Genomic DNA, 72,089 nt, shown 5'->3' on the forward strand with positions numbered 1-72,089 from the left:
AAAACACATGCCATGACGCTGATTGCAGGAGGAAAGCCGAATCAGTGAATGTGTAAGCATCTCAGCACTAGCAGGGGTCTCCACACGGCTGCTCCAGCACCCAGGGCTGCATCGGGGTAGGTCCATGTGGCTTCTCCTCAGGGATGTCTCACAGAAAGCGATCCTTGCAAGCTGAAGCAGGGAACTCTCTAAGGCAGCTGCACTCAGGTCCAACCATCAGTGAGCAAGAGACCTGAGAACCAGAAAGACGAGGCTCACCAAGCCATTTATCTCTCCGCCCTTTAAGTAATCCAATGTGTTTATTGGCCAGGTTGGCACAATAAACCTTAACTATCTCAGTGCCTAAATGTTAGACTTGTTTCTGGTATATCTGACCTGCTGGCTCCAAAAATGGCACCAGTTTCCCCTATTGGCTCTAGATTTTGAGATACAGAACATATGCCATATACTATTCTTCACTCTGTTCGTCCATAACAAACTAAGATGTTTTAATGTAGTGTTAGCTAGCCTGTGATAGAAGTATACACTGGCTTTATTTAAAGTAGTTTGTGCTGTGCTAAATATTTAGGTCAAGTTATACTTCACATGGTGTCTTTTGACCTAAAGAGATATTTCAACAGTACAAATGATATGAATTTGGAATTTCCCCCAAGTATTACTTCGGCTTTGTTAGGAACTAAACAGGCAGGCAGTTCTAATTTGTTATTTTTTGAAGGGGCCAGAAATAAGAGTTGCTGTATAATGAATGAGGAGTCCTGGTGGCACAGCGGGTTATGTGTTTGATGGCTGACCACAAGGCCTGCTCGCTCTCTAGAGAAAGATGAGATTTTCTGCTCCCATACAGATTGACAGGGTAAAAAATACACAGCCGTTCCATTCTGTCCTATAGGATAGCTGTGAGTTATAATTGACTGACTGATAGTGAGTTTGGCACAATAAATAGAGACTTAAACGTTCTGAAACCCAAATGTATCTGTCAGAGTTCAAGCTCCTCTATTAAAATTAGAATGTTCCAGTCTTGTTATAAGGTGGCACAGCTGCCCCACCTGTGTGCAGAAACTCTTAAAAGTGAAGTTAGCATTGTTCTTATAAAGAAGCTGAGTCAGCCTCACCTCCGATATCCTTAGCATTAATTATCTATTGACTTTTACATTGAAAATGTGTTCTGAATGTCTACTTCATAATTTGAAGAAGAAAAGTTTTAATCTTCAAATTATTTATGAAAATTTCTATTCTGATGACGTAATTTTTGGCACTCGAAGTTGCCCTCATACCTTCCATCTTTGTGTCTTTTCGATTTCCTTTCTTTAATTTTTCACTCTGTTCCACCTGTGTTCTGGTTTTGCGGTATCCACCTGGAGTCTCTGTACACAGGGCACAGCCTCGCTTACCCAAAAGGAAAAACCTGCTGCCGTGTCCTCTTTGCGATTCCAAACTTTCAAATCTTTCAAAAGCTGTAGAGTGACAGACGACTTCGAACCACTGACCTTATGATTGGCAGCTCAAAGTATAACGAACTAGCCACCAAGGATCCATATACAGCTTCTCTCGGATGTCCTTTAATACCTAATTCCTTTCCAAATAAGTCCTACTTTTTGTCCTATCCCATAATTTGTCTGAATTCTTTGCATATTTAAAACTAGTATGTAAATTAACAGATGAGTATTACTTAGTAGCTGAAAACATAGTGGAACACCATATCTAAGAAACTAGACTGATGTAGTAAATCCAATGTAATTTTATGAATCAGCATCTCAAAACAGGCCAATAAAACGGAGACAAGAAGAAAAAAATTGTCGTTGGGCTGTGTTATATTAATGTAATATGTTGTTTTTAGGTGCCAGCTCATGGGGATCCTATGGACAATAGAAGCAAACAGTGTCTGGTCCTGTGCCATCCTCACGGTTGTTATGTTTGAGCCCGTTCTTACAACTACTGTGTAATATAGTATAGCACAAACAAACTGTGTTAGTCCGGGGAGCCTAGAGACAAATCCAAAGACACTCAATTATGTATAAGAAAGAAATTTAGAATTGGGATCATGATAGTGGGGGAGGAAGAAGCATTTAGGAATTAGAGGAAAGTTGTATTTTTCATCATTGCTACATCACACCCAACTGGCTCGTCTACTCCCCGAGACCCTTCTGTAGGGGGATGTCCAGTGTCCTACAAATGGGCTTTGGGTCTCCACTCCACACTCCCACCCTCATTCACTATGGTAAGATTTTTTGTTCTGAGGATACCTGATACCTGATCCCTTCAGCACCTCGTGATCGCACAGGTTGGTGTGCTTCTTCCATGGGGGCTTTGTTGCTTCTGAGCTAGATGGCCGCTTGTTTACCTTCAACCCTTTAAGACCCCAGATGCTATCTCTTTTGATAGCCAGGCACCATCAGCTTTCTTTGCCACATTTGCTTATGCACCCATTAGTCTTCTGTATGCATATCAGGGAGGTGAGCACACAATGATATGAGTTTTTGTTCTTTGATACCTGATGCTTATTCACCCATTTTGTCTTCAGCTGTTGTGTCGGGAAGGTGATCATCATAGAATGCTAATTTAATAAAACAAAGTATTCTTGCATTAAGGGAGTACTTCAGTGGAGGCTCAATGTCCTTCTGCTACCTTAATACTAAACCTAGAAATATATGCACATAGATCTATTTCCTCATCCTCATATATAAATATATTTGCATATGTACATGTCTTTATCTAGACCTCTATAAATGCCCTTTGACTCCAAGCTCTTGCCTCTATTTCCCTTGACTTTCCTCCTGTTCTACTATCATGCTCAGTCCCCACCAGGGTTTCAGCAATTCCTCTTGGTTACATTACCCTTGATCCTGCCCTACCAGACCTCCCACACACTCCTCACCACCGATTTGGATCACTTGTTGTTCCCTTGTCCCTGGGTTTGTTAACACCACTACCTTTCCCCCCACTTCCCCTTCTCCTATGTCCCCCCAGAACTGTCGAGCCTGTTGTTGTCTCCTCTAGATTGTTCATCCAGCCTATCTTATTTAGACAGACTGAAAGAAAAACTTGTAGTTAGTTCAAGGATTGTTTGTTGGCCTTTAGAAGTGTTTTCCAATCCAGTCTGTTGGAGCACCACACCCTGGCCCCAAAGTCCACCTACAGCATTCCCTGGGGACCTCACTGCTCCTTTCCCTTGCTGTTCTGTTGCACCTCCTTAGTGTTTTGCCTCAGTGGGGCGGGATCACATCGGGTGTAATTTCCACATTGTGTTTTTGGTATTGTAAGGCTATGGGTCATGAGGGGCGTCATGTCTCATAGTGGGACCGGCCATGTGGTCTTCTCTGTGGACTGGTTGCTCTAGAGAACATTGTCCTCACAGCCTGATGGGATGTGCTCCACTCTCTCCTCCTCCCTCTTCATCTGCTCCCGTGTGCTCTGATCAGATATGTCCCTCTCCCGGAGCTGCCGATTCAATGACATCCTTTGAAATACATTCTTCTGTTGGAGGGGAAAGGTGTCCACTTAGTAGTTGGGATTGGGGCCGGCCCCGCAGACCTCTCCAATTATAGGTTCTTTAGAGTGTATGACATATAGTACAAAGACACTCAAACAGATGAAAGGCAGAACTTTGTTACTTACAAGTCCATATGAGAAAATCTAAGTCCATACAGTGGGTTGAACCCACAGACAGGATAGCAGCACGTCCAAATTGTAGGACACTTAGATATGGCAAGCAGGGTAGGGTTGGTTAGGTTTTATAGTCACCCCTAACTATCCACAAGGGGATTAGTTTTCTATGCCCCCCCATGAATACCAAAATCTAGTCCTTTTTATAAAATGTCAGTATTTGCATATAACCTACACATATCCTCTCTTAAACTTGAAACCATATCTTGAAAACAGACATTGTGGTTTGCTGCCATTGAGTCAGTCACAACTTACAGCCACCATACATGGAACAGAACAAATGACACCTGCCCGGTGGCATCCTCACACCTGTGCTTACGGTTGAGCCCATTGTTTCAGCCACTGTGTCCATCCATCTTGTGAAGGGCCTGCCTCCTTTTTGCTGCCCCTTCCTCACGTTACCAAGCTTGATGTCCTATTTGAAAGACCGTTCCCTCTTGATAACATGTCCAAGGTGTGTGAGAAGTCTTGCCATACTTTCCTGTAAGAAGCTTCCTGACTGTACTTCTTCAAAGATAGATCTAGTTCTTCTTCTGGCAGTCTATAGTACTTTCAAAATTCTTCACCAACATCATAGTTCAAATGCATGGATTTTTTTCTTGGGTCTTTCTTATTCAATGTCCAACTTTCACATGCATACAAGGTGATTGAAAATACCACGGCTTGGGTAAGGCTCGCCTTAGTCCTCAAAGTAATATCCTTGTTTTTCAACACTTTTTAAAAAGTCTCAAGCAGCAGATTTAGCCAATGCAATGCATCCTGTGCTTTCTTAATGGCTGCTCCCATGAGCAGTGATTGTGATTGTGAAACAAGATGAAATTCTTGACTTCAATCTTTTCTCCGTTGATCACGAGGCTATCTATTAGCCCAATTGTGAGGCTTTGGGATTTCTCTCCATTGAGTTGTAATCCATAAGGAAGGATCCAGTCCTTGCTCGTCATCAGCAAGCACTTCAATTCCTTCTCACTGTCAGCAAGCAAAGCTATGTCCTCTGCAGATGGTTAAGAAGCCTGCCTCCAATCCTGATGCCGCATTCTTCTTCATATAATGCAACTTCTCTACTGGCTCAGCATATAGATCGAGTAAGTATGGTAAGAGATACAACCCTGAAAAACATCTTGCCTGATTTCAAACCAGGCAGCATTCCCGTGGTCTGTTTGTATAACTGCATCTTGATCCATGTACAGGTTCTGCATGAGCCCAGTGAAGTGTTCTGGAATTTCCATTCTTCTCAAGACTATCCGTAGTATGTTATGATCGACATAGTCAAAAGTCTTAGCATTATAAGTGAAACACAAATAAACATCTCTCTTATGTTCTCTGCTTTCAGCCAACAGCCGCCTGACATCAGCATGATATCCTTTGTTCCACATCCCCTTTTAAATCCAGCCTGAACCTCTGGTGGCCCCTGTCAATGTAGTGCTACAACCATTGTTGGATGATCTTTAGCAAAATTTTACTTACATGTGATATTAATGATATTGCTCTATTAATTGTGCATTCTGTTGCGTCACTTTTCTTTGGAAGAGGTACAACTATGGACCTCTTCCAGTCAATTTGCCGAGTAGCTGTCTTTCAAATTCCTTGGCATAGACAAGTGAGTGCTGTCTGCACTTTGTCAGCTTGTGGAAACACTTCCATTGGCATTCCATGCATTTCTGGGGGCTGGTTTTTGGCTCATGCTTTCAGGGCAGCTTGTAATTCTTCCTTCAATACGCTTGCCTGTTGCTCCAATGCTGCCTCTTGAAATGATTGAATGTCTACTTATTCTTTTTGGTGCAGTGACTTTGTGTGTTCTTTCCATCTTCTTTTCATGGTTTCTCCGTGATTCAATATTTTACCCGCAGAATCTTTCACTATTTCAACGTGAGGCTTGGATTTCCTTCTTGAGTCCTTTCAGTTTAAGATATGCTGAGCATGTTCTTCCTTTCTGGGTTTCTAGCTCCAGTCTTAGCACATCCCACTATAACTAAAAAAAGGCCCATGTCCTCCCAAGCTGCCCTTTGACATTTTCTACTCAGCTCTTTGACTTCATCATTTCTTCCATTTGCTTTCATTGCTCTATGATTAAGAGCTAGTTTCAGAGTCTCTTCTGACATCCACCTTGATCTTTTCTTTCTTTCCTGTGTTTTCTGTGAACTTCTTGCTTTCTTCATGTGTGATGTTCTGTATAGATTCCTACTTTGTCCCTTCCAAGCTCCAATTATTCATTGATGTCTGCAGCTGTTTCTTCTCATTTCGAGTCATAAATGAAGGTCCTGGAGGGTTTTTTTTTTTCCCATTTGCATCACTACAGTCAACTCTACTTTGAGAAAGTAGCTCTAGTCATATTTCCAAGACCGTCAGCCCTGAATAGCTCATCTTCTGACTATCTCCCACAATGCTCTCCATAAGTCATGTCAGTGACTAATTCCTCTGACGTGCACAGTCTAGTTCATTGTCGTAATCTGTGTTCAGTCTGGAAGTTCCCTTTGGGTGACCCTGATATTGTGAAATACCAGTCACACAGCCTTCAGCATCACAGCGACACATCAGTCACCACAGTATGACCAACTGACAGACACCTGCTTGCAGATAACATATTACACCGAATATAATGGAAATTCTATGTAAAAAAGCACTTTACACACCCTCTTGGCCTTTGAGGGATTGCTTTGACCACTTACTTGCTATCCCCTCCTTCCACCCCCTGAATATTTTAAATCCATGGCAGAGATTCTATACTGCTATGACTACTTGGGAATGGGGATTTTGAATAATTTCATGGAGAGCATAGGAACAATGGCTAGTTGTTTATTACCTAGCTCCACGGAACTTAGGGTGGATGCATGGTTGCCCTTAAGTGTGAAAGACTAGGGAAGAAAGTGATTGGGCTATAGATTTAATTAACTATTGGAGAAAGAACATTTCTTGGTCTCTAACCTAGCATCTGTATCCAGACCGAACCTCTGGCAACTCCTTGCCACTGTACTGCTTCAGCCTTTGTGGGATAATTTTCAGCAAAATTATATTTGCATGTGATATCAGTGATATTGTTCTATAATTTGAGCATTCTGTTGGGACTTGTTTCTTTGGAATGGGAACAAATATAGACCCTTCCAGTCAGTTGGTCAAGTAGCAAGAGTAACTAGCTCAGGAGCTTAGAGAAGGCCCTGAGAGGATATCTAAACTCAAGCAATGCCAAGTGACAGGACCCACCAGCCTCAAGCGATTTGTTCACCAGCACGGCAGCAAAACAGTCCTTGAAGGAGCCTCAAGATCTGGTGACAGGATCCATGATCCACAGGTTGGGTTGGCTGGGTCCATAGGTGGTGTAGCACACAGTTTGAGGCAGAGAACTAGCTAAAACAGCAGCACACTGGTCTGATCACCAGAGAGCAAGAGCGATGGGGGCAGGCCTTGCAGAGACATTTATCTCTTCGCCCTCCAATCAAACTGTGACCTGGTTAATCCCACATGTTCCTATTGGCCAGGTTGGTACAAGAAACTTAATTATCACAGACCTGAAATGGTGGTGGAATGTCAACCAGTTCTTTTTGGTACAGTGGCTCTGTGTATTCTTTCCATCCTTTTTGATGCCTCCTGCATCATTCAATATTTTACCTATAGGTCCGCTCAATATTCCAAATCAAGGCTAGACTTTTTCTTGAACTTTTTTGATCTCCATTTGGAGAAGTCCATGTGTATAGCCACCATTTGTGTTTTTTTTAAAGGTATTTTCTAGGAAGTTGTTGGTCTTGCAAAATTCTATCATGAGATCTCCAGCTTCCTTTCTATCATCAAGACCATATTTTCTAGTGACAGTTCATTCCACTTTGTTTCCATGTTTGGCATTCCAATCACCAATAATTATCAATGGACCTTGATTGCATGGTTGCTCAATTTCTGACTAAAGATGCTATAATTCTTCAGTTTCATCACTAGCTTTTGTGGTTAGTGCATAAATTTGAATAGTAGTTGTACTGACTAGATTTCCTTGAAGGTGGATAGATCGATATAAGCCTACCTCAGACAAAAATATTTATTAATGAAAGAATGTTTCCAGATTAGTTAGGCTGAATGAAAAGGCTTATCTGCCTCTCATGTTGTAGCTATAACTCCAGTACAACAACAAGTCACTGCCAGTGAGTCAATTCCGACTCATAGTAACCGTGCAGGACAAAGTCTGTGAGAGTGCGCATCTCTACAGAGCAGAAGGCCCCTTCTTTCTCCAGTGGAGTGAATGGCTGCTAGGTTCCAACAGTTGACCTTGTAGTGAGTAGTCTAACGAGTAACTCATTCTGCCACCAGAGATTCTAAATATAAATATCCCTAACTTAGTATTAATTTGATCATTATGAAAAATGGTTTGTGAAATAAAGTCAAAACTGATAACTGAGGGGAAAATTTTCAGTGAAGCCTCAATTAATAAAGTTCTATTTTGATAGTTGTTTCTAATAATAATCCTTTGATTTTCTTTACAAATGATTTAAAAAGAGTAATTATCCTTTTCCCCTTAAATAAGCTGTTTATAACTGGATGACAATAATTTTTCCAAGGTCTGCAGTCATGCATTAAAAAATAACGGAAACTAACAGTACCAAGAAAATAAACAACAACAACAACAAACTGTCCATCTCCAAAGATAACTTGTTGCTCTGTGGGGAAAAAAATAAAGGTCTCTCATTAATTTAAAGACTTAAATTACCACCATTACATTTTGTTTTGGATATCATACTTCTGCCTTCTCTTTCTACATGCTGGCTAATTCAATTATTACTATATGCATCAACTATAGATGCATCTCACCTTATATAATACCCTTAATTCTTTTAATGTTTGGGATGAAGTCAGAAAAATTTAAATAAAAATATATAAATAAATGCTGTCACAGTTAAGTGAGACATGAGTGGCCAAACACTCTACATCAAGCATCAACGACCTTCAAATACAGTCCAAACGGTCTGTTCCCTGCACCCTGAATGCCATCTTCTCCTTTCTTCCATTCAAGTCACAGCTCAAGTGTTCCCTTTTCCTTGAAACTTTCTCCAAATCCTCCCAGACACTCACTCCCTGTGGTCAGTGGTCTGTTTGTACTTGGCAAAAATGTCTCTCACATCCCCTTTTCACTTTGAAGTGTACTGATTTATTTTCAAATCATGCTGCACCTCATTGGACAGTGTCTCGGGGGCAGGAACAGTGTATCCTGTACCATAATCCCTAAATACCACAGTAAGCACTCAATAAGTTATTGTTGTTGCTCTCTGGTGCTGCCAAACCAGTTCTGGCTGCAATGGACCTGATGGAAAACACTGCACCGCTCCACCCATTGTTGCAGCCCTGCTGTCAGTCAGTCTCATTGAGCATCTTCCTGTTTTCCATGGACTCTCACATGTCCAAGCATGATGTTCTTCTCCAGGAACTGATCCCTTCAAATATCGTGTTCATAGTACACTGTATGCAGTCTTGTCGCCTTCATTTCTAATGCACATTCTACCTGTATTTCTTCTAAGGCAAAGGTGTTCCTTCTGGCAGTCCATGCTAAGCATGACATTTGGTAATATGAAAATGCTATCATTTATCTGATCTTTCTAATATTAACTGAATTTAGTTTGTTTCTGATATTTTGTTGCTTTCTCAACACTCTCAGCTAAGTCATTTGTTTCTTACTTTGGTCCCAAATCTTATTCCCAAAGCTCTGATGTAGCCTCAAGTTCTGCCTCTTTGAGAGACATAAAGACAGATAGGCCAATGTGCTCTCATTTCAGTTTATGCGCAAGTTTAATATTTCCCTCAACCTCACTTGTCCCTGCCAACTTTATTACACATCTTATGTCTTCCTGACCATGCCCCCTCGTCTTCCTTCTAAGCTTTACTGCCGGTTAGGAAGATGTTGGGCTCACATGTCTGTACTTTCTCCTTTCCTTAGTCATCTTAACCCTGTAGTTCTTCTGTGTCTCCAGAAATGGATCTCCCTTAAAACATTCCTGCCCACACAATTGCCCGATGAGAACTTTTCTTCGTAGTCTTCATCTTAAATAGCTGCATTCAGATTCCTGATGTCTTTTCTCCCCTGGCCTTGTGGGACAACACTTGTTTCTGATTCTTTTCCCACCTCTTATGGTTATTTTTCAGTTTCCTATGCTGGTCCCATCTCATCTGTATCTTCCATTTCAGTATCCTCGGAGTTCTATTCTTGACTGTCTTTTCTTCTCCCAGTATCTTTCTAGTGTTCCCATCTACTCTGATGGTTTCAACCATCACAGATACATGAGTGACTTTCTGATCTCTATCTATAGGCAATCGGGGCCTTGGCGGGCTAGTGGGTTATGATTTGGACTGCCAACTGCAACGTCATCAGTTTGAAACTACTGACTGCTCCATGGGGGAAAGATGAGGCTTTCTCCTCCCATAAAGAGTTAGGGTCTCAGAAACCCGCAGGGGCAGTTCTATCTCGTCCTATAGAGTGACTATGAGTCAGAATCAACTCGAGGATAGCAAGTTTGGGTGTTTGGTTTTATCTATACACACCGTTCTTCTCCAAACCTACTTATCTGTCATATGCATCTCCACTGAACCCTGTGACTGAACCCATACTCTCCCTGTCCATCAGAACCTCATCCTATTTTGATTCTTTAACTCAATCACATTTCCCCTTGTCCCTGTTCTTCCAGCAAGAACCACTCTCTCAATTCCTTTGCTCTCACCTGATTATCTATTTTTCCAATTCATTTTTATTATTTCTTTGAAATATTGTTTTGCCATCTACTACATTCCTAGGTCCATCCCCTGATGGACCCTGTCCTGAATCACTGCACTACTTTATGGCTGACTTCCCAGCATTCCTATTTTTAAGAGCCTCACATGCAGGAAAAATCTGGACAATGAAAAGACTGGAGGAAAAATGGATGCATTTCAATTGTGGTGTTGGCAAAGAATATGGAATATGGAACCTGGAATTTACACTACAGTGCTGGCAAGCGACTGACCCCTGGTGGCAGACTGGGTTAAAGATCAGGCTGCTAACCAGAAGATTGATGGTTTCAACCCACTAGGCCCGCCATGACAGAACGATGGGACCATCTGCTCTGCCCTATCGGGTTGATAAGAATCAGAGTCCACTGGATTCAAGTGGGGTTGGGTTTATTTTTCCAGAAGAATGAAAATCAGTGTGGGAAGAAATACAGCCAGAATGCTCCTTAACACTGAGGACGGTGAGACATTGTATTTTGGACATGAAATCATGAGAGACCAGTCTCTGAAGAGGGACATCAGTAAAATTAAGAAGACCTTCACAAAATGAGTGGCCATGGTGGCTGCCATAACAGGCTGGGGTATAGGAATGGTTTAGGTGAAGGTGGGGCCGCACCGGGCAGTGTCTTGTCCTGATGCACATAAGGTCACTAAGCGTCCGAGCTGACTCAAGAGCACCAGACATAAACAAGGCGGTTTTAGGAAAGTCACCAGACTTGCCTGAGATTGCAAATCTTGACAACGAGGGAAATGAAAAATTAAATCAAATTATATTAAATTAAATAAGGGAAATTAAATTGAATAGAACAGTAGCTATTATATGGTAGATTGTCAGTAAGTCAAAAAGAACCCAAACAAAACTCACTACCATTGACACCAACTCATAAAGCCGCTATAGAAAACAAAACTCTCTCTCTGCTGTCGAGGCGATTCCTACTCACAGAGACCCATAGGACATGGTCGATCTGCCCGCCGTGGGTTTCAGAGACTGTGACTGTTGACCAGCGTGAAAGCAGCTGGTGCTTTCCAACTGCTGACCCTGAGATTAGCAGCCCAGTGCTATGGCACCAGGACTGTATTGACAGAGTAATACTGCTCAGTAGGGTTGCCATAGCGATAATCTTTCTAGACTGCTTCACATTTCTCCTATGGGTGATTGGTGGATTAGGAGCTCAGCGCTTTAACCACTGTGCAACCAGGGCTGTTACTGAATATCAATATTGTTATGGAACTAAAGAATGATCGTCTTTTTCCAGTCAACCTTTTCCAGTTTTAAAACAGATGTGTTGAAATGGTTTGCTTATAAACCCAAGGAAATTGTAGTAGAGAGCCAAAGAATGCAGGAGACAGAATTCTCAGCTAAGGGATGAAGTGTCATACCAACCAAAGTATGGGGTTAGATGTTATAATATGAACCTTTCATAATGAATATTTTTATGTGGAAAGTAGTAAATGGCCTTGATGAAACCTGCCTTAAAACAACAGAGCTGTTTTAATCAGGAAAGTCTGGTTGTTAGAAAAGGGTTCTTTGACCCTGGGGCTGTACTCACCTTAAAACAAAACAAAAACCTTGTATAACTGCAAGATTGTTTATGAGCTCTGGTGCTTAAACGAAAGTTAAGTAACACACTCATGGGAACAACGTTTAACGACTTTTAGCTACTAATCCCAACCTTAAAATATACAGAATCGCTTCCCCTGGATGGAGATTCTCTAATCTTAGATTTTTGAAATGGTTTCCAAAATAAAAGTCATATTTATGAAGTGGCCTAACAGGTCATTTTTTGTTATTGTGTTACTAAAACAAGTCATTATGAGATAAATTACTTATAAAAATTACTGATTACTTTTAATAATTGCTTCACTTTTTTAAAGCTATTTCTACTACTTTGGTTTTCCAGCAAGCATACATTTTGGTTTTACAATTAAAAAAAGTTCAACACCAGTCCGTGGGTGGCATAAAACATGAAGTGCTCTGCTACCTGTCAGTCAGAAAAGAAGGCCTGAGGGTCACTGCTGACGAACCAATCGCTGAAAAAACCGACAGAGCACGGGTCTGCACACACAAGGAGTTGCTTTGACGGCAACTGGCGCCGGTAAGGTAATGACACAAAGCTTTCCAACGGCCCTTCTTCTACTTGCCTGTTATAGCTTTAGTTCTCTCCTTGAGGAGTGCTGACGCAGAAATTTCTGCAATTAACTTCAAATTTATAAATTTCAAAGTGAGGGATTATCCTTTTGATACTACTATGTGAGCCGGTGAATAAGCACCACTAGCAAAAATACCTATTCCTATTCAAAACACAATTTTAACTAAAATGTGCCAATAAGATATGAATATCAATATGTGATTTTTCTCTTAAGACCTGTAGGAAGTATGAGCGTACATACAAAAGAATTGCTTCGAAACCATAAAAATCTCCATTAAGCAAAAATATCAAAATGTGGAGCTATTGATTCTGCAATAGATCTTCCATCTAGGTCTTTACACTTCTGAATATGGTATTTCCATCTCTCTAACCCTCCTTCACATGGAGGCCTGGTGGTGGTGTGGGTTAGACGCCGGCTGCAAGTGACAAGGTCCGTCCACAGGGTACCGGTACTGTCTTCAGGTCCCCCCTCTCTCAAGCTAGTCAACTGTTCCCCACAAAAGGCGGCATGATGCTTTTACCGACCATTTCAATCTACATGTCTATTTTTCATTGAGCTCTTATATACTTAACTCTTTTATAATGGCATTTGGTGTCTTGTATAATCATTAAATTCTAATGTATGCAAGTTTCTGTATAAACTATGAGAAGGTTCAGAAAGTTGATGGGAAAATGAAATGCAAAGAGAATGGTATTTTCCCACAAACTTTTTGAAGCCCCTCATAATACAAACAAACGCTGCTAGTTTCTATTTGCCAAAAGCTTACAGGGCAAAGAACTTTACACGTACTCCTTTACATCTTCCCGGAAAACCGGTCAAGTAAGCATGGAAGCTTTCTCTCCCGGGAGCCTTCCTTCCAGATTGACGATGACTAAGAATCTCAAGGATCTCACCTTTCCATTAACTAACACATACTTTTATGTGTGTTAATATATATATTTTTTATCCAAGGAGAAACTGTGGTTTAAAGTGAATTTTTCAGATCAGACCGCTGGCATTAGACCTGGAATGTGAAGCCCAGTCTGTGACTCCAGTTTGTAAAATGTAGGGATCTTGTGAGGGTGGCAAGGTCACATGAGATTCTTTGACTTGATTATTGAGAAAAATCATAACCAACCTAAGCAGGTATGGGAAAATTGCTTTGTTACCGTTACACCCTGGAGACGAAAAGATTATTGGGAGGAATCAAAGGTTATGCTTGAATTTCCATCACGATGGCTGTATTTCATTTACAGTGAACCTGTTGCTGTCTACGGTGATGCCAACTCAGTGGCGCTGTGGGATCGGGTCGAACTGCCCCCACAGAGTTTCCTAGGCGGCAGTCGTTCCTGCCGAGACTGCCACATTTTTCTCCCCGGGAGTAGTTGACCAGTTCCCACTGCAGACCTTTCCATTAGTAAATTACCTAGTGATTAACCACCAGAGCATCGAGGGCTAGGAGCTAGTTTGCTTTCATAAAGCCCAGTTGCGCCCTCTAGTGGGCAGTTATGGAAATACTGTCCCTAGTGAACAATTTTTTAAAAAATCTCATTTGGAGCTGTACTTTCTGTAAGGGGTAATTTTGAAATTTTGGTATGATCGTATTTTGGTTAAAGAATGAGGATTTTTACTGGTTATTACTAAGAAGAGTCAAGATAGTATGCCAGATGTCATGATAAAAAAATCCCCCTCAACAAAAAATTCTGAGAATTTCTGAGAACTTTTATGTTTTTTGAACCTACAATTTATCATCACTTAGTATATTAAAACAAATATGTTACATTTTAATAGGAAGTCGATTTTTCAGGAAGGACTAAATGGTATTTTACCTAATTGGGGTAGTTAGTTTACTGTGCCAATGTGGCCAATAAACACATATGGGGGTTAATTGAAGGGCAGAGAGATACATGGTTCAGTGAGCCTTGCCTTTCTAGTTCTGTGGTCTCTTGCTTTCTGATGGTCGGACCAGGGTGCAGATGCCTTAGCCAGTTTCCTGCTTTAGCAGGCAAGGCTCACTTCCTGCAAGACATCCCTGAGGAGAAGCCACATGGACCTACCCTGATGCAACCCTGGGTGCTGGAGCAACTGTTGGAGATCCCTGCCAGTGCTGAGATGCTTACACATTCACTGATTCAGCTTTCCTCCTGCAGTCGGCATCATTGGGTCTGTTTTGTGAGATGCAGGAGGACTTTGTGGATTGGCGTTGGACATATAGGTTAATGGGTTAATGTTGGACTTGTGGGCTTGGGCAGCACTGGGTTGGGATGTTTTCTTGATGTGCACTTAACCTTTATATAAAACTGTCTTTTACATGAGTTTCTGTGGGTTTGTTTCTCTGAAGGACCCGGACTATCACATTATGGTGCCTTGGGAGTGGGGTACTGGAGAAACAAATCATAAGATGGAGAGTAGATGATTGCTTGACCTCTCCCTCATGGTAGCTTTTCTTTGTCTAGCCAGAGGTCAGATAAAGCCAAACTTTACTCAGTTATTTTATGGGAAAAATACGGGAAGTAGAAAAATAGAAAGTTTGTAAATCCACTTGCTTTCAGCCATTACAATTTGATCTTTAGATGGATTTAGGCCACGTATGCAGAGAAAGATACGCCCCACCCAGTAGTCAGGAACCAGTAGTCTATGTCAAAAGCTGGAAAAAAACTGGAACTATAGAGAAAACTCCTCTCTAGGACGGAATGTTAAAGGGAGCCTGAGAGCAGGCTGAAATGCTTGCTAGGTGACCACCTGGATCTACTTGTTTGAGAGGAAGTGGGAGAAATGCAGCAATAAAGAGATGGGTTGAGTTTGGCCACTGACACCTGTGGACTTGGTTCACAGGGGGCGGGGGGAGAAGATGAGAGTGGGTTGACTGGTCTAAAGTTCATGACCTAGCACGAGGGGGCTAGGCTTGTTGAGTATTGGTGAGAGCCCATCGTCTAAAGGCAAGGCGACCAATGGGCACCCTGAGGAGGCTGAGTCAGGCAGCCCACATTGAGTTGACCAGGACCCGACCAGATGGAGATTTTTGAGCCTGTGAACTGGTGCATATTGTTGCTGACATTATGGATGGCCTGTCCGGATTTGACTTTGCTTATGAATGCAGACTTCACAAGGTTCATGTCGAAAAATATGTTTGTCTTCTCAGATCACTGGGTTGATGTAAGTGGGCAGTATATAAATTGGATACTCAAAATTGGGGGGGATAAAGGCATGAAAGTGGTTGGCTTACAAACTTTCATAGGTGGGGAAATATATTCACAGGATTATAGGAATTAAGGTGTAAGTGTTACTTAATTGCAATCATGAAGCTAAAGAATTATGTACAGGTGGCAGACACAACGGGTGGATTGAGGTAGTTAGTTTATTGTGCGAACTTGGCCAATAAACACATGCGGGGTTAATTGAAGGGCAGAGGGATAAATGACTCAGTGAGCCTCGCCTTTCTAGTTCTCGGGTCTCTTGCTTTCTGATGGTCGGACCAGGGTGCAGATGCCTTAGCCCATTCCTGCTTCCGCTGGCAAAGCTCACTTCCTGCAAGACATCCCTGAGGAGAAGCCTCATGGACCTACCCCGATGCAGCCCTGGGGGCTGGAGCACCCGTTGGAGACCCCTGCCAGTGCTGAGATGCTTACACATTCACTGATTCGGCTTTCCTCCTGCAGTCAGCATCACTGGGTCTGTTTTGTGAAATGGAGAAGGACCTTGTGGACCTTAATGGGTTTATGTTGGACTTGTGGGCTTGGGCAGCACTGGGTTGGGATGTTTTCTTGATACGCATTTAACCTTTATATAAAACTATCTCTTATGCATGAGTTTCTATGGATTTGTTTCTCTAAAGTATCCAGACTAAATAATTTAACATATCATTTGTAAGATATATTGACGCATATAGCCCTATAGGACAGAATACAACTGCCTCTTAGGGTTTCTGAGACTGCAAATCTTTATGGGAACAGACAACCTCGCTGTTCTCCAATGGGGAAGTTGGTGGATTTGAATTGCTGACATTGTGTGTTAAGAGCCCCAAACCTGGTGTTTAAATAACTATATCAGAGAGAGAGAGATTTTTTAGTTGAATTATGAAAATACATTCTTAGACATACAATTTTTATTTTTCTTTATTGAGGGCACTCTTTTAGACTTTTTACAGAGATTAATAAAACTTATCATATGTGGATATGATTTGATTCCACCTCATAGAAACCCAAGGGTTTCCAAGTCTGTAGTTCTTTACTGGAACAGCCTCTTCTTTCTCCCGGGGAGCAGCTGGCGAGTTTGAGCTGCTGACTTCGCAGAGCAGTCCCATGCGTAACCTACAGCACCAGCAGGACTCCTTAAATAAGTAAAATCCCTTGGTAATTACAACCAGAAAATATCCTTTTATAGCACAATAATGTTTGTATTTGATAACTTCATGATTCTTCCTGCTAATTTTTGTGGATGTTTCCTAAGGAGCAACAATATATTCAACTACCTTTTGAGGAATTAGGTTTATCAATTGGTAATACTCACTTACTATAGAAATGCTATGCTTTGTTATGGATAAGCCCAGTGTCAGATTAGCAAATAAGCAAGGTAACAGCTTATGTGGGCTTACATACTAATCTTTAGTGAAAATTTTCACATTTTTTCATCACATCAAAATTTCTGTTTCTAGGTATGGCTGGAATGTGTCTCTCTGCCAAAAGTCCTCTTTCCCTGTAGCCCTTTGCGACAAAATCAAAGTTTCTCTTCAAATTTACAAACCCCAAGATGGACTGAGTATGCAGCAAGCAAGGTAAGCGAAGGTTTACTTACTAATCTGTAGTGAATTATTTCACGTTTGTTTGCTTTTTAAGAAAACTAGATTTCATGTGAAATTAATCACTAGAGAAAAGTAAGTAATCACAAGCAAGTCCGTGCTTACCTTACTTATTGAGTAATCCACTCCCAGGTATAGCCTATATCCCAAAGTGCAAACAGGTAATATAGGCACACAGTAAAAATACATTCCTACATTAAATGAAATACAGACACAATACTGATTTTTATTTGATAAGATCATGAAGGGTTTATCTTATTCAAATAGCCCCCACCTCAGAGCACGTTGACACACGGGGACCGTGTAGAATAGGGTAGAAGTGTCCCCCACAGGGCTTCCGAAAGGAAATCACAATGGCAGCATGGTAACTACTGTTGCTATGCTGAGTAAATGCTTTCAGTCTGAAACTATTTGCCCCAAACAAAACTCCAGGAAGTGATGAAACACAAATTAAGATCTCAGCAAGCTGATAAAACACTGGAAACACCTTTTAATGTTAATTTGGAAGACAGTTGCCTGGCTACTGGCTGGGAGAGAGCCATATCTGTATCCGGTCCAAAGACAGGTGACCCAGCAGAACGCTCAAATTATAGAACAATATCATTGATATCACAAACAAGCAAAATGCTGCTAATTACCCAACAAGGCTCGCGGCAGTCCACTGACTGAGTTCAGAGGTTCAGGCCAGATTTAGAAGAGGACTTGAAACAAAGGATATCATTACGGACGGCAGATGGATCCTGGCTGAACGCAGAACAAGAAAGGGCTCTTCAACAGGTTCCGGCTGCCGTGCAAGCTGCTTTGCCACTGGGACCATATGATCCAGCTGACCCAATGGTGCTAGAGGTGTCAGTTGTAGATAAAGATGCAGTGTGGAGTCTTTGGCAGACCCCTATTGGTGAGTCGCAGCATAGACCGTTGGGATTTGGGAATAAAGTCATGCCACCCTCTGAAGACAACTACTCCCCCTTTGAAAAACAGCTGTTGGCCTGTTACTGGGCCTTGGTGGAGACTGAACGCCTCACCATGGGCCACCAAGTCACCATGAGGCCTGAACTACCTATCATGAACTGGGTATTGTCTGACCCACGGAATCATAAAGTTGGACATGCGCAGCAACACTCCATTGTTAAATGGAAGTGGTATATACGAGATCGGGCCAAAGCAGGACCTGAAGGAACAAGTAAGCTGCATGAAGAAGTGGCCCAAATGCCCACAGTCTCCACTCCTGTCACATTGCCTCCTTTCTCCCAGTCTGCACCTATGGCCTCCTGGGGAGTTACTTACCATACTTTAAGTGAAGACCAAAAACTACGTGCTTGGTTTACGGATGGCTCTGCACAATATGCAGGTGCCACTCGTAAGTGGACAGCAGCAGCACTACAGCCCCTTTCTGGGATCTCCCTAAAGGACAGTGGTGAAGGGAAATCTTCCCAATGGGCAGAACTTCGAGCAGTGCACCTGGCCGTTCAGTTTGCATATAAGGAAAAATAGCCAGATGTGAGACTATATACTGATTCATGGGCTGTGGCTAATGGCTTGGCTGGATGGTCAGGGAATTGGAAAGACCATGATTGGAAAATTGGTGACAAGGAGGTGTGGGGAAGAGGTATGTGGATAGACCTCTCTGAATGGGCCAAGAAAGTAAAGTTAATTGTGTCTCACGTGAACGTTCACCAAAGGATTACCTCTGAAGAGGAGGACTTTAATAATCAAGTGGATAAGATGACGCGCGCTGTGGAGACCGGTCCTCTTTTCTCTGCCACTCCTGTTATCGCCCAATGGGCACATGAACAAAGAGAAAGATGTTTACTTGTATGTTACTAACTGTTCCAAGGGATTTCATTGTGTGGATCATAACAAACTATGGCTAGCCTTGAGAAGAATTGGAATCTCAGAACACTTCACTGTACTCATGTGGTGGAACTTGTACAAGAAGCAGTTGTGTAGTTTAAAATGAGGAAAAGTGTGTCTGGGTTGTACCCACTCCCTGCAGTTATTCAACTGTCTGCCAAATAAAGAATCAGAGAGGCTGGATTAGCTGAAGACTGTGGCATCAGGATTGGAGGAAGGCTTATTAACAACCTGTGACGATGCAGATGACACAACCTTGCTTGTTGAGAGTGAGGAGGACTGGAAGGACCTGCTGATGATGAGCAAGGATGGCACCTTTCAATATGCATCACAACTCGATGTAAATCAGGCCCCAGTTCTCACAACTGGGCCAATAGGTGGCATCCTGGTAAATGGAGAAAATAATGAAGTTGTCAAAGAACGTCTGGGTCCACAATCAATGATTATGGAAGCAACAGCCAAGAGATCAAAAGGTGTGTTGCACTAGATTAATCTGCTGCACAATACCTGAGTACTGAAATGTCATTTTGAGGCACCTGACCCACGTCATGGCATTGAAAAGTACCATCAACTTCCAAAAGGACAAACAAATCAGTCTGGGAAGAAGTATTGCCAGAGTGCTCCTTCAAGGTAAGGGTGGAAAGACTTTGTCTTACATACTTTGGGCATATTGGCAGGCGAGACTAGTCCCTGAAGGAAGACATCATACCTGGTAAAGTTAAGGGACAGCAGCAAAACATAGGTCAGTCACTGAGATGGGCGGACACAGGCTGCAACACTGGGCTCAAGCACAGGAATAATTGTGAGGACTGCACAGGGATTCATTCTGTTGTCCTTGGGGTCCTTTTGGTGGGACACTGACACCATTTCCCCTAACAACAATGACAACAACAACCCGCTGAGTAACTTAAGTGGAAGAAGAGGCCCTGATGTTCCTATTCCAGGGATGATACTGGAATGCTGGGATGAAGAGACTGACATGTCTGAAACGGTTCATAATAAGAATAAAAGTAAGTGCTGCTGGTGCATATGAGGGTTGGAGGTACAGGGAATCCAGGGTGGATGATACCTTCAGGACCAAGGGTGTGAGGGACGATGCTGGGAGAGTGGAGGGTGAATGGGTTGGAAAGGGGGAACTGATTACAAGGATCCACATGTGACCTCTTCCCTGGGAGAGGGACAGCAGAGAAGGGGGGAAGGGAGACTCCGGATAGGGCAAGATATGACAAAACAACGATGTATAAATTACCAAGGGCATATGAGGGAGGGGGGAAGGGGGAGGGAGGAGGGGAAAAAAAAGAGGACCTGATGCAAGGGGCTTAAGTGGAGAGCAAATGCCTTGAGAATGATTGGGGCAGGGAATGTATGGATGTGCTTTATACAATTGATGTATGTATATGTATGGATTGTGGTAAGAGTTGTATGAGTCCCTAATAAAATGTAAAAGAAGAAAAAAAAAAGTGCTGAAAGGCATAGCAAAGATTATAAAAAGAGCTGTAGGAATTCAGGGGAGGAAGATCAGTGAACCTTCTGGTGGTCAAGGAAAGCTGCGTCCAGGAGAGGGGAGGAGGGATTCAGCACTTATTATATACATGACCTTGGTCAAGTGAATCTTTCAGAGTTACTATGTTCTTATTACAGTTTACAGAATTTAAAACTTACTGCACATAAAGTGCCTGGTAACATTGAAAGCACATTCTAATGTGAAATAGGTTTATGCTGAATCTCAGCATATGTGCAGGGTCTGTGTAAAAAGAGAATGTGGCTGATTATGATTACCCTGTATGATGTGAAAAAGACACACATCCCTTCAAAGATTTTAGGTACAAAACACTTGAGAAAAAAGTCCACAGTAATAGCCATTTCAAAAGAAGCATATCCGTGGCACAATGTGCACATTTCCCCTGTGTTACAAGTTAACCCTCCCTGAGCACGGAAGACTTAGATCAGGTTAAAGTCCCAGAGAGAACCTTCTCCACCCATTCAAAACTTGCTTAGTAAATGAAATAGAAAAGAATATACCAATATACCTTTCCCTCGAAATCCTTGCCTCTCCCTGGCCCATTTCCTATGCACATATGTTAAACTATAATCTGAGCTCTCCATCCTCTATAACAAAGAGTTATGATCATTCCTCCAATGTGATTTTCAATAATTAAGAATCAAATTTAGCCTTCTTTTCATCTTTTGTCTATAACAAATTAATATTTGAAAGCACAGCTATTTCAAATGTTGTAACATGAAAAGTGGGAGATACTACATTCAGCAGAGTCCTGATTACATAAACACTGCACCGTCTGTAATTACTTAGAAATTAAAATGGTGATTTTTGACACATAAAATTTTATCTTCTAGGACTGGCCAAATTCTGGTGTTGTTTTGTGCTTTAAAATAAAAGCATGTTAGCATAGTAAAATGATTTAGGCCAAATCATTCCAGGTCCAAGTTAGCAGAGGATCTCATGCCATTAAAAAGAAGTGGGCCCTGCGGAAAGTCTTTTTCAGTCATGCGATAAAGGATTTATCATTTACTGGAGAGGGGATTGAAGTCTGGCCTGGAATCCCTCCCTTGGCTTATACAGAAAGGAGAGAAGGTCAGGAGAGAAATGTAATGGTGCTACTTTGACGTTTTACGCACCTACATATGTTATTTCTCCTGTAGTGTGACCACACAAATGTAAAGTATTTATAAAACAGATCTGTCCCCTGTGATTTTTCTGTGCTCTGACACATAGATGGAAATCATTCTCCTGCCTAGCCCTTTCACTGGACAATACATTGGCTTTCTGGGTTGCCAGTGGCAGATGGGGGGGAGTAGAATGGCAACCCATGCGGATGCACCTTACTTTTCTTTTGCAAGCCGCAAGTTCAATTTAAGAGAAATTATATTGCACCTATTTCTAAATTCATTGAACATTCTAGAGTCTATGAAACACTGTGAAAGGCACTTTGTAACACAGGGTAAACAAAATCAGGTTCCTATACTCATGGAGTGCATGGTCTTTCTCGGATATCTATTTTGGCTCTAATTTTTTGGTCCTATGTCTAGCTAAAGGACCTATTGTGGCATAGTGGTTATATGTCAGCAGTTCAAAACATCCAGTCCCCAAGAGAAAGATGAGGGGATTCACTTATTTTACAGTGTTGTAAAGTCAAAGGGGCAGTTCTACTCTGTCCTATGGGGTCCCTATGAATCAGAATTAACTTGATAGCACCGAGGGTTTTTTGGTGTGTACTGACTACATATGCAGGGCCTTGATTTCCAAAAATAGACTCAAAAGCTGTTGTAAGTCACTGCCGTTGGGCAGGATTTCAGGAGAATGGGCAGGGTGCTATAAAAAAAATTGAGGCCGGCAGATTTATTCAATGCACCACAGATATATTAACTTACAGTTAGGGTAGAAAGACCAGGCATTTTGCTCCCATAAACAATCCTGAAAACCTAGAGGGGCAATTTTACCCCATTCACTGAGGTCACTAAGAGTTGGCAGTGAAACAATGTCGGTGAGTTTGGTTTGGGTGGAGGTAAGAAGTCCTTGAAAAAAAGTATTTCCACCACTGCACTCCCCTAGAGGCTCTAAATGAGAATCCGTTTCCTTGCCTTTTCTAACATCTAGAGACTTCCCATGTTCCTTGACTCTTGTTCCTTCCTCTGTCTTCAAAGCCAGCATGGTAGTGTCTTCAAATTTCTCTCTGACATCTACATTCACATCTCCTTCTGACTCTGACATTCTTGCCCCCTTCTAATAAAGACCCATGTGATTTCAATGGGGCCACTTAGAGAACTCAGGATAAGGGTCCCATCTCAAATTCTTTGTTATTGGCACCTATAAAGTCCCATTGGCAATGTAAAATAAGATATTCTTAGGACGAAGACCAGGACATAGACTAGGCCATCTTTTGGGGTTGTTAATCAGCCTACCCCAGAGACAAACAAGAGTGGGGAAAATTACCTCTTGTACATTTTAAATCAACTAGCTCTATGTTGAAAGTCTGTAACTTTGTTCTCTACTTCAAGGTCATTGTAGCAATTCATTTTAACCTGGTTTGTGTTCCTTCCCTCAAAAACATGGTAGATGGTGCCCCAACCCCACCTGGCATTACTTTGAAGCCTTGCAACTCTAGGACAGCAGTTTCTGTTAGGTTTCTCAATAATGTCAGGGTTAGAAATACCTCGGTCCTTGGCCTCACGCGAGAAAGAATTCACGCTTAGGCCTGGTTTGTGATCCAGGTGAGTTTTTGTAAAGGATAGAAGCAGTTTCAGGTGTTACAGAAAAGAGGAGAGGAGGACAGGAGGGAGGGTATAAGGGAGGGAGGGGTAGGGGGGAGAGATGTCGACACAGCTGCATGGAACTGTGTAGGAACCTCTGGGAAAGACCTGGTTGTCTGTTTCTAGCTTTTTCAGGACCCCTGTTAGGAGGCGTGGTCAAGGATACTGGTTAACCCCATAGGCCAAATTAAATTCACCTGGCCTAGATGGGGCCAATCCAGGTGTACATCCCACCTAGGTGTACCTCCCCTTCCTGGCCTGGACCTTGAATTTCTGAGCATGCCCTGCCCCGTGGACACTCTCATGCCTGTTCTAACTACCTAACATTTCCACACAAGCCAACAAACAACAGCACCCCAAAGACATTGACAATGCTCTCAAATGAACTCTTATCAACTAGTTGCCATGAAAATATATTTCATTGGAGTGAACCTTTTCTACTTCACAGAACCAAATACACTAGTCCTTTATTGGTCTTGAAATAGCTGATCATTTCTGCTTTCCTCCGCTGAGAAGCCATGGAATAAAACTTAGCAAATTATTCTTGGTCTCCCCCCTGCAAACTCTATTCAACACAAATGCCTCTGATGCAAATGACTAAGAACTAGAAACGAAGCATTTGCATCATTTTAGTGATAAGGGGGAATAAAAGAAATAAGTTACTCATAGGTTTTTGCTCTTTATCTAGAATAGATATTTTCCTCTCAGTTTTACTTGAGGTAAGGGAAACAATTTGCTATTCATCTTAATTAAGAGTAGACTTTTGTTTCTAGCCATTATAAAATAACAAGCAGTTCCTGCTGGTCCATTCCATCCAAGGCAACTCTTCTGCAAACCCAGTGAACTCAGGTGAGAGAGGGGCCTTCCTTTTTTTCGGAGGAAATCGGGTATCATGAGGAAAATGGAGAAATGAAGAATAAGCAAGAAGAGGGCCCAGAACACGGAAATGAGAAGAAAGCGAGCTCAGGAGTATGACAACAGCTTTCCACATTGGGAATTTGCTGTACGATGAAATGATTTTGGACTAATTTGGAATGCCATCTGCTTACTAGGACTAATTCTACTGAAGAGCACAGGATATGTGTCTGCATTAGGAAATCCCCGCTGAATAAGCAAGAATTGGCCAAGAAAGAAATTGATATGTCCATTCCTAGCAAGTGTCTCCTTTTGTCCACGAGGCCAAACTGAAGCTGGATTTAACAAAGTGAAGAACCAAGAGTTCCACTTTGACTCTGCATTTGATCTGAAGCTGCTTCGAACGACATGGTGTATAAGTTCGCTGCCAGACCATTGGACCAGAAGATCTTCGTAGGAGGAAAAGCAACCCACTTTGCATATGGCCAAATGGAAAGTGACAAGACACAAAGGATGGGTGGAGACCACTTGGGGAAAGGCCACAATGCATCCAAAAGGATCTATGCCATGGCCTCCTGGGACGTCATTCTCCTGCTACCAAAAGCTGGGCCTGGAAGTCTGTGTGCCATTCTTCGAGATCTACAATGGAAAGCTTGTTTGACTTTCTCACCCAGGAGCTCAAGCTGCGTGTGCTGGAGAATCACAAGTAGCAGGTACAGGTGATGGGCCTGCGAGAGCACCTGGTGAACTGCGTGAAGGAGGTCATCAGGAGGCTGAGCACAGGCAGGCCTGCAGGACTTCTGGGCTGACCTTTACCAGTTCCAATTCTTCCTGTTCCCAAACCTGGAGGGCACAGAAATCCACAAAGGTCTCCTGGTTCTGAAGGAGTGTAAGGGGCACAGGGATAGAACAAGGCTCACATGCCTGAGAGAACAAGCTGACCCAGGTGTTGTGGGACTCCTTTTTAGGGGAGAACTCAAGGACCTGCACTATCAGCCATGATCTCACCAGGCATTAGGCTCCTGTGAATATACTTTAAATAAATACCATGTGCTATCCCAGACAGGGTCAAGGAGCTGAGCCCCACAGTGGGCCCAGTGGGGAGCAGTCAATTCAGATGGAAAAAGAAGTCAATTCCAATGGCCCCCTGGCCAGGAGTTGAGGCAATTTTTCCAAGAACTAGGAGGAACTGTCTGCTCAGATGTCCAGCTTTAAAGAAGCCATTGCCCAGATGCGGGAGCTGGAAGAGGAGGCCACGCAGGAAGTCAAGGAGATCACCAAAAAGGGCCAAACTGGCTTGAGTTCTCTGAGATGAACGACAAGGCAGACTATGACCTGGAGGCCTTTGTGAAGCAAGCAGATTCCGCCCTCACCGAGTAAACCAAACACTTCTCAGCCCTGCAAGGTGTCATCCAGGTCCTGCGCCTGGTCATGCAGCTGGAAGAGCAGGCCGGCAAATAAGTCAGCAGCAAAAAAATGGCTCCATCGATGACCACTGACACAGTGCCCTGGTTATTCCTAGCACCTGGTTATGGACGGCGCTTTCCCCAAGTGGGTGTGGCCCTGTAGCCCTTCCTCCTCCTCAAAAAGGGGGTTTTTCAGATGCAGGGTTTCCCCTTGGCAGCTTTCTGTATGGACAGGCTGCTGGCGAAGGCTTCCCAGGGTGTTCCTGGCTCTGGGGAGAGAGGTTCTGACCTGCCTTTCACACCCCTAGGCACTGCTCCAACTTAAACTCTAAAAAAAGTTTCTGGGACCTCTTCTTTGCTGGTTTTTGAGGCCAACAGGATCCCTGCTGTCTTCCCGTTTTATGTGTTTGTGCGTTGTGTTTCTTAATAAAGAGTAAAAATTGCCCCCTCCCCCCCAAAAAAGTTGAGGTGGAGAGGCAGGGCAGAAAGAGGCTCCGCGCTGGACGGTTCCAGTGGGTCATCGTTGCCTTCAGCCTCAGCGACCCTCATTTCCATGGTCGTTCTGAATACGAGGTCTATCTGCACTTATCAAGTCAAATGTCCCGAACTACTCCTCTGGGAAATCAGGCCCCGGCAACACCGCGCCCACGAGTTCTCGCGCTGGGGGCCCCGAGACAGCGCTGACGTCACCGCCACGGAACGCTCGCGAGACTCCGAGGGGCAGCGCGAACTGTTTGTTTTCCCCGAACGCGGCTTCTGGCCGGAGGGCTGCGGGTGGGACACCATCGCCGGTCCCCTGCGGCCGACGCGAGCAGCTTGCCCGGGGGCGGGCGCACCTCCTCCCCGGAGCCCGCGGCCTCACGTCGCCCGGCTTTGCCCCCGGAAACCCGGGCCTTCGCGAAGAACCCGGGGCCGCACAGCTGATGGCGGAGACTGGTAAGCGCGGCCCTCAGGCCGTGGCGCCTTCACCTCCCCGGCTTGCAGCGGACGGGGACGCTCCCCGGGACCCCGCGAGCGGAGGCCGCACTTCCCAGCCCCTGGTCCTTGGGGCGGCAGAGGCCCCGCCTCCCCCCGCAGGCCTGGCCGCGGTCTCCCATAGCGGCCCCGAGACGGTCGCCGAGGGCGGCGAGCCCCGCGGCCCTGGGCGGGAGAGGGCCCCGCAGGGCTGCGACGAAGGCAGCTCCGCGTCCGAGGTGACAGTTGGGGCGAAGGCGGAGGAAGGGAACAGTGGACAGTGCGCCGTCTCCCCAGGAGCCGTGGGTGCCAGGCCCGAGGTAACGGAGGGGGAAGTGGAGGTGGACCAGAAGCCAGTAGGTGAAGAAATGGACGTGGTGGAGGGAGATCCAGGCTCCGGGGAGGTGAAGGCGGAGGCAAGGCCCCGCCTTCCGAATAGGTTTCTTCGCATGGACCCTTTGGAGGCCATTCAGCAGGAGCTGGACACTGTGAACGCCCAGGCTGACCGGGCCTTCCTCCAGCTGGAGCAGAAATTTGGTCGGATGCGGCGCCACTACCTGGAGCGGAGGAACTTCATCATTCAGAATATCCCTGGGTTCTGGGCTACCGCATTTCGGCACCATCCCCAACTGTCCGCCATGATTAAAGGTCAAGATGCAGAGATGGTGAGATACATAACCAGTTTGGAGGTGAAGGAGCTTAGAAAGCCCAGGACGGGCTGCAAGTTCAAGTTCTTCTTCCGCAGAAACCCCTACTTCAGAAACAAGCTGATTGTCAAGGAGTATGAGGTCAGGTCCTCCGGCGACGTGGTCTCGCTGTCTACTCCCATCATATGGCGCAGAGGTCATGAGCCCCAGTCCTTCATTCACAGGGAGCAAGGCATCATCTGCAGCCTCTTCACCTGGTTTTCAGACCACAGCCTTCCAGAGTCTGACAAGATTGCAGAGATTATCAAAGAGGACTTGTGGCCAAACCCACTGCAGTACTACTTGATGGGTGCTGGAGCCCCAAGACCCAGGCGCCGCCCAATAAGGGAACCGGTAGAGCTCCCCAGGCCCTTTGGATGCCAGTCTGGTTAACCGTTGCCCTGGGAAATGCTTGGGCACCACCACCTGCTAGACGTACTTGATCAACAGCATGAGTATGCTTTCTGTACTTTTTAGGCGGACTGCTCCTTTCCTCTGGACATACGAAGACTGTCTTATCTCTGAGCTGTTCTGTGTTAACATCACCCACTCTATGGCCCTAGGGTTCAACACTGCTGAGGGAAGCAAATGATGCTGTACATCACACTTCATCTGCACTGCTTGGAACCTCTTGCCACCTGTATTTGTAACTGGCTAGAAGCTCACTTTGTTCCTCATCTGGCAGTACAAACGCATGGCCTGGAACAGTTGCTGGGCATCAATGATGTCAAAAAGGAACATCATTTGATTTCTGTTGGTGATTTATGTGACTATCATACTCTAGTCAGCTTTTGTTGCTTGGTACTGGCTATACCTATTGCTCTTTACTACCACCTTCTGAATGAACATCTTTCAGACAGTTGTCAACCTCACTGTCTAGTTTCTAGTAAATGTGGATCTTCGGAATTGGTGGTGGACCAAGGTTTCCTGCGAATATTCCATAGACCTTTCAACTCATCAAACCCTTCCCTCCCACCCTTCAGTTCCCAGACACCCTATTGTCTATCAAGCAGGTTGTTAGACCCATCTTCCTGGCAAGGGTAAGGATGGCATCTTTACAAGTGCCAGGCTTCATCCTGAAGATGACTACATTTCAACATAGCAGTAAACTTATGTAGCTCTCGGGAGAGGGTAAAAAAAAGGGAGAGGAAGGGGGTGGCTTGGAAACCTGTGCAGAAGCAGGCTTTGCTATGTAATTTGGCTACCCAGAAACAGGTTATCCTGCAAAACAGACTGCCAGAGCTCCTACCGCATCCCTTGCTCACTTCCAGACTCCCTCTCCCTCTTTAGCAACACCTAGAGGGTTTAAGCAAGAAGAGCTCAAAATGGGATGAAAGGCCTTTTCTAGTTTAAAGTGTTGGAAAGACTAGACTTGAGACTGGGCTGATAATGTGAGGAGAAATACGCTTCTCAGGAAAGTGTTAGATTATTTTACCCACAAAGATTCTATAAAGAAATACAATGCAACTTTGCATGTTTTCTCTCTTTAATGTGACCTTATTTATGTTGAGTAATACTCTATATCACTGGTATTTCCTAAAATCCTGTTAACCTTTTTTTTTTCCTGCTTGGTAATTCCTGCTTATACAGCGTTTGCTTTCAGTTGAGAACATTTAGAATATTTATCTTAACTTTCCTGTACAAGATTAAAAATTTTAGAGAATTAATACAGTTTTCAACTAGTTCATGTTATAACTATTGTTAGAAATACAACTTAAATAACTTGGTCTTGTCAAACTCTGAAGACTTTGGAAATTGTCTTCATGGAATAATAACCTACAAAAATTTTGTGACTACCGATTGCCTAAGTGGATAACTTTACATTGTAGCAAATCAGTAATTGGTGTTTTTGTGAGGCTGCTGTGTCAGTGGAAAGTACGTCCCTGGCATATCCTTTACCTTATATGCATGATGATCCGTGCATGTCATTCTGTTAAACTTGTCCTTGTCCTTGAGTGCAATTGTTTACGTTAACGACAGTCATTGGACATGTTGGCATTGTTCCTAAGATAAGGCACAGTATTGTACCTTCTAAGATAAAAGATGGTTGCTGCTGTTTTGCTTTAAAAACGTTAGTTGCAGTTGTTACGTTTAATAGACTTCACTTTTTCTCCTTCATAAAGCATTTATTGCACCACCATCCCTCTACTTCTGAAGTCTTTCGTTTCTCTCTCTGCAAATGATATTCTCAGGTCATTCAACATTGTTAGTTTTTGTTTGCATTTAGTAAACAAATGTTAAGAAAAATTCATACCGTAAGTGATATGCGTCATCTTAAAAAAAATCATTATTTTCTGCAAACTTTAAAATCTTCTATGTCAAATCCGGACTTGATAACATCTGGCTTATTTTATAACTTTTTTTTTCCGAAGGAAAGATGAACAATTTCTGTATATTCTTAGCTTTGTATTTTGGTTTTGTTCACTTATGACTAATATTTCACTGGAGATGGGGGTTAGACCTCTAGAACTGTCAGTCAATACACTAACCACCAGTGACTATTGAGCATTTGAAATGTGACTACTCAAATTGAAATTTGCTGTAGTTATAAAATATATATTGGATTTTGAAGACTTGGGGAAAATGTAAGAAAATCCATTTTTTGTGTTGATGCATGTTGATTATGTGTTAAATAAAATATATTAGTAAAATTAATATGTATCCATTTTTAATGTAGCTATTAGTCAATATTAAATTACATCGGACAGTAGAGTTCCCAGTGTCTCCCAGAGTGGGTGATACCAGCACATGGGGGTTTTGGAACAATCTAGGGTGCAGGGGCTGCAAAAACAGATGCCTACACTTTCTCCTGAGTGATGAGCTATAATGCAAAGGTTTTTAATTTCCAGGGTGGCATTTTTTTTTCTTCTGAAAAGGGGGCGGTAGGTTAAATAAGTTTGCAAACTTATGCTGTGTACACTCATGAGAATTACACCATATATAAGAATACTGAAACTTAAGCCTAGTATTACTTTCTCCCCATTCATTTTTTTACGTCAGTAGGACAAAATCTGACTAAAATTTGAGTAAAGTAAAATATTTTTAATAATTTCAAGCATTCATAATATACCATACTCATTATTTTGCAAAATGTACTGTATAACACCATTTCTGGATATAGAGGGTAAATCTGCAAAATTGGCACAAATAGCTTTATTGGTTATTTTAAGTAGAAATGTAGGACTTGAAGCTATTTTTTTTAAACGTCTTATTAGGGGCTTATGCAACTCCTAACAATCCATACGTACATCAATTGTGTAAAGCACATGTGTACATTCAAACATTTGCTCTCTACTTAGCTTTCTATTTTTATAGACTAAAATGTCCTGTATTCATTAGCTGACAATACAGATGCTCAAAATACAAAATGTGTCATTTATGTACATTACAAGAACATTAATGTGTCATTTATGTACATTACAAGAACACTGCAGCAACCCAAACCCAACTCACTGCCATCCAGGAATAGCGATCCTAACGGACAAGGTAGAACTGCCTCTGAGTTTTCAGGACCATAGCTCTTTCTTGGAATAGAAAGTCCCACTGAGCCGCTGGTGGTTTCAAACTGCTGACCTTGCAGTTACCCAATAGGCAACTGCCACCAGGGTACCTCTTTGCAGCAACAGAAAGGGAAAATATCTGAATTGACATTGCATGAGTAATTCAGTGAGTATTACAACCTAACCAAACCCAAGCCATAGAGTCAATGCCACCACCAGTGCTCCTTCCACAGCTTAAAGGTAATTTTGAAATCGAATGTAGTCTCCGCATTGCAGCAGTCCTGAGGACGGTTTGATCTGTATTCAGAGTTGTTGTAAGGATTTTGGAATAGTAAAGGTGGTCCTCGCCCTGTTGCTCATTTCCCCGTTGGCAGGGAGGTGGAGAGTAGGATGGTGGCCGCTCCTTGGTTTTTTCCCAAATGAATATAACCATACTGGCTGCCGTGTGCAAGCAAATTCAGTGGGGATCAGTCTGGCCGGGGGAGTATCAGATAGGATCAGTTTCCCCTCCCTCGGTTATCATGTAGTTGGATTGGTGGGACATCCGCTCTTTATATGAAGTATGAGAAGTGGTTTACTGGGGACAAGAGTTTCGTCCCAAGTTTTTATTGCAGGCGCTTTGTTCTAATAGATGATACGTTTCCTGTAATCGCACAGGTTTCCAAGGACCTAGAGAAGAACTTCTCAGTCCAGGTGAGGAAAAGGTAGGTGCTTTTGTACCTTATTCTGGATTCTCGTTTAAGACCATTTCCTTGAGAACAGGCCGGGAAGAAATGGTTCTGGTTCTGGTTGCTCAGGTAAACAATTGATTTAATGCATGGATATCTTGAAGGTTGCCTGATGGAACGAGCAGGGAGGACCGTAGCTTTCAATGGGACTGGTTTTGCAGTCCACTACCTAAGGCAGTGGCTCTCAACCTTGCTAATGCGGCCGCCCTTTCTTACAGTTCCTCATGTGGTGGTGACCCCCACCATACAAGTATTTTCATTGCTACTGCATAGCTGTCATTTTGCTACTGTTACGAATAGGGCGACCTCTATGGCTTCGGGCATTTGCCAAATTATTTTCTCTGAGCCTCAGTTTTTTCAAGTCGCAGGGAGTCACTAGCTATGTTTCAAGCCCTAGTCTTTAAAGCGTGAAAACAGAGTTGAAGAGAAGTTAATAACATGTAAACATTTGAGAATGTTCCAGGCTCTGTGCTAAAGTTTCCAAATATGAACAGCTTTACTGAGAGGTTAGACTGAGAATGCTTGTTGGGTGCCATCCGCGTCCCTGTGTACAGCAGATCGGAAACACTACCCACTCCTGTATCATCCTGTTGCAGCCACTGTGTCAATCAGCTTTTGAAAACGCTTAGCACCTGTGTAATATAGTTAATGGATATTAATCTCCATGTACCTTCCTTTCATTTAAAATTTCTCATTTAGATCAGACCAAGTAGTTGTCTGACACTTAAATGTACTTGCCTGGTAGCTGGGAACTTTGAAAAAATAACAAATTGCCAAAGCTAGGAGATTTGAAAAAAAATAACATGCCTGGGCTCTATCCCAAAGCAATTAAGCTAGACCCCAAAATGTAGTCAGGCTTGAGAGATGAACCATGACAATATCTGTTCTCCTTAAGTGAGTACCCACGCCCCAGTTTTATAAAGCTGACCCAGAACTGTGCCACCTTACTGATATCTAGCTCTTGAAGAGTGCACTGTGTATAGTAGCCTCTCAGTACATCTTTGTATAACTTAAGTATAGGATGCACACCTTGATAGGAGGTAGGTGGGTGGCACCTTGTCCAGAGAGCTGTACCCATTGGAAATGAGACTAACTTGGCCAAGTGTGTAGCTGAATTGGACGACTTCAATGGCAGCCAACTAGGGAATTTTTAACTGGCCTGGACAGGGCTTCAGGGTACATAGGCATGGAGAGGTGGCTGTGGGGATGAATGGGGAGTGGGTTGGGAGTGCCAGGAAAGTGGCTGATACCACCTTATTGGTATAAACAGGTCATTACATGCAGCTGTACCTGGCCAAAATGGAGCCCTTGAACAGGCTGGATCCCAGCTGCCCTAAGTTGGGTGATGAAACCATGCAGGCCGCCTGTGCTGAGAGGGAAACTTGCAAAGTTGCTGGGCAGGTGAATAAAGATAGGGGGATAAAGGAGAAGGTAGAGTAAGAGGTGGTACAGGGATTTATGTGTGCCCTGGGTGCTTGATCGTTCAAGGCCTGGGATCTCTGAAACAAGTCTAGTGAAATCATAAAAATGGGCCTACTTTCCCTTAAAAATCAAACAAAACAAAAAACCCGTGGGACCACAGTTGCATAGGATTGTAGTTACTGCCCCACAGACACCTGTTATTTTTCAGATCACCATTACAGTTCCCTAACACCCCAGTGAAGTGTCTTATCAGTAACTTCCGTGCTCTTCCTTTCAAACAAAACCCCAGTTGCCTTCCAATAGCCCCAGGTCTTTCTCTTTTTGGCATTTGTTTCTAACAGGTTACATGTTTCCATATGAATTTTTATTCTGTTAAATTAGGTTAATTCTAACATTACTATTAGGTATTTGGGGATAATTATTTCTAATAAGTAGTTTTATTCCCTAATGTCATGTCATCTGTAAATCTGATTTGTATGTCAGGTTAGTATTGAAGTTCTCTCTCCCAAGAGCCTTCCTTTCATACTGACAATGACTTGTAAACTTAAATATCTCAGTTTTCCATCAACTATCTAGTTCACATAAATTTACTTTTTTTTTTCTCACTTGGCTCAGGAAGCACCTGTGTCATCTTTATGTTTTCTATTTTACTTCTCTAAATTCTAATACCCATTTCAGACAAAATTCATTAAAGGGTTTATTCAGGAAGTTATCAAGTTGTAAAACCAGTGAGAAGGGCTCAGGATAGTTGCTTATTGGGACATATTACAAAGTTATTTCCGAGGTGTTAATAAATGCCTAAGGGGCCATACTACTCGACTAGAAGCCTCAAGCTGAAGGCATTTAGCTCAAACTCCAGGTGTGGGTCAGCAAACCCAGCTTCTTGAACTAAATGCCCAGAGGGACACCACTCCATTAAGCCTCAGCCCAAAGGCACTCAGCCCCACTTCTGTGGATCAGTAGGCCCAGCTTCTCCAATTAAGTGTCCTGAGACGCCCCACTCCACAAGTCAGCCTCCTGCACAGAAGCCCTCAGCTTTACTTACTCCATTGGTTGGGGAGCCCCCCACTGTTCCATGCTCTGGTTACTGGTTCTGCTGCTGTTTCCCCTGGCTTCTGGTTCCAGGAGGTGCAGTGGCCAGGGATCTCCTGTCTAGAGGATATGCTTGCTCTACTTCTGGCTCTTGCTGGTAATGAGATCCCATGTCCCATTTCCCCAAGGACTCGTTTTATATGCAGCAGGACGGTTGGTATTCCAGAGAATTATGCTCAGTTACACCCAGGTGAATCCTATCAGTATCTTCCCCAACCTCTTACAGACCCAAAGGAACAGGTCATTTTCTGGGGGTTAAAGACTGGTTAGAAGAGCCACAATAAATTATTCACTGCCCCTGAAGCACCCTTGACACTTCTAGGACTTAGGATAAGGTGTCATCTCCCTATTGAGGGATAAGAGAAGTACTCACCTTCTTCCCAAAATATAGCTATCGTTCTTTCAAATTCTTGTGTCAAAAATGAGTATGACTTCATAGTGATTCATCTCATTTACTTCTTTTTTTTTAAACGTTTTATTAGGGGCTCATACAACTCTTATCACAATCCATACATATACATACATCAATTGTATAAAGCACATCTGTACATTCTTTGCCCTAATCATTTTCTTTTCTTTTTTTTACATTTTATTAGGGACTCATACAACTCTTATCACAATCCATACATATACATACATCAATTGTCATTTACTTCTTTTGATCAGTCCTTGTTCTTGTAAGTGACCAAAGATATTACTTTAATAATAGATTGGAAAGGAGGGTTATCATTATTACTAGTACTATTATTATTAAAGTGTCATTTACTTACTACATAAGACAGTATTCGAATAGCTCTAAGATAGAAACAAACCAACATGTGAGCAAATAAACAAATTATGGCATATTTATACAACAGAATAGCACTCAAAAAGCAAACAATAGGAATGAATCTCAAAGAATGTTAAGACTCCAGGGGGGGGGGGGGGAGACTCCAGACAGAAGAGTGTACGAGCTCGGTAACAGGACAACTTATGGTCATAGAAACCCTAGAGCCCCCTGATGGTCAGGGGACAATGGAAAAGAGACATGAGGAAACTTTCAAGGTAATAATAAATGCTCCATATCTTGATTTGGATGATGACATAGGTATATCCACTTGTCGAACTATAAAACCCATGCATTTTATTGCATGTAAACTACCTCAAAGAAAAGCAGATTTAAAATACTGAAAATTAAAAGAACTGAAACTATTTGCTCATCTTCAGTCATTTGTACTTTGCTCATTCTTGTACTTAAATAAACATTATAAGCTGTATTTTCAAATTCTTACTGCTGTACAATCTTGGAACTCCTTTTTTCCCCCCTTTAAATGTTTCCTCATCAATTTTAGGCCAAACTTGTTCTCTCTAAAGATTCCTTCACCTACAGACTCTCAGGATCTGTCATCCTCTGGGCACTGAAGAAGTGGACTCTGCTCCAGATACTGTATCTTGTAAGTAGTGCTGACATTTTCAGTGATATCCTCTCCCTGGGGCACTCTTAAAGGATTCCTGATGGTGCCGCCATTAAAAGCCCTCCGTTGCTAACCGGAAGTTCCATCGAACTTTGAATTCACCAGCTGCTCCTGGAGAGAAAGATGTGGTGGTCTTCTTTTGTATAAATGTACCGCCTTGGAAGCCCTAGAAGCAGGTCTGTTACACCCTAAAGTGTTGCTATCAGCAAAGACAGCGAATTAAGAATATCTGAGCATCCTGTTCCATTTCTAAAAATTCAGTTGTCCACAAAATGTATCTCTGAACTTTCTTACTCAAGCCCTTCTCTCTGACTTCTTCCATTCGAAGCTGCTCCTCTGCATTACCTTAAAGCAGCAGTTCTCAACCTGTGGGTCGTGACCCTTTGGGGAGTCAAACGACCTTTTCACAGGGGTCGCCCGATTCATAACAGTAGCAAACTTACAGTTAGGAAGTAGGAACAAAAATAATTTTATGGCTGGGGGTCACCACACATGAACTATATTAAAGGGTCATGGCATTAGGAAGGTTGAGAGCCACTGTCCTAAACCGATTGTTAGACATATCAAGTTTTTGCAAATAAGCTCTCATTTTCTATTTATAAACCTGCAGTGTTGGATTAATAAGTAGGAAAATATAAGTTCAGCAAACTGAATTGCCAAAAAATGTAAATTACATACAAAGCATTCGGTTAGAGGTTCCATTCATATTTTTTAAACAAGTATATTTTTAAATGTTTTATAACTTTGCTGAAACCCAAACAATAATGTATTCATAAAGGGAACTGAGGTTCTCTTAATTGCCAAAAGCCCCGTTTGATGTTCACATGGAGTAAAGTGTGGGATGTGCTAGTGTTAGGTTTTCATCTCAGGGAAACTGCTCCCGGGCTGTTACCTTCAGAGGTGCTTCTCAGATCACACCCCACCCAAACTGCTCCCCCTCCCCCCTTACCCCAGCCAACTTCTTCCATGAAACAGGAAGACTAGAGGACACTGGACTGTGTACTGTTTCCTCATGTTTAGGGTTGGAGGAGGTGGAGTGGCATATATCTCTCCTCCACATTGAAGCTGGGATAAAACCTGTAGGGGTTAGGCTTTGGTAAAGTAGTTACCCTGAAGGGTAGGTGGTGGTTAAGAACAGAATGTGCATTTACTTTTTCTTCCCCCCCCCCCCCCAGCCCCCGATGGAGCCACAAGGGGATCTTTCTCTTAAGCTCTAGGGGGGCTTCTGGAGATAGTTTAGAAAAGCGTTCCCTCCCTTAGAGATGAGCTTCCAGGAGCTGGTTTCTCTCAAGCTGGTCCACTTCCATGTCTAGCAGTTAGTCAGTCAGTCTTTAAATCTTCCTACCTGTTTCTGGGACCAGTGGTTCTTGGTAAGTGAAAAGTCGAGATTTCCCTGTCTCTCCAGTTTGGGGAGGGGCCGGTGTTGGGTTGACTTGTGACCTCTATTCTCTGATGAATGGATCTAAGAACTGTTGGTTTTTAGGGTTCTGACCTTTTGATTTGTTGTGATGATAAGGATGGTGACCAAACAAGCTCTCATACAGCAGAATGGAAACCAGGAGTCTTTATTTTAAACAACAGAGGGTCTCCAATGCCTCCAATGCCTTTAATATTTACTGCCTGAAGTAAACTGACTGTAATTTTCTTCAGATGAGTGGACCTGCCCCCCCCCCCATACAAAAATAAAACAACCCACTACCATACATTAAATTCCAAATCCTTACAGGAGACAGATCTAGGGTTTCCAAGACCTTAATTTTTATACCAGCAGCCTCATGTTGCCCCATGGGGTGGTAGTGGGCTTGATCCACCAACCCAACGATTAACCCACTATGCCACCAGGTGCTTTTCAAACGTTTTCGTATTTTCTGGAATTTTAATTCTGAGAACTTTGATACTAAGAAATGTAGGGAATAGATATTTATAGAGGTGGAGATATGAGTCAATAGGTGATTACTTTTGGCAGGTACTTAGTATTTAATTTTCATTGTCTTCATCAAACTGATTTCTTCTCAACATGCTATAATTAAGAATTGTGTTCAAATGAGTTTGAAAACAACCATGGTATCTAGCTTCTAATGTCGACAACATTTTTTAAGTCATGGCCAAATTTCTGTTTGCTCTTTGGTCAGTTTTGATTAACCCACTGCTATCAAATCCATTGTGACTCATAGGAGCCTATAGAGAAAAAGCTATACATCTTTATAGGAGCAGACAGCATCATCTCCTGAGGAGTGACTGGTGGGTTTGACGCCCTGGCCTTGCTGGTAGAAGTCCAGTGCCGAACTTACAGCTCCAACAGGGTGCCTACGTTCTGAAGAACCCTATCCAGTTTCATCAGCAATGAGGGAAAGGCGCCAAGTAATTTCAAGCTGAGTGCTGAGCATTAACAATCATGAACAACAATAGGTCTATTTATTAATGACTTTAGGCCTTCCAGAAGTACAGTTGTTAAAGGTTATAGTTAATATTTACAATCTTGTTATTCCAGAATCTTCTATTTTTCTATGAAATTTCTATTTATTTGTATCAGGATCTTCTTTATAAAACTATCTCGGGCTGAGCAGGTCTCCTATGTCGTGGCAGTTGCGTGGCATTGATTGTGACGCAGCCGCCCCCATGATATAGTAGAGCTGTGTTTCCCGGGGTCTCCTGGGCAGGCCTCTTTGTGGGAGCAGACTGTCAGGCTCTTGTGGAGCTGACCATGGGTTGGAACCCCGACTTTGAAATTAGCAGTCAAGCATGTAACTGCTGTCCCAGCAAGGCAGGCTCCTCCTTCATTCCTACAGCCCAAGAATTCTAGGAGTTCTCCTGTGTCTTACAGGTTGCTGGGAGTTGGAATCAATTTTTTATTTGTTTTTAGTACTGTAGATAAATGTAAATCCTAGTATAAAATAATTACCAAGTCATATTATATTAAAACTCATTTTGCTAAATATACATATCAGCTCCTGTCATCCTTACAACAATCCTCTAATATGATGAATATTTATTTTATATACGAGGAAACTGAAATGACCTGTCCAAAACAGCTAGTAAACGGCAGAACTGAGAGTTAAGATGTGATCTAACATGATTCAATTATTTCCATAATAGGATCTACCATGAGCAGTCAATCAATTGTAAGATTAGAGTGGGATGCAAGACTCTTACTCTGATCATAGCAATTGAAAGGGCATTTCTTTAGGAGTGTAGCCTGCTTCCAATGTAAGTGGACACTGTGGAAAAGTTTACTTTCTTTTTGCTGGGTGTGGATCCCGCATCTGACTTCCAACCTCCAATTTTTTGCACTTACAACAGTGGCCTGTATTGCCAGCCAATGCTGGGAGTCATTAGCAGCCTGCCATTTACCTTCCAAACGTGGCTTAATACTCTCTGCAGCCAGAAGCCTGCCATCTTATCCTGCTGAACCTGGGATCATCAAACCCCTGCTGCTAAGAGAATCAAAAGAAGCCTCCAATCTGTCACCTGATCTAAAGACTTGGAACTTGCCTGCCTCTACCACTGTGTGAGCCATTTCTTTAACATAACCCTCTCTGTACATATATGCTAGGAGCAATGTTGGTGTAGTGGGTTACACATTGGGCTGCTAACTGAAAGGTCCACAGTTTGAAACCACCGGAGGGTACTAGGGAGAAAGATGAGGCTTTCTACTATTATAGATTATTATAGATAATGGGTCACAGTCTTAGAAACTCACAGAAACAGTTTTACCCTATTCAGTAGGGTGGCTCTCAGTTGGCATTCATGCTTGTTTGTTTTTTGGTATATATGTGTCTATGTCTATACACACACACACACACACATACACAAGCTTCACTAGCTTGTCTTTTCTACAGACCTAATCTAATACAGTCATCATACAAAGGTATGAGGTCATTCAGGTCAAGAATTTAGTATCATTTCCATTATGATTTGAAAAGGTAAGCCAATAATTTTTTTTGGCCATTAATTCTCAGGAATCCATTATAACCAAATCTTAACCTGAGAAAATAAAATTTTATAACTCATAGCCCAAATGGAATGAACATAGATTATAATCACATTTCAATAATAGAGTGTCAAGTTTATGGTGAAGAACCCTCCGTCCTGCTTTCAATGAGTGCATGGTCTGCCACTCATTGCTGGTGAGTTGATTCAGACTCAAAATGATCCTAAGGTCAGAACAGAACTGCCTGAGAGTTTCTGACACTCAGAGGAGAAAGAAAGCCCTATCATTCTCCCACAGATCAGCTGGTGGGTTTGAACTGTTGACCTTGTGGCTAGAAGCCCGATTCTTAATTCAATATGCCACCAGGGCACTTTTTTGGTCTGAAGTTGCGGTATTTCCTTCAAAGCAACACTGAAAGCAGAAAACTTGTCACATTATCATTTTACAGGCAACTTCCGCCATCTAGTGGCCAATAATGGGACTATAATCGAGAACTATTTTAAAAACTGGTTCTTCATGCAGATGTATGTACCTCCCCATAGGGGACGTGCAGGAAAATTTGTGGGAGCGATTTTGGTTATTACAATGAATGGGGGTGCTACTAGTATCCACTAGTCATTAGGACTTCTAGACATTTTGCATTGGGAGCGACAGTATCTTACACAATCGTCCAGTGTCAAAGATTCATATAAAAAGAAAATCCCTTTATTATAATGTAAGTCTAGAACCAAACGTTATTTTTTCATATAAAAACATTTTTGCATTGTTTTAGTAAATGGTTAATTTTTTAGTAAAATAAACCTTTTTATTGTGACTTGTAGGGAAGTTTACAGAGCAGGCCTGTGTTTCATGTAATGATGCATACACATTCTGTACACTGACTACAGTCCCTACAGTGCAGCATCACTTGTCCCTCCCCCTCCCCGTGGTTCCTGTTTCCATGTGAACCTGCTCCTTGAGCAAGTGCTACCCTTTAGACCTCAATTGGTGGGTTCTTTTTTTCCATCCAATCAGGCCTATGACCTGAGTAAGGGTGGTGTTTTATTACTGATTTATTTATATATTTTAATCATTTTATTGGGGACTCTTACAGCTTTTATCATAATACATATGTCCATCCATTGTGTCAAGCACTTTTGTACATATGTTGCCATCCTTCTTTTCAAAACATTTTCTTTCAACTTGAGCCCTTGGTATCAGCTCACTTCCCTCCCCCTCCTCTACTCTCCCTCCCTCATGAACCCTTGGGAAATTATAATTTTCATATCTTACATTACTCCTTGGCTCCCTTTACCCACCTTTCTGTTGTTCATTCCCCTGGTGGTGGAGTGGTGTTATATGTGGATCATTGTGGTTGGTTCCCCCTTTCTCCCCCACCTACCCCTGCCCTCCTAGTATGGCTACTCTCATTATTGGTCCTGAGGGGTTTATCTGTCCTGGATTCCCTGTGTGGTGAGCTCATATCTGTACCAGTGTACATGCTCTGATGTAGCCGGATTTATAAGGTAGAATTGGGGTCATGATAGTGTGTGTGGGGGCGGGAGGGGGGAGAGTTGGGAGCATTAAAAACTAGAGGAAAGTCGTATGTTTTGTTGGCACTCTACAGCACCCTGACTGACTCCTGTGACCCCTCTCAAAGGGGATGTCTAATTGTCTACAGATAGGCCTTGGGTCTCCACTCCACCCTCCCCCTCATTCACAGAGATAGGGCTTTTTTTGTGTTGGGTCTTAGATACCTGATAATTGGTGGATTGTTCTAAGGAATACAGACCTCTCCCTAATGTTGTTCATCTTATAGGTCTATGTGTGGCTGTAAATTGAGCCACGGGGTGAGTTCAGTTCCAGGTGTGAAGGGTGATTAAGAGCCATAGGCCCGAGGTCCCAACAAGTAAGTCTGGCCTTTTTTATGATTTTTAGTTTTGCTCCACATTGACAGTAAGATATATCATTATTTAACAACAACACTATTGCTAATTAAGCTCTGGCATATACTTTCTAATAGTCAGAATTTATGTTTATACTTATTGGAAGAACTCGTTTATGCTGTGACAACTATACACAGTAAGCCAGGGTATGGAGGGGAAGAGATGGGGCAGAATGACAGAGAGATTGAGATTTAGGTATATTAAGGAATTGGCTTACACAATTGTAAAGACAGGCAAGTCCAAACTGCATAGGGTAGACAAGCAGGCTAGAAACGCAGTAGTAATCCTATGTTGTTGTCTCAAGGCAAAATTCCTACCTTCTTAGGGAAACTCCAGTTTTTGTACTTTTAAAACCTGCAACTGATGGGTCTACTATATTGTAATGGGTTATTCAGATGGCGTAAAAGAAAAAGAGGTTCCTTAGACCTAGGAAGCAGGGCATTAAAAGCATCAGCAATACTCCACACAGAATCCATAATCATCATTCACCAGCTCATTCACTATGCATTTAATTTTCCTTCTACCTGATCTTGGGTTAGTGGCTTATCTAAAGCTGTTCAGTTGGCCTCTACTCAAGGTGACCTTGTCATGCAGTGAATTATGTAATACATCTCTTTTAACCAGACCCTGTAACTCTCACCAAATGACTTTTTTCCTGAACAGTCTGGGTAAGAGAAAGTGGAGGAAGATCCTCATAGGATTCTATGACTCAGTTGAGTGCTTCCTTGGGGCTAATTAAGATTGCCATCCTTCTGGTGTAGAATGAGCCATTTCAGAAGCAGGGATGGGGGGATCTCGCTGCCAGCAAGAGAGATGAGCAGCGTTGTGGTATGTCTTTCTTCCTGCAAGATCCTGCGCAGTGAACCTTCATGATCCGGGACGCAGCTATGACACCAGAGGACTGACAGTAGCAAAACCAAGAGCCAGACTGAGTCAGAGCAGTGGACTTGCAAGCCCACAGAAGTGTGACAGAGGGACCTGGTGCAGGAAGCCACCTCCAGAGGGAGCCAGGGTACTGACTCATAGAGTTCAGTGCCAATAAAGGCCCACTTAGCCTAGGCCTCAACCTGAGTTTAGGCAGCCCCCTGAATGCTGCAAAGCTCATGGGCTTTGCAACGTTGCCTGAGCAGAGCAGAGCTGAAAGGTGTGCGGCTGGGAGGCCTGCATACGGACACAGCAGAGAAGAGGCTGTCTTGACTGAACAACGGTATCCTGGGCATATCTCACCTGAATTATAGTCTGTGAACTTCCCTAAGGAGGCCCACAATTCTGTGTGGCTACTTCAGCTGAAAAGGAGCTGCGCTGTGGGAAGGGCAGTTGGTGTCAGAATTGGTAGGAAGGCTGGAGCCAGGAGCCATGTCTGATCTCCGCCTTCGAGGACTCCGCCTTGGGCAGTGCGGTGTGAAGTGTAATTCTCCTCCCACCTTGCGAAGTTATCGGATGCTGGAAGATGCCACCGCCATGCCCGCCTTTCTCATGTCTGTACCATAGGACTGGGCTGTTGACATGCACAGGGCTTTCAACGGCTGATTTTTAGAAGATTACCAGCTTTCCCTGCCGCAAGTTAGCAGCTCTGTTGAAACCTGCTCAGCACCATACTATTTCACAAACCTCCACTGACAGGTGGTGGCAGCTGAGCTTGAGGTACAGTGCTTGGAATTGAACTTAGGACTCTTTTGGAAAGTGAACATTCTACTACTGAATCGCTACCACCGCCTGTGCTGGCTCGCTCTGTCACCATTGCCATCAAGTCGATGCTGAGTCAGAGCAACCCTAAGGGGCAGGCCAGCGCTGCTCCTGTGCGTTTCTAAGATTGTAACTCTTTCTGGGAGTAGGAAGCCGTTTTCCTCCTGCAGAGCAGCTGGTGGTATCCAACTGCCGACCTGGAAGGATGGCAGCCCGACTCATCACTATGCCACTGGAAGTGACTTGGAGGTGGCTTCTTCTGACCTCCTCTAACTTCTTAAGGTCGGGGGAGAATTAAACTGGAAATCCTGCCTGAGCCCAGCGGTGAGGTCTCCGGGTTATTGAGTCAGCACCATCAGAAGACCACCTGGCTTAGTCCTTTCCCAGTCTCTGCGACAGCCTCTTTTTGTTGATGACAAAGCACTGTTGCCTATAGCTGATGACAGCATTGTCAGGGAAGCATAAGAGTGAAATAAAAATATTGGTAGGTGACAAAAGACTCAGCATGGCTGTGGTTACTATTTACTGATAATGTTTAAATATGAAAGATCTGGTGAGAGTTCATTATAAACATAGTCCAAATGGCAAGAGGATGTGGCATTTTATGTATTTTTTCTTATTTTCTTTTCTCTTTTTAAGTTTCTCTTAACCCTAACCCTAATCCTAGGGCTGTGGCATTTTAAAAGTTGAACATTTTAAACGTCATGCTATTGCTGTCTTACATGTGCATATCCTGGAGAGAGATAGCACTGACAAACTTCTAGAAACTTTATACATGTTTTCTGAAAATATGTCTTAATAACATTTTGTCCACGTAAATTTGATCTAGAAAAAGTTAAGCACCTCTCCTTATTTGACATTTCTTCCCATAAGACTCATAACCTATCGAATCAGCCTAAATTATTTGTACTTCCTTTTTTCTTTGCAAGGTCAAAGACAAATCCTTTATGACTTACCAGAGTTTTGGGGGGGGCGATGATATTTTTGGGGGGAATGAGATTTTGAAGATTTGAGCTAGAGCTAGATTTTGAAGATTTGAGATTTGAGCTAGAAGGAGGACTGAACACTTGATTAGAGGACCATTGTTATAGAAAAACAATACTTAATATCCATGTAACCAAGGTGATAATAAAATATATTAAAAGTAAATATAGATGGTAGAATGGCTATTAAAAATATAACTCTTTGAAAATTGAGATTACTTGGTTCCCTGCATTTTGTAAAGTATTATCAATTAAACACTTTAGAAAGCAAAAAAAAAAAACCCTACATTTCCTTTTTTTTTTTTAAGAAAAGATATTCCTAGGAAATCTAACCCAAACGTTGAAAAACAATCCAACGTTCTGTAATTCGGGGAAAGCTTTGGCAAATAAGACTAATTTAATATTGTTGGTTTAATAAAAACAGCTATGTCTCTTGAATTATCAATGCTTATTTATACGAAGCGTGGCAAATGTGCTGGCTCAGGGGTGGAATTCTTGACTTCTGTGTGGGAGACCTGGGTTAGCGTCCAAGCCAATCAATGCACACACTGTGCAGCCGCCAACCGCCTGTCTCTTGAGGCTTGCAAGTTGCTGGGATGCTGATCAGGGTTCAGAGGAGTGTTCAGAGCCAGGCACACCAGGAAGAAAGGCTGGGCACTCTACTTCTGAGAACCAGCCCCTGGTAACCCTGGGGGCCACTGCGGTCTGAGCTGCAACCAGTCACGTGGGTGGCACAGCGTTAGACTGCATTTTCTTCTGTTGGACAAGAGACTGCCATAAGTCCAGAGTCAACTCAGTGGCAGCTAATAAACAAAATTTTATTTAAGCCCTTCTAAAAAAATAAACTCACTGCCATCCATGCAGTTGATGCTGATTCATAGTTACTCTATAGAACAGGATAGAATTGCCCATTAGTTTTTGAGACTGTACTGTATATAGGAATTGAAAGCCCCATCTTTCTTCCTTGGAGCAGCTGGTGGTTTTGAACTGCTGACCTTTCAGATCACAGACCAACATGTAAGCAACCACTTTAGACATTGAACCAGAGGATCGTGGGTTCTTTTCTCTCCCTTTAGCAAGTGGACATCGCCCTAAGAATTTTCACTATCTATGGGGATGGGAATGAGAGTAGATAGAAAAATGAAGGCTAAGATCTTTTACCAATTTGGGATGGCCACCGGGTCTTCTTGATAAGGGTAGCTTTTAAGTTTTGTGTCGGGTTCCTCAACTGTTGTTCCAGCTCACAGCAACCCTGTAGGACAGAGTAGAACTACCCTGTGGGTTTCGGAAGCTATAAATCTTTATGGGAGAAGAAAGCCACGTTTTTCTCTGGGAAGTTGAAACTGCTAACCAGATGCTTAGCAGCCCAAAGCATACCCCATTATGCCATCAGGGCTCCTGGTGGCACGGCAGTGTCGTAAATGGGGTACTGGAGCTTGAGAGTACCTGGGTTTAGATGGTGACTCCACCATCTGCTGTGTGATGTTGGGCAGGTAATTCAGTTTCTCTTGGCCTTAGTTTTTCAAAGGCAGAATAAAATAGGAGTCACAATATTATCATCTGACAGATACGAAGATTAACTAAGAGAATATACACACGTGTATATACAAAATATTAAGTAACTAAGTTAGTGAGTCCAAAACTATAAACCACATAATTTGAAAGGAAAAAATGTTTTTGAGAGGAATATTGGGGGATATTTCATAAACTTCCCCAAATTTATACTTTAGCAAAGTCATCTTTATTTGACTATCAATTTGTATTTGAAGTTCTACTAAACTTGTTTGCTGGCAAATGACAATTATCCCATACATTTTCAGTAGATGTTTTCCAGTAAGACTTTGGATACTATTAGGATGCTAAAAGCTAGAGAAATTTAGGATTATGAGGTGGTTAAAGAAAGTGAGACAGGAAAGAGGAGGAGGCAGCTTGCTAATTAATATATGTATGTCATTATGGGCAAATTAACTTCTCTGAGCTTGCTATTGAATATAAGTATGAACACCTGCAAGTTAGCATGCTGGTCTCATGCTTATGAAATGTAATGCATTTCCATTGCCCATGTATCTAAATGAGGTGGACTTGAGCGGAGTTTCAAAAAATCAGATGTGGGGGGTGGGGTGGATTATTATGAGTGGGAAATTTTTCAGGTGGCATCATTAGCCAAAGCTGAAACCAACAAGCCCAAACAACCTGTTGCTCTCATGTCGATTCCCACTCCTGGCAGCCGGGATCTCTCACGCAGGACCACACACACAGCTGGTGACAGGGATATTTCAAGTAGTTGAGATAGAAGAGGCCCTTTGGTACATCAAGAGAAATAACTGTGTTGAAAATAGAGAATAACTTTTCTTCAAATATCTGCATTTTCTCTGCACTGTAGCTCCTTGTAATCCCAGGGAGTTGCTCCTTCAAAATGGCAACGGATTGTTTTGTTTTTGTTTTAAGAAAAAGAAACAACAAAAAAAACCAAGAAAAAGAAAACACAATAGTGTTAAAGAATGACTCAGCCTCTAAATCAGTTATAGCCAACTAACCGTTGGTTTATTTTTTTACAAGCAAGATAAATCGATATATTGATTTCCCTCCCACAAAGACCAGGTTTAATAAGGGAATAGGGCAGAGAAAGATGAGTGTAGTTGGGGAAGTGTGCATCTTGTTTGCACATTCTTTGTAGGCTAATTGATTAGCTGGCAGCCCAGCAGGTCAATTTGGATAATAGGTCTTTGTGTAGGCCCCTAGAGGTACAACAAAAACTCAATTGTCTCTGACTTCTCCTGAAAACCCTTGTGAGCTAAGCTAGGAAGCTGTGTGACAGGTATTTTCTCTGTAATGGCTGCCATTTTCCTTCTATGAGCACCTCACCCTCAGCTGGGATGATTTGGCTGGCATTTTTTTCATTAGAAGTCTCATTATACAAGTCTTCTCTCTAAATCCTTAATGACTGCTTCCTTATTTGGAAGTGATTAAATCTGAGCCCTTATTTGGAAGTGATTAAAATCTGAGGTGCTTTCTGAGAGCGTTTACAGTAAAAAGAGGTAGAATCGTAGTGTTTTCTCCAGTATGAATCTAAAACAGTAAACATCAGTACGCAAGGTCTAAGCTTCCCTGGGCGGTCTTCTATTTTTCTAAAGCTCAGGATTCACACCAGTATCTCACATCACAGCAGTCACAGCCCAACAAACTAACACACACAGATGCAGCGGCATCACTGTTGTCTTAATGAATTCTCGGAGCTAACCGACTGAAAGAGATGATAGCTAAAACATCTTACTTTACATAAGCAAATATTTGAAGAAATTCTCAATGTCTTAGGGGGCTGCAAACAATTGATGATTGCGTTTTTTTAAAGGTAGTGAATTACCACAGCAGCAAATTTGGGCATAATTTGCTGGCTTCGTGCCCACAAGCATTATGCAGCAGGAATTCCTTTCATATTAAGAGTATAACCTGAGGATACACAATATGTGATATGGATCATTTTAAAGGGTAAAATGTCCCCAAATGATATTTATTTCCGTAATAAAGGCAAAATCCGTCTGTCTGTGTATGGGTGGGGGGGAGGGGGTGGCATTGAGAGGAAGGACACTAGTGATACAGCAAAAACGCAATTGTCTGAATTTTCCAGAAAACCTCTGAGCAGCGAAAATGCCACCTTTTGCAACGCATATTAACTAAATGAAGAAACATCATCTAATTTAGTGGTTCTCAACTTTCCTCATGCCGCCGCGACCCTTTCATACAGTTCCTCATGTTGTGGTGACCCCAACCATAACATTATCTTCGTTGCTACTTCATAACTGTCATTTTGCTACTGTGATGAATCGTAATGTAAATATCTGCTATGCAGGATGTATTAAGCGACCCCGTGAAAGGGTCATTCCATCCCCAAAGGGGTCGCGACCCACAGGTTGAGCACCGCTGATAATTGCTTACTAGACATTGGCTTAAAAGGACATAAACGTTAAAATCGGTAAGCCAGGCGTCAGGGATCCCTTTATCTTGTCATAATGAGTAGCGTTACCGTTCCCACGGCTCCTAACTTTCTCATCGTATTTCACACCGCAACGCTCCAGTCTCTGAAAAATCAAGACCAGCGCATCTGGATTCTTTGGCGAGAGCCAGGACTGTACAAAGGGGGAGGGCGTCCGAGTCGCGGGACCGCTGGACGCAGCATCAGCCGGGCTGCTTTCCTTCCGTTGGAATGCGAACACCGCCGCCGGCCCGGTTCTCACCTGTAGGCTTGGGGCCTACCTCCATTGTGTAAATCAGATATTTTTTTTCCTCTCTCCAGATTGCACACATCTCCCGGTACACCGGGACCCCGGCACACGCCGGGATGATAAACGCGGCGACTGCGGAGGGGGGGTGGGGAGGTAAGTTCTCGCGCGGCTATGAGATGCGGCAACCCTGACGTCACCCGTTGCCATGGAAGCATCAGCTAAAGAAAAGACCGGTGGTGCGAGGGGCTCATTGGTGACTGGCGCAGCTTCCAAGAGGACAAGGACGAGGGACGCTCCGCTGTCGCTGACCTGACCGCTACCAAGATGAGTGGCCTGGATGGAGGCAACAAGCACCCGGGCGATCTCGCCGCTACCCCTGACGATGCCGCGGGCAACCTGGACCCGCAACCCCGCCAGACGGTCCAAAGAGATACCGACATGGCACAGGTGACGGCCGACATGGCTGCAGTCACCTTGGAGATGCTTGCAGGTTCCATCGAGTATGGCTTCGCGCTCCGCTTTCGCCTTCCTATTACCTGCAACCAGGGTGCGGCCAAAGGTGTGCAAGATAAAGCGCCATCTCCCTCGGGACGCCCGAAAACGGCTTCTGCCGCCGCTGCGTCCGACCGCAGCCCGAAAAAGGGTCCTCTTGGTGGCGATCTGCGCAGCCCCGCAGGGGAGAAGGCCCCCGAAGCCTGTGGCGCAGTGGGGCTGGGGTCTCCGATGATGGCTGGAGCCAAGCCTAAGGAAATGACGAATAAAAAGGGCGCCACCTCCGAAGCCACGGAGAAGAAAGAGGTAGACGGGGCGGTGGAGGGAAAGAAGGTGTCCCCGGAGGAAAGAAAGGCAGGAGGGGAGATGGAGGAGGAGAAAGGGGCCAGCGCCCCGATGGTCAATAACGGCGTGGAGTCTCTGGAGGCCATTGACCAGGAGCTGTCCAACGTGAACGCCCAGGCTGACCGCGCCTTCCATCAGCTGGAGCGTAAGTTTGGCAGGATGCGGAGACTCCACATGCAGCGCCGGAGCTTCATCATCCAGAACATCCCATCCTTCTGGGTTACTGCCTTTCGGAACCACCCCCAGCTGACTATGATGATCAGTGGCCAAGACGAAGACATGATGAAGTTCATGATCAATTTGGAGGTGGAAGAGCTTAAACAGCCCAGAACCGGCTGCAAATTCAAGTTCATCTTTCAGGGCAACCCCTACTTCCGAAATGAGGCCCTGGTCAAGGAGTATGAGCGCAGATCCTCCGGGCGGGTCGTGTGTCTTGCCACTCCTGTCAGATGGCACCGAATGGATGAGCCCCAATCCCACATCCATAGGAACCGGGAAGGAAACACCATCCACAGCTTCTTCACCTGGTTCTCCGACAACAGCCTCCAAGAATTCGACAAGATCGCTGAGATTATCAAAGAGGACCTGTGGCCCAACCCCCTGCAGTACTACCTGATGGGTGAAGCCGCCCGCCGAGGAATGCAGGACCCCGGGAGGCAGCCACCTGAGAATCCCCAGTCCTTCAGATTCCAGTCCGGCTAACTCCTGCCCTTGTGAGAAGCGTTTTGACAAGTCTCCTCACCTTTGCCTAGCCAACCGCATTGCCATCTTCTTTAAGCTTTCTCGTCCTTGTGCGCTGTCCGGTGGTTCTTCAGGACTGCCACCTCTGCGTCTAGACTCTGTGTCACCGCTCTCGGCCTTCCCTGCTTTTCTGCATCGTGTTACCTGTTTCAAACCTGTGGTCTACCACCACTCAGTGCCAAGCCCATGATGCTGTAGATATGCACTGCCACCCTCTGCCTGGCTTGAACCTGTGACTGACTGTGGTTTTCTCCCAGTTGGTGAATGTGGTTATCAAGTAGGAAGCGTGATTGATAGGTTTTTGCCAGCATCTAAGCCGACTTCATGCCTTATGCTAACTGTGCTCCTGCCACTCATGTACTCTCCAACGAGTTCTTGCAGGTCACCACTGCAAGAAGCTAATAGAAATGATGCCAGCCATCGACTGGGCTGAAATGGAACATTCCATGCCTCCATCAACTGTTGCCTCCCTTGGCTCATGCCATCTACTCTGCTGCTTAACTGGCGGCTGCTAGGCATGAATGAAGTAAACGACAAGTGTTCTGTGATATCAAATTGGTTATCCTGTGCCTCATGAGGTCACTGCATCGTGACCAGTTACTGGTGAGTCTATGAGGGCCTGTGCTATGGCCTCCCCTCACCTGCTCTTACCCTCTGGGTAAGCTTTGGCCAGGCCACCAAGTTCTGCCTCCTCAGTATGGTCTGTAGTCTCAGACTCCCAGGCAGTAGCCCCTCCTCCCCAATACCCTTCTTTCTCTTTAATCTTAACTAATTAGTCCTAAGCCTACTCTGCCATTAGGGCAGGCTAAGTAGTCATATGTGACCAGGGGGTGGGGGTGGGGTCCCTTTCAGCAGCCTGGCTTTCTGAGCCCCAGGTAAAGAACCACCCCCCCTCCCCCTCCTGGACCTATTCTGAACATGACAAAGGGTACCAGGAGGAGGAGGCTACCACCAAGAGAGGGGTTCCTGGCCTGTGGGGCCTGTTAGGCTGCTGCCCCTCTCTATTTAAAGCAGTTAGAGCTCAGAAACAGAAAACAAAACCAACAAAGCAGTCCTTTTGTTTGATTTGTTCCCCCTTGATTGTGCCCAGAGGGAGAAAGAGGTACTATAAAAATATACTTTAGTTCTTACTACCCTCATCCCTCATACCCCCTCACCCACACCCCCAACCTTTGTACCCTTTTTCTTTAGCCAAGGCCTAAGAGTTCCAAAGGGAGACCTAGAGGTAAATTGCTAAGTCATGAGCAGTGTCCTTTTAGGCCACCTTTGACAACCCCACCCCTTTCCTTTATCCATGATGCCAAAATCTTCTGTTTCTGGAGCTTTCCTTTAAGAAACCTGGAAAGAAAGAACGGATTCACAGCAAGATTTGATTTAAGGCCAACAAAGCTAGATTCACTCCATTTTCCTAAAGATGAGGAACATTTATCTTGGGCCTTGGACTACTTAAAGGTATAAACCTCCACTCCCAGGCAACTTTGTGTTCTCTAAGCTCTGAAACAATACAAGCCCAGAAGCAGACCCCTGCCTGCAGGGGAGAAGGCTTAGAGAGCTTGCAGGGCCAGTGGGGGAGGGAAGACCCCTGGGGCTGTTGTCCTAATGGGATGGGTGGGAGAATCTAAGGAGTTAGGGTGGAATAGGGTGCTTGGAAAAGGGTTTCCTCCAATGTACCCTAACTTCTTGGATTCACCAGTCGGTTTTTGTAAATAAAAGTGCAAATCTTGATGTTTTCTCTTTATTGTTCTAGGAATTCGTTTTTATATGTAGTAGGTTAGTGGGAAGCACTCTTTATGTCACTGTTTTTGAGTAAAATCCTATTAATTCTTTACTCCATTTCTGTACCGTGGGAAAATTGAAGTTACAGACCTGCTTTTTGCTTAAAGTTGAGAATGTTTGCAAAAATACCAGTTTTGTTTTCCCTTGCAGTACGAAGACTTGTGTGACTCATCACTTACTTATCTGCTTCTTTTGGTCTCTGTTTAACTATAGCTCTAATATTAGAAATGTAACTCAAATAATGTGATCCTTGTAGACCCTGAAGAGTTTGGAAATTGTTGCTATGTCTCGTAATTGTAATCTCAAGAAGAAATCATTTTTGTCTTACTTGATAATTTTTTGCCCACGTAAAAATATTGTACTCGATATGTTCCTAAACCAGTATAAGTACTTGTGAAATTACTGTTACATTAGATGAAATTTGTCTTCTCCCATGTACTTGAAGGAAAATAAAGTTTGTCACTCTGTTACATTTATTTTCATCAAAAATAAAAGTGAAAATTAAAATTGCCTGCTTTGTCTCAGTTATAAAATGCGGGGAAAACATTAAAGTCCACAAATGATCACAGGAAGCATTGTTCCTAAGGTTAAAAAAAAATAAAGGTAAGAACCACAACACCTTCTTAATGATTTTTTTCTTGTTTTTTCTTCCTAACCCTAACCCAACTTAATTATTTTGCTTAAAAATTATAGGTCCAAGTGTAATTATATAATCATGAACACAATATTTCCTATATAACCAGTGTGGGTTTTGGGTGGCAATTGAAGCCCCCCTGTACTGATTTAATCATTTTAAATAAATACTATTTACTTTTTTTTTCACATTTTATTAGGGGCTCATACAACTTTTATCACAATCCATACATATACTTACATCAATTGCATAAAGCACATCTGTACATTCTTTGCCCTCATCAATTTCAAAGCATTTGCTCTCTTAAATACTATTTTCAGAGGAAATATTTTTCATGCCCAGTTTATGAATTTATATTAACCCTGTTCCTGTTCCTCTCATTTTCTTCTCTTTATGTGAACGCTACTACTCAAATTCTTTTCCTACAACAGTTCTTCAAATGAAAGAATAACACACAAAAGCAGGTGGGGGTGGTATCTAAAGATAATGTCTAGAGAAAGAGGGTGCTATCATTTTACGATAATCTTACTCTTCCTCAGCTATTATATGAAGGTTTGGAGACAAACAGTTCTGCATCTATAGTCTCTGAAAAAGAGAGGCCTATGGATGCGGTAATGTATATAAAAGTGACCAAGTATTTTTTGCCATCTGAACAATTTAGACATAAAATGTCCACAGCTACTGGTCTGAAAAAGAAGTTCATGTAAGCATGGGAGGGTGCTTTCAAAGGTTTGTGGAATTTGAAAATGTTAATCGACTTTTCCATGAACTTTTTGAAAGCCCCTAGTACAGTCACAAACGTGCTGGTACTTGCTGTACATCTCTGCAAATTCACTCGCTATGGTTTAATTACTAGAATGGGAGAGCACTAGTGCTATATAATGAGTTAGCCATGGGACTGTTAACCAGAAAGTCAGGGGTTCAAACCCACCAACAACTGGATAGGAGAAAAGAAGGCTGTTTGTCTCCACGAAGATGGATAGTCTCAACACCCTAAGGAGCCATGACACCTCTACCTGAATCCTAAATTTCGCTTCCTGTGTTCATTTAGCTATCTCAATTCAGTGATTGATTTCTATATTGTCAGTCACCGCTGTCCCTTTTCTAAACTGCTCTGGACCAGAAAATGCCACTCTATTGTTGCTCTGGAAAATTTTTTTCTCAGCCTTGATCCCACCAAGAATATTTATTCCAATAGCATGGTGCCATTTTCATTTGTCACAGGAATATGGCTACTGTTCTGTTTGGTCTAATAAATGAGTCATTAAATTAGACTCATTTAGGCACCCCATAGGGTTCACTTACCACCCAATTCCTTCACTCCCAGGGCCTGCTTCCAAGCCTGCAACCCCTTTGTTATTCCCTCTCAGTCATGTTTCAGATCTCCAAACTCAGGAGGGTCTCCTGTCCTCTGAAAAGAGGCAATACTATTGTGGTCTGCAGAGGCTCTCTTGCCCTGTGAACAGTAGTGGCATATTTCTAAATAATTGGTCTGGTCTGCTCTCAAAAGGATTTCCTTGGGCTTCCTTTCGAAGCCTGAGCATTCAGTTCTGGCTAGACAACTACAAAGAGCTCTTCTGAGCCTCCTTGCAGACCCTGCGCCCTGACCTCAGCTTAACCCTGCTCCTTCCTGCTTTAGCAGCAGCTTCATCGCCAGTTCACTCAAACAAGCTTCCGAAATGAAAAAATTTATGATTTCCAGCAAGAAGACATTTACCTATCTTTTTAATCACTACAGTTCTCACCCACGGAGTCACATTTCAAGACCAGCTATCTGATTGTGTTTCAGGTACACATTCCTCGTCTCCACAGTCACCTCGACAGAGCCGAGATGGGCCAGGCACTTGCACCTGCACTCTCATTTTACCTTTGTAATTTGATGGCACTTTTAATTTGTCCATTTCAATAGCTCAGACAGTAGAGGCTTTGGAAGTTGAATTGCCCAAGGTGAAAGCCACTTAGACTTAATTAAATTTTCTGATCTCAAACAAGGGCAACTTTTCTAATTATGTTACAACCCTTTGTACTAAGCTTGGCATTAAGAAAAACACTCCTGTTTACACAGGTGTGTCCAAGCACTGGTGGCACTGTCAGATAAACCCTGCTTCCCTCTGTTAATGCAGGTTTGGTGGTTCGATCCCATCAGCCATTCTGAGGGACACGTTTGTGGTTCTCTGCACCCACAAAGATTCACAGCCTTGGAAACCAGATTGAGCATCAACATGAGGAGGAGGCAGAATCAACATGATGTCAGTAAGTGTCCATTACACCGGTCTAATCCACAACCCAGGTGCGGGTGACACAGCACTGGGAACCTCCTGTTCTATTGTGCATGGGGTTACCTTGAATCCGGGGCCCATGTGTCTGATGCTCCCAACAGCTTTCAAATCTCACGCTTCCCTGGGTGGTGTAAGCAAAACATTCAGCAGGTTCTGTTGCTAACCAAAGGACTGGAGGTTCAAATCCACTCAGAGTAAGGCCTCACAGTGTTTCCAAAAAAAATCAGTCACCGGAAACTGTGAAGTACAGTTCTACTCTGACGTACATGGGGTAGCCATGAGTCATCCTGTTTGGTGTCAATTACTTTTAAAATCACAAACCTCTGATCTTGTTTGAGATGCACACTCCTGGTTTTCAAAATCTTTCCAGTAGTTTAGACAGTTCAGACATAACAGGGTTATTTTTAACCCCCAAATGGCCTTTGAAAGAGGTGCTTCTTATCACTTGGTTCAATTAATATGAGATTAAGTTGGTACACTTACCACTTAAAACAGTTGATTTGAGATGCCATTGGCCAGGCATTTAAGACAGTAATTTATTCCTTCTCTTTATTAAACTTCATTAAACATTACCTTCAAGAAAATGCAAAGGCCACAAATACTTCTAAAAAAAGTATAAAGTACTGTTTCTTTCAAATTTAACTTTTAAAGACTCTTTATTGTGATTTGGTTGAAGGCGGTTCTTTGTTCATTTGTCTGTCTGTCCTTCAATAAATGTTGCCCTTTTGATCTTAAATGATTGACTGTTCTGACAGGGTGAGTTCATTCCAGACCTGAAAAGGGACGAAGGGCCACAGTCTTGGGTGTCCTAGCAGCTGATCAAATTCTGTTCTCTTGCACATTCTCAGACTCTCTCAGGACCTTCTGCAGTGGTCCTTTTCAGAACAGTTGGTAGTAGTAGCTGGGTGCCATCTGGTTCTGTGTTCTCTGGGTTGTGGAGACTAATGTGTGCAAGGTCCATTAGTCTATTGGACTCGTTGTTTCATTTTTTTTCTGGCAGATGAGACAGACCAATAGCAACTTAGATGGCTGGTCACCAGTTTTAAAAACCAAAGTAGCACTAGAACGTTGTCAATGTGAGCTATGTTACACCATCTGACCTTGTTGCCCCGTGGTCCTCAACCCTGAAGCCTAGCAACTCATTCTTTCAAGGTGTTTTGGTTATGTCTAAGAAGGTTTCATAACTTGGCCCCCTATATGCTTCACTACACGCATGGATCTATGTGCAGCAAAGGTAAATACATATACACAAATATCCTCTGTCAAACCTCTAGCTATTCTTGGTATACTCACTCCTACTTCCCAGTTCATGCGTTTTCAGAGTTGGTTTGCCTATCCAAGACTCTCCCAGTGTATACAGTGGTGCCTGGGGCGGGAAATGGATTGTCAAGCCTTCTGTGTGCTGTCCCTGTTGTCATTGTAAATTAAAAGCCAACTTCCCGGCATGCCCCTAAATTTCCATCTCGCAGTGGCTTTGCTCAGTGTCCAGTGCTCACCATCCTTTCTCCATGTTGGTTTTCTCTGCAGCAGTGACACAGATTTGGTACGTTCTCAAGGTGACAGTCTGAACCTGAATATGAGAAGCAGTAGGCCTGTTTAAGGACGACAACCTTATCTTGGATGGCCTCTAAACAGAGCAGTGTACATTCAAAGACTCCCATGATCCTTAAATATTTGTTTTACTTCTCCAGAGAAGTGTTAACGATATGTAGGGGCATGTCAAAAGGCATGGGCAATAGGGTTCCACTTCATGCATGCAATGATTTATTCTAAACAAAATGTGTTTAAACAGGTTTACGAGTTCAGCTGATGACTGCAGACACGATCTGTCAGTAATACAACTGCCTTTTCTATGTCAGGCCACACACCTCACACGGCTCCTCTGACCACCTTGCAGACCCTTCTCCCTGCCTCCAGCTCAACCCCGCTCCTTCCCCGTGTGCAACAGCCTCATTTCCAGTGCACTCAAGCAAGCTTCTGGAAGTGAAATTTTATCACTTCAAACAAGAAGACTCACCTATATGCATAATCATTTCGTCCTCATCCCACGGAGTTACATTTCAAGCCTAGGATATCTGATTTTGTTTCAGGTACACACTCTTGAGCTCTACAATCTTCTCAACAGGGGCTAGACAGGTCAGGCAGTCGCACCTGGCCTCTCATTTGACTTTGGTAATTTGATGATGTTGTTTTGCTTTGTCCATTTCAATCGTTCAGACAAGAGAGGCTTAGAAAGTTGAATTTCCCAAGCCACATAGACTTAATCAAATTTTCTGATTTCAAGCAAGGAGACCTTTTTAATTATGTCTCAACCATCTGAACTAAATTTGGCATAAACACATAACATCGCTATTTACACAAGGGTTTTCAGGCCCTGGTGATGCTACTGAGTAAGCATCAGACAGGTATGCTAACCCAAGATTGGCAATTCAAAGCCATCAGCGGCTCTGAGGGACTGCATTGAGGCAATAAAGGGTCATTATGAATAGAAATAAACTCCATGGCTGTGGGTTTGGCTTGGGTGCTTTTGTTCATATCCAATAGTTCACATTAATTTGTCCTGGTAGCACCACGGGGTAAGTATTAAACAGCTAAGTGTGAGGTCGGCAGTTCAAATCCACCAGCCATTCAGACAGAAAATACAGTATCGACTCCTATAAAGAGTCACAGCCTCAGAAAACCTACAACAGTCTCACTGTGAATCGGAATTGACTCGGTGGCAGTGGGTATGGATCCCTCCAATGTCCTGGCACCAGCTAGTCTGCAGACAGAGATGAGCCTATCTGCCACTGGAAAGAGTTACAGCCTCAGAAACCTTATGTTGTGTCACTGTGAGTCAGCATCAGCTTGTTGGCTGTGCATGTGCGCCACATCGGTCCATCCACAATCCATTGTGGGATTGCATGGCACTGGAAAGGTTTTGTTCCACTGTGCATAGAATGGCCTTGAGTTAGAGGCCCAAGTTACTGACAACATTCAAGGCTCACAATTTTCTGGTGGGACGAACATTTAATAGGTTCTGCTGCTAACTTGAATATGGGAGACTGGAGTCTACTCAGAAGGGCCTCAGAAGAAAGGCCTGGCAGTCTGCTTAAACAAACAAAAACCGAACAAACTAAACAAACAGAGAGAATTGTTCTCCTGTGGAGCAAAATTTTACTCTGACATCCATGGGATAGCCACGAGTCACAGTCCACTGGATGTCAACTACTGTTTACAATCCAGGCCTCTGATATTGTTTCAGCACACATTCCTGAGCTTCACAATCTTTGCAACAGCCTAAGTGACTCGGATGCTTACAACTGAGGGTTATTTCAAATGCATACAGGGTCTTTCAAAGAGGTACTTATCACTTGGTGTATTTACTTAATACAAGACTCTGTACACTTACTAATTAAAACACACCTGAATTTACATATATAATATTGATGTTTGCTGCAAATACAAATAAAATTAGTAGTCTATTCCATCAACGAAGGTACTAAATGAACCCAAAGACCTGTAAATGTTATTGTGTACTCATGAAATTTAGTTGATAAGAACTTTGAAGAACTGTTGGCATCTCTACTAACTTCAGGACAGTGATTCTGAGAGTGGATGATACTGCCTCCCTGGGGGACACAAGAATGATCCGTTGGGGTGGGGGGAAGGTGCCAGGAAAGGAAGGGTGAAGACATGCTGCAAACGTTGTTTATCTGCAGTTTCTCCCGGACAAAGGAGTCCTGGTGATGTAGTAGTTATGAGGTGTTTACACATTGGACTGCAATCCAAAAGGTCAGAAATTAGAAACCACCAACCACTCATAGGGAGAAAGACTAAAAGCCTGTAAAGACTTAGAGTTCTCCCCATTACCAATTAAGTGGACAGCACCACCCTCCCCTGAAGAAGAATTCACTTCAGAGGACAGCACTGATGCTACAGCTCAAGAAGAGGGGAAGAGGGACTGGTCTGGTCAGAGCACACAGGAGCCAACCAGGGAGCATAGGGGGAAAAATAGAAAAGAGTGATGCACATCCTGGCTCACCAAGCCCTAAGGACAATGTTCCTGCTCAGAAAAGCAATGCACCGAGATGACCACAGGGGCCAGAACAATGAAGTTCCCAGGGATAGATGTGGTGCCAGAGCATGGCACCCCATCAGACTTGACTGGCAAGTAACCGTGAAGGAAAACAGACCCTGAACTATTCATAAGTTTATGTGTGTATGTGTGTGTGTTCTTTTTTTTTTATGTGTATAAGAGAGAGCTTTATATCAAGAAGGAATTATGCATCAATAAAACAATGTGTGTGTTCTTGTAGCTATTGTTTTACTTTCTGTTGTTGCTTCATGGTACTCAGTCTTGTGATGGCACATAGCATGTCTACCTGGAAGGGATAGGCGGAATAAGCCAGAAGAGAGGGCAACGGGATGACAGTTTCGGGGGACCTGGGGGTAGAGGAGTTGGGGGAAAGGAAGAGGGTGTTAACAAGCCCAGGGACAAGGGAATAACAAGTGATCCAAAATCAGAGTCAAGGAGGGTCTGGGAGGTCTGTCAGGGCTGAATCAAGGGCATGTAACCAAGAGGAATTCCTAAAACCCAAATGAAGGCAGAATATGATAGTGGGACAAGAGGAAAGTACAAAGAAACAGAGGAAAGAACTAGGAGGCAAAGGGTAGTCGTAGAGATTTAAATACAGGCATACAAAGATAAATATACTTAAATACAACAAGGGGGAAATAAAGCTATACATATATTTATAGGTTTAGTATTAAGGAAACAGATGGACAGTGGACACCTGCTCAAGTACTCCCTCATCATAAGAACACTTTGTTCTAACAATTCGGCAGTCTGAGATGCTCACCTGCCTGACACGATAGCTGATGACAATGAGTGCACAAGCAAATGTGTTGAAGAAAGCTGATGGTGCCCGGCTACCAAAAGATATAGCACCTGAAGTCTTAAAGATCTGAAGATAAACAAGCAGTCATCTAGCTGAGAGACAACAAAACCCACATGGAAGAAGCACACCAGCCTGTCCCAACTCAATTGCTGAGGACAAAGTGGGTACATAAGCAAAAGTTGTGAACAAAGCTTATGGTGCCCGTCTATCAAATGATATAAGATCAGGAATCTTAAAGGCTTGAAGACAATCAGGTGGCCATCTAGCTAAGAAACAACAAAGCCCACACGGAAGAAGCACACCAGCCTACCCCAACACGAATGCTGAAGACAAAGCGGGTGCATAGGCAAATGCGGTGAAGAAAGCTGATGGTGCCCAGTTGTCAAAATACATACAATCTGGAGTCCCATAGGCTGGAAGATAAACAAGGGGCCATCTACCTGAGAAACAACAAAGCCCACATGGAAAATGCACACCAGCCTATGATATGACAAGGTGTCGAAGGGATCAGGTATCAGGTATCAAAGACCCAAAAAAAGAAAAAAATCATAGCATTGTGAATGAGGGGGAGTGCAGAGTAGGGACCCAGGGCCCATCTGGGGGAAATTGGACATCCCCTTGCAGAAGGGCTGTGGGGGGGGGGGGTGACGAACCAATCAGAGCTCAGTGTAGCAATGATGAAATATGCAATTTTACTCTAGTTCTTGAATGATTCCTCCCCAACACTATAATGATCCCAATTCTACCATATATAACCGGCTGGACCGGAAGATGTACACTGGCACAGATAGGAACTGGAAATACAGGGCATCCAGGACAGATGAACCCCTCAGGGTGTCTTGAGAGTGACGATATTGGGAGGGTAGAGGGAGGGTGAGGGAGAAAGGGGGAACAGATGACAAGGTCTACATATAACCTCCTCCCTGGAGGACGGACAGTGGAGGACTGGGTGAGGGAGATGTCGGATGGTGTAAGATATTATAAAATAATAATGATTTATAAATTATCAAAAGTTCAGGGGGAGGGAGGGAAAAATGAGGAGCTGATACCAAGGGCTCAAGTAGAAAGCAGGTGTTTTGAGAATCATGATGGCAACATACTTACGAATGTGCTGGACACAAATGATGTATGTATATGTACGGATTGTGAAAAGAGTTGTATGAGCTCCTAATAAAATTATTTTTTTAAAGACTTATAGTTCAGAAACCCACAGGGGTCACTATGATTCAACACTGACTCAATGACAGTGAGTTTTTTTGGTACAAAATTCTTTAGTACAAAATTTTACAATTGCCACTGAATAATTCTTTTTTTTCCTGAAAAGGGGTGATATGGCATATAAGTTTGGGATCATTGGTAAATTTAGAAAATATTTAAGTCCTAATTGGCTCAATTTGATGACTGTTTTAAGGCCATTAAGAGAGTAATTTATTCTTTCTCTTTATGAAACTTTATTTAACTTTGATTTTTGCCAAGAAAATGAAAGGTGAAAATAGTTCTAAGAAAGTAAAAGAGTGAGTTTTACTTTAATAAAAAACAAACTTTTTATTGTGATTTGGGTGGGACGTTCACAGAGCAGACCATCAATTTTACATGCAAGAATTTATACACATTTGTTTCAACTCCTCTATTGCAATCCCCTCAAGGTTCCATCAAGTGTACTTCCTCCCAGTGTTTCCTCTTTCCATTTCCCTCTGTCCGTGGGTTATTAGCCCTCTGTCCGTGGGTTATTAGCCTTCTGTCCGTGGATTATTAGCCCTCTGTCCCTGGGTTATTAGCCCTCTGTCCGTGGGTTATTAGCCCTCTGTCCGTGGGTGATTAGCCCTCTGTCCGTGGGTTATTAACCCTCTGTCCCTGGGTGATTAGCCCTCTGTCCGTGGGTGATTAGACCTCTGTCCATGGGCTAATGCTGGCATTTTGACTTTAAGGGTTCCTTTTGTCTAATAGGGGGAGTGCAGTTCCAGACCTGAAGAGAGATGAAGGATCACAGCCTTGGGGGTTCCCGTGGTCTCTATCAGAACAACAAGGCGGGTCTGTTTCATGATCTCCAGCTCTGTTGCAGTTTACTCCCGCTACTCTCCAGGGCTTGCCACGTGATCCTTCTCAGAGCAGCTGGCAACTTTGTTGGGTTTTATCTAGTTCTGGTCCCAGGGTTGTGGAGACTGACGTTTGTGTGGTCCCTTAGTTGAGTGCACTAATGTACTTGATTTTGATCATTTTTTTTTCTCTTTGAATCAGGAGCAATCAATAGTTGCACTCATGAGCTTTTTAAGATTATTCCCAGTATGTTAATATTAATTTAAGCCCATGGAAAAATCTGATGTGTGAACTAAGGAAAGTATATCCCAGAACTTTCACCTTGGGTATGACTATCCAATCTTTTACTAAAGAAATTAAGCCTGTGATGCATGGGTCTAATCAACAACCTGCCAGTTTAGGCTGAAAGAAAGATCAATCCCTGTACTAAGTATATAGTAGCCTAAAGAAATTCAGGCTCTAACACAAGTAGACATATGTACACCAATGTTTCTTGCAGCAGTTTCCACAAGAGCAAAATCATGGAAAGGGCCAAACACCTCAACTGTAGATGAATGGATAAACAAGCTCTGGTATATTTATACTGTTGAATTTTATACATCAATAAAAAACAATGATAATGCTCTTAAACACCACAAGCCATGGACAAAACTAGAGAACACTGTGCTTAGCAAACTCAATCTTACAAAGAAATATTAAGTGCCGTCATTGTTATACGCTAAAAGAAAGAAGAAGAAAAGTGGTTTACACAACAAAAGGCAACACTTGAATGACTATGAAGAGGCCAGGGCAGGATTGGGGAAAGGGAGAGGAGAGGGGCAGGATGGGGAGGAAAAAAATGGAGCATTGGACATGAATGAATAAATGAATGGATGAATAAATAAAATGCTCCATGAAAAAAACTAAAACAAAACCCTCCAGATTCCTTACCCCTCAGATCTAAATATGGGTCGGAGGACTCAAAAAGACGGTAAAGTAAAACTGAAGTGGACTTGGGAGCCTTCAGTGACATACAAGTTCATTTCAAACAAACTCAAAGGAAACCGCAAACATGCTGTCTGGTAGATTCTGTGTACCCAAGTAATACTGTACTTCATAGCAGTTTCATTGTTGGTTTGTCTACAAATGATGGAATGAATGGAGAAGACCATTAGGTAGCTCTTTGTGAACGCAACCCTCCAACTTTATGGTTAGCAGCTAAGTGTGTTACAGCTGTTTGCACCACTCAGAGATTTTATACATTCAAAACATTGTACACTGTTTTAGATGGGGCAACAACCTTATTTTCTCAGTCTATCAAATAGTTGCAATGATGAACCCAGTTTAAAACACTGTTGTTTATAAAACATGTTAGAAGATAATGTGCCCCAGCTATGCCCACCCCTCCCCAGAAGATTGCACTACAGAGGACGGCCCGGAAGATACAGACCCGGGAGAGTAGAGGGTCTACCCTGACCATACATGGGAGCACTAAGAGGGAGAAGGAGAGGGAAAGGGAGGAGAGGGAAAAGGAGAGGAACAGGGAAAGGGAGAGGACAGAAAGAGAGAGGACAGAGAGAGGGAGAAGGAGGAGAGGGAAAGGGAGAGGGAGGAGAGAACTACCTCCCTGCCCACTAAGCCCTGAGGATGACACACCTGCTTAGAGCAGCCAAGGCAGAGAGAGGACAGTAGGGTTGGCCCCCCATGAGACATGACGGCTCCTCACTGACTCACAGTGCTGCAGGGGACAGCACTGGAGACACAGTGCAGGAATTATGCCCGGTCTGCCTCCCCCCACGAGGGTGAAACATGAAGGGAGTGCAACAGAGCAGCAAGAGGAGCAAAGCAACGAAGTCCCAAGGAATCTCGAAAATAGTCTTCAGACTGGAGCGCAGGACTTGGCACCACATCAGACATGAGCAGAAAACATACATAAATGGCAGTAGACAGACCTGGAACTATTTATAGGCCCCCTTCCCCCAAGTTTTTCCTTATTTTTTCATGTCTATATAAAATAGGCAAGATAAACAATCCCTAGGAGAAAACAATGGGACCAATGGCTCTGAGGAACAAGGGAGATGGGGATGTGGGGGAAGGGAGTGGGGAGCCAACAAACCCAGGCGCAAGAGATCTAAAATCCATGGCAAGGAAGGTGTAGAATGCCTGGTGGGGTTTGATCAAGTGCGATGTAGCTGAGAAAAATTACTGAGAGCCGAATGAAGGTTGAACATAATAGTGGGACAGGAGGAAAGTAAAAGGAAACAGGAAAGAACCAGGAGGCAAAAGACATTTATAGTGGTATAAATACAGGTACATACATATGTAAATATATTTACTATATAATGATAGGGATATAGGTTTATGTACATATATTTATATGTTAAGTATTAGTAGCAGATGGACATTGGGATTCTACTCAAGTCCTCCCTCAATGCAAGAAGACTTTCTTCTAATAACCTGACATTCTGTGATGCTCACCTTCCTGACACGATTACTGAAGTCAAAATGGGTACATAAGCAAATGTGATGAAGCTGATGGTGTGCAGGTGTTAGAAGTTATAGCATATGGGGTCTTAGAGCAGGGGTCCTCAAACTTTTTAAACAGGGGGCCAGTTTACTGTCCCTCACACCGCTGGAGAGTCGGACCATAGTTTTTTTTTTAACTATGAACAAATTCCTATGCACACTGCACATATCTTATTTTGAAGTAAAAAAACAAGCAGGGCAAAAACACCCGGTGGGCTGGATAAAAGTCCTCGGTGGGACTCATGTGGCCCATGGGCCATAGTTTGAGGACCCCTGTTTCAAGGCTTGAAGTAACATAAGCAGCCATCTAGTAGGGAAACAACAAAGCCCACAGGGAAAAAAACATACCAGCCTATGTGATTGCACGGTGTCGATGGGAGCAGGTATCAGGCATCAGAGGACTCAAAACAAACAATCATACTGATGCAAATGAGGGAGTTTGGAATGGAGACCCAAAGCCCATCTGTAGTCAATTGAACATCTCCTTACAGAAGGGTCACAGGAAGGGACAAGTCAGCCAGGGCGTAGTATAGCACCAATGAAACATTACATTCCTCCAGTTCTTTAACGCTTCCTGTTCCCCCCTATCATGACCCCATTTCTACCTTACAAATCCAGCTAGACTGGAACATGTACACTGCTAAAGATAAGAGTTCTTGACACACAGAATCCCGGAGAGAAAAACCCTTCAGGAACAGTAATGGGAGGAGCAATACCATGAGGGTAGGGAGAAGGTGTGGAAGAAGGGGGAAAAAGGGGAAATCGATAGAAATGATCTATGTATAACCCACCACCCACCCCACCCCTAGGGTGATGAACAACAGAAATGTGGGTGAAGGGAGACAGCAGATGGTGTAAGATATGAAAATAACAACAATGTATAATTTATAAAGGGCTCACGAGGCAGGGGAAGGAGGGCAAAAATAAGGGCTGATACCAAGGGCTCAAGTAGAAAGAAAATGTTTTGAAAATGATGAAAGCAACACATGTACAAATGTGCTCAATACATTGATATATGGATTGTTATAAGAACAGTAAGAGCCCCGATAAAGTGATTTGTATGTTTTTTAAAAAGAAGATAATATGCAATAAAACAATGTAAAGAAAGATAAGGGGATTTGTTTATATATTTCTAAATGACTTCATAGAGTGGCTGTGAAGACTAGGTGAACGCATATATGTGCAGCACTTGGAATGGTGTGGGGCACATAGTCAGTCTTCATCAATCTTAGGGCCTATCACCTCACCTTACAGACAAAGCCATGTAAAACAGATGAAGGGCCTGAAAGAACCATTCCTGATTTCCCTACTACCTGATCAGGGCCAGGCTGAAGGATGCTCACTCCTTGTCTCCTCACCCTTGAAGTACTTCAAACTGGGGCCGAAAGGCCAAGTAAGGCCAGACAGTGGCCCTTAATTCACACCTGAAGTGATCTTGGACCTGAATGTACTACATGGCTTCCCCCATTAGCAAGAACCAGCTGCAGCTGCCCCATGGGTGTTCTTGGGTGTTGTCATTAAGAAGGCGTCCTGGTGGTGTCGTGGCTACGAGTTGGGCTGGAAACCACCAGCAGCTCCGTGGCAGAAAGACGGGGCTTTTTACTCCTGTAAACGGCTACCATCTCAGTTCCCCAGAGGATCTGTGAGTCAGCGTTGACGCAATCTTTCAGGATGCAGCTTGGCAGGCCTTTTTGTCCGTGGCATCCCTTGGGGGGTTTTGCTTGCTACACTTTAGGTTCGTAGTTGACTGCAAGCTGCTTGTGCCACCGGGTTAATTCCTGAAATAAAAGCCCATTGCCTCCTGTATCTGCCTTGTGCCAAGGGCTTGGACCTTGGCATTCATATATGCCTCCAAATTTAATGTTTAAAAACACTCCTACTGAAAGATGCATCAAAACATGTTTAAAGATGTGTATTCACATGACTGAATGCATTTCAAAAATTAGGGGAAAGTTAGGTCGCATCAAGATGGTGAGATTTAATACAGACTCAGAAAAGGAAAGAACCTTATTATAACGCAAAACTCAAAGAAGAAGAATTTTTCTTTCCGGTCTTTGAAAATTCCATGTGGGTAAAAGAAGTTTAAAGGTGGCTGGCAAGTCGCTCCATGTGAAGGAGAGAAATTATCAGACACTCAACAAGGAAAGGGAGTCCTTTCCAGTCAATGTATTTCCTGATTGCACCATTTCCCACCTTTTAAAAAACATCAGAACATTTGAACCCAGACATGGCTGGATTAATAATTCAGTTCAGGGAATTTAAAAACAGACTGTTTATCACAGAAAATAGTAAAAAATAATGATTTTCATTTTCTCCTCTAATTTAACTTTCACCTCTATGAATATTCAATCTAGAATACAATAAAAATTAAATAAAACTGACAAAAATAAGCCCTCCTTGACTTGTAAGAGTCCTAATGGTTTATGATTTTCATTATTTCTTTCCATTTTGAAGTTTTCTATGTGAGGGAATAAGCCTGGCTCTTTCATGCTTGCATGAAACACTTTTCTAAATTTTGAGTTAGACATTGGCTTTTTTCACCCTATTCTTTTTTGTTTTTTCTTTTCAATTGTTCACTCTCCTTCATCCTTCCTCCATTTTCTGGGCACCGGCAGTCAGGCATCTGTCAGGTAAAATGGTTGCTACAGCACCTGTCTGCATCGGGAGTGGGAGGAGGCAAAGCTCTATTAGAAAAATTATACTAATCATGAAAATAAACCCATCGCCAGCAAAGTGACCTGAACAGAAAGCAAAACCCTTCCTCCATCCATTTTGATTTTGAAGGTTAACTCTTCATCCAGAATTCTTTAATAATTAGCAGCAGATTATTATTTCAGAGCCTTTCCCTTTGATTCAAGCATGCTACCCAGCTCGAGTCCAGATGTAATAGGGTGGGAAGTTTATTTCTCTTCAGAAAAACTGCCTTCAACTAAACGAGCTCATTCAGACATTTCCTTGGAGTGGCTGAAATCTGTCACTGACGAGGCAGCGGCAGGCAGACAGGTGCAGCGCTGCTGCTTGATCAGCAACAGCAGCTTTCTTTGCATGATGCCAAAGTCAACATCCACGGCTTCAAGCGCACAGCGCACACTTAGATGGATGGATGCGAGCATGGATGGATGGATGCATGCATGGATGGATGGATGGAGGCGTGCATGGATGGATGGATGCATGGATGGATGGACGGACGGATGCATGGATGGATGGATGCATGGAGGTGTGACTATTGTCAAGCACCTGGGCAAATGTTGCCAGTTTCATCCCCCAAGCTTTGATGTTTGTGGGGCTCTGAGCTGGAGTGAGACCGTGGGAGAGAAAGGGCAGGGGGAGGTTTCCCAAGTGGAAAGTACGAGGAAGAAAAAAAGGCAGAAAGCACTCTGCCTGCAGCTACAAGGGACATTATTACAAAGGGATAGGACATCGATAGGCGGAGGAGGGAAGAAGGCATTCCAGATCTATCCCTGCCAAACCTTGGACAGACAGCATCCCTTCCCCCAAACAATTTATTAAGAAATGCAGAATATGTGGATTCAAGCCTTGAGTACATTTGAATCAGGACCTGTGTTTTAACAAGCTCTCCAGGTGATTCGTTTGCACGCTGCAATCCGACAAACAGACCGAGAAGAGCAGAGGACAATCACTTGGCAGGAGGAGGGCAATGAGATTAGATAGTCACGATGGAAAAGGTACCTTGGTAGCCTGTCCATAGTTATCCTAGGATGCTCTGTGGAGTGCGGAGCTAATTAAATCATGTGTGTGTATTGTGCACACACTGTAGTAAGTAATAGAAGAGGCAGTGAAGAGTTTAAAGCAGGTGTTAAACATCTGTGGTGAGGGAGAGCGCAGGGGATGAAGGCCTGGGGAGCCCCGTGCAGAGCAGCTCTTGCAGAGGTTTGGCCATGTGTGCACAGCATAGGAGTTTTGCAAGGGAAGGGAGCCTTCTAGCTAGGGTCATTGGATGTGGGGCCCAGAGTCGAGAGAAGGAAGGCAAGGCGAACAGCAGGCTCCGCTTGTGCTTGGTTTCTGGGTAGAAGGTGCATGTATCATGGTATTTTAGCTTACTGAGTGGAGGTGTCTGCTGTGCTGAGCTCCTGCATTGGTGACAACGAAGAACAAGGAGCCAGAACCGTGTGATGGCCATGTTGTCAAACTGGGGGAGGAGGGCTTGGCAGATGGAGGACACAGCAAATAATGACAGATACCATCCCTGCCCCTGTGAATTTACAAGCAAACAAGGCAGCCATGCCCTTCCTTCCTGCTGTAGACTGGAATCGAAAGGGTGTGGATTTGGGCTAGAAAAGGCTCCAGTCCCAGCCTATGGCTCCAGTGGGGGAAGGGATGAGGTTAGGAGAGAAAACTCGGCCTCCATCAATTGCCAACCATTCTCTCTTCCTTTGAGTGGGTGCTTCCATAGCAACCATTCTTTCAGTGAGTGGGCACCTCCATGGAAACTGCTTCCATGGTGACTGTTTCCATGGAAACCACAGGCATTATGCCAGTTTGGCTGCACAGAGGATACGTTTTGGTTTAGGATTGGTTGGCTGCACCTTCTGTTCCAAGAAGTGCATTTGCCTTGTTTTCACTCTGGTGACTAAGCAGATGGCACAGTAATTTATTTCATCCTTGGTAGCAGATTATCACCAAGGTCTGACATGATTATTGATGTGAAAAATAATTAACAGCCATATGGAGGGCAGTTTGAGGGTTACAAGCCCAGCTGGGGGCTGGGAAACCAATGCTAACTATTGTAATAATTCAGACACGATGCACGGTTGTACTAATCCCCCTGCAAGGGACGCTCAGGGCACCTCAGGGATGTGGCAGGTGACAAGACTTGAGGAAAGGGAAGGATCCTATAGATGTGGAAGTGGGGAGAGGAGATGAGGATAAGGGAATCTCCCAGCTTGGGGGAAATCCAGGGTTTGCAGAAGTTAGTCAGAGAATGATACAACAGAGGAAGAGTGGTATGTCACAGCCACTGCCAGAACAGCAAGTCTAAGGCCAGATTGCGCCCGTAGAGTCAGGACGGAGAGGCTTTGTCACACGTGCTTTATCAGGAGAGATCCGTTTCTGGAAAAGGACATCATATTTGGTCATACAGAAGGGCAGTGCAAAAGAGGACAATCCTCGATGGAAGAGATTGCCGCAGTGACTGCAAACATAACAATCAATTGTGAGGATGGCACAGGACCGGGCAGTGCATGGCGTCACTGAGCTGGAATGGACGTGAAGGCGCCTAACATCAGCGACCATGGGCACAGCCAAATTCACGCACCTCTACGGAGGTCGACTGGGGGGAGTTTGGAAAACGGCTTAAGCACAAACAAAAGAAGCCACCAACTAATTTCCTTCAAGTCAGTTCTTACTCAGAGTGAGTCCTCTATGACAAAGTGGAGCAGGCCGTGTGGGTTTCCAAGACGGTCCGTCTTTATGGGGTAGTAAGCCTCATCTTTCACTTCTGGATCTGAAAAACAGACAGACAAACAATAAACCTGAGGCAAGCTTCTCTACATATGCTTATAAATCATAGTCACTGCAGAGAAGCAGAAAGACAGGCCTGTTGGTTTCTGAAGTCAGTCATTTTAAATGATATTGAAAGTCACATTTTTTAAAAAGATGAATATTTGTTTTATATGAAGTACGTAAACACTCCTTTGAGGAATTTTAAATTTCATTCCCAGAGACGTATGTGGCTATGGGACAATAAAAAGAAATGTATGTTAATTTTCATTCCAGCATGGCACAAGCTATTTATATAATAACAAACACCTGAACCAAATTAACATAAGTAAATATAAGTTCTTAGTGAAATGTTCAGCTGCTCTGCCTAATGCTTTACTTGTATGTACCTCTTCATGCTCTGCTATCTAAACTTCCCCTCATATTTCTGAAGTATTATTATTCCACTTGTAAGATAGTGAAATTAAGACTTAAGTCGTAAAAGCTGCCCAAGGCCACACAGTACGTTTCTGAGTGGGGCGTACCCCCATACCTGCCTATTTTAATGTTTATATATTTCCACTGCTTTGCTTTCCTTGGATCTTATGTATATAACAGGATTGTGTCTAGAACAGCAGTCACCTCTGTTGCCTTTAACTGCTGCCAAGCCCCTTACCCTGCCTCCACCCTCCCTCTTACTATCTACAGTGTAGACCTCCCATTTCACCCAAGCTAAGGCTTGCTTGCCTTCTAGATATCTTTTCTCTTTTCTTTCCCACCCCTCCCCAAACTCCAGACTCACTGCAATCAAGTCGATGCCAAGTTATTGAGACCCTACAGGACAGAGTAGAATTTCCCCGGTGCGTTTCTGCGTTTTTGTGGGAGTGGAAACCTCTGTTTTTCTTCCTTGAAGAAGCTGATGGCCTGGAACTGCTACTGTGGTGTTAGAAGCTCAGTACAGAACCACTATGCCACCTCTAGCAACCATCAACGAATGTTGGGGAAGCCCTTGGCGTGCATTTTTATAACAGTGGCCTCATAACACGTGTGCTTTTGTAATTGCTTAACTTCACTCGCAGGGCATTTAGGCTGTGTCCATCCTTTTGCTATTGTGAACACTGCTGCCATGAATATGGATGAGCATACATCTATTTATGTCACAGCTCCTATATCTCTAGGACATATATCAAATGGAGGGACTGTTGGGTCACTTGAGTTCCTGGTTTACTGTGGGCTGCTAACTGCAAGGTCAGCGGTTCCAAACCACCAGCCAGACTATAGAAACAAGATGAGGGTTTGTACTCCTATAAAACGTTACCATCTTGGAAACAAACCCACAGGGGCAGTTCTACTCTGTCTCCGTGAATTGAAGTCAGCTCAATGGCGATTTAAGAGGTGTACGACTAGGAACCCTGATGGACTAGTGGGTTAGGTGTGGGGCTGCTAGTTTTAAGCGGAGAAGTTCAAAAGCAACAGAGGTTTGATGGGAGAAGGAGAAACTTTCTTTTTTTTTTTTTTGGTGAGTAGCAATGGGGTTTTATTTTTTAATTGTTTTATTAGGGGCTTATACAACTCTTATCACAATCCATATATATATCAATTGTGTAAAGCACATTTGTACATTCATTGACCTCATCATTCTCAAAATATTTGCTCTCCACCTAAGCCCCTGGCATCAGTTCCTCATCCTTTCCCCTCCCTCCCCGCTACCCCCTCCCTCATGAACCCTTGATAATTTACAAATTATTCCTTCACCCCCTTTTCTGTTGTCCGTTCCCCAGGGAGGAGGTCACGTGTGGATCCTTGTAAACAGTTCCCCCTTTGAAAGAGACTTTCTACTCCAGAAATGGTTTGCAGTCTTGGAACTGCTCGGGGGTGGTTGTACTTTGTTATATAGGGTTGTTAGGAGTCAACATTGACTGGATCGCAGTGAGCTCCTTCATTGTTGCTTTTGTTATTATGTAAGATATTTCATCCAGAAAAAAACGTGCACACAGACATTTTATTGGTTGACAACAAAAGATGCACAGTATGTATCATTGAAAATAAATGTTGATATACTCAACCTTCGGTACTTAGAAAAGAATTGGAAAATTTTTGTTGTTGTTCTTAGTTATATGGATCTAGTGCCATCTAGTGATCATAATACAAATTACTACTAAAAACTACAGTTACCGTTTCCAAATGAATAATAGCAATTTTAATACTATGTATGTGTATATACATTAATAAATGCATTTAACTATTTTATTTTAAACTTAGGTAGATATATGTTGTTGTTTACCTTAATAAGCCCAATTAAAATATTTTATTGGGGGCTTATAAAACTCTTAGCACAATCCATACATCCATCAATTGTATAAAGCACAGTTGTACACTCGTTACCCTGATAATTCTCAAAACACTCCCTCTCCACATAAGCCCCCAGCATCAGCTCCTCATTTTCTCCCTCCCTCTCTGCTCCCCCGTCTCTCATGAATCCTTGATAATTTATAAATTATTATTTTGTCATATCATACACTGCTCGACATCTCCCTTCACCTATTTTTAATAAGCTCAATTTAACAGGGTACAAACATGTAAGTTTAATTAACTGAAATTCATCTGCCTTATGGGATGGTTGTTCACAAGCCACTTTGAAAATGATTAAGAAAGACCTGCCCTGGACAC

General features: G+C 43.2%; 2 protein-coding genes and 1 pseudogene across 2 annotated transcripts; all 3 read left to right on the top strand.

Annotated features, from left to right (window-relative positions):
- The first annotated feature begins 16,826 nt into the window (after positions 1–16,826).
- LOC142452372 (kinesin-like protein KIF2C pseudogene) lies at positions 16,827–25,870 on the top strand (annotated as a pseudogene).
- Positions 25,871–26,492: 622 nt separating this feature from the next.
- TSPYL1 (TSPY like 1) lies at positions 26,493–30,002 on the top strand. Its single transcript, XM_075554648.1, has one exon. It carries the CDS (start codon positions 26,631–26,633, stop codon positions 27,738–27,740), a length of 1,110 nt encoding a protein of 369 aa, XP_075410763.1. The 5' UTR covers positions 26,493–26,630; the 3' UTR covers positions 27,741–30,002.
- Positions 30,003–47,877: 17,875 nt separating this feature from the next.
- Positions 47,878–52,040, top strand: TSPYL4 (TSPY like 4). Its single transcript, XM_075554649.1, has one exon. It carries the CDS (start codon positions 48,616–48,618, stop codon positions 49,828–49,830), a length of 1,215 nt encoding a protein of 404 aa, XP_075410764.1. The 5' UTR covers positions 47,878–48,615; the 3' UTR covers positions 49,831–52,040.
- The last annotated feature ends 20,049 nt before the right edge of the window (positions 52,041–72,089 follow it).

The sequence above is a fragment of the Tenrec ecaudatus genome, chromosome 7 (assembly GCF_050624435.1).
Source record: "Tenrec ecaudatus isolate mTenEca1 chromosome 7, mTenEca1.hap1, whole genome shotgun sequence".
Classification (NCBI taxonomy): Eukaryota; Metazoa; Chordata; class Mammalia; order Afrosoricida; family Tenrecidae; genus Tenrec; species Tenrec ecaudatus.

Bases quoted from the DNA above. Each gene is read 5' to 3' on its own strand.
- TSPYL1 (XM_075554648.1), top strand. From the start codon at position 26,631: ATGGCGGAGACTGGTAAGCGCGGCCCTCAGGCCGTGGCGCCTTCACCT.
- TSPYL4 (XM_075554649.1), top strand. From the start codon at position 48,616: ATGAGTGGCCTGGATGGAGGCAACAAGCACCCGGGCGATCTCGCCGCT.